Below are 72,089 nucleotides of genomic sequence, written 5' to 3'. Positions count from 1 at the left end.
ACTCTAGGGACACTTAACTCCCATAAAAAAATATTGTCATTCGAGGCTTCTACCTCCTACCTCTCGAGATAGACGATACATCTGAATGGGTTATAGGGTTCTTATTATGGGATCTCATCATTTTATGTGTCTTATATCATTAGGTGATTCATAGTTTAGTAACCCAATACCCCTTCTAGGGTAATCACAATTCATTCACAGTTACCCAACCCATTTAGACATCACTCGAGCATTTTTAGCCAATATGAGTGTTTCGCCTAAGAAGGCAATCATAACATTATATGTGTATGTGTGTATTCATGTATTCCTCATGGTACGGTGCTTGTTTCGCACCTCACGACTTTGTATTAACCCAAGCTTGTATATGAGCCAACATAAGTACATGTATGCATATTACATCACATGTCATACACACCACATGCCCAATGGCACTCTACAGGTTCATTAAACCATGCTCCAATATGAGCCAACATGCATACAAATCATGTATCATTTCATGTGTCAAAAAGAAAGACGACATAGAATCATGTTTTCGGTTCTAACGGGTTTTATGAATCCTAAGTTGTATCTATAGCCATGCATACATCATGTACCACAGCCATTTAAAATTTTAACATGCGAGTATAAAGTTTGCAAAGTCTGTGAAAGCTCGTACACATGCAAAAGCTCAAAATTATATAAGAATTCGTAAATACCTCAAAAGTTCATAAAAGCTCGTGAATATTACAAAAGCTCATAAATATTTCTAAAGCTTGTAAATATTTTTAAAGCTCATAAATATTTTTAAAGCTCGTAAATATTTTGAAAGCTTATAAATATTTTAAAAGCTCATAAATATTTCAAAAAGCTCATAAATATTTTAAAAGCTCATAAATATTTCTAAAGGTTGTAAATATTTCAAAAATCTCATAAATATTCTAAAAGTTTATAAAATACTTCCAAGAGCTCGTAAACATTTCAAAATTTCATAAATGTTTCAAAATTTTATAATTTATTCGAAAAGCTCATAGAAACTTGTAATTGGTACTTCTTGCATTTTTCACATATTATATATATATATATATATATATATATATATATATATATATATATATATATATATATATATATATATATATATATATATATATATATATATATTCTCGTATATAAATATACATATCTATATGCATATGAAGATTAACATATTTATATATTATATAATTATTCGAAAATAATGACGTAAGGATTCTACCTCGGGGTTCATGTAGGACTTCAATGAGTGAAAAAAGGTTGTGACTAAGGTGACGATGGTAGAGACTCAATTCCTGATGACACGACAGATTTGGTGGCGGTGGCAAAGAGAGAGAGAGAGAGAGTTGAGTCTCGAGGGACAACTTCACAATTAATGCCACACAAGAACTGGTTCGATGGTGGTTTGATCCACGCCAGCCACAAGTTGATGCCAAAATGGGAATTCGAGGGTGGTCTGGTTCATGCCAACCACAAAGATTGCAATGTTGGTTCGTGGTTCACACCAGCTTCTTCAAACTCACCACACGAGTGGGCCTTATCACCCAGCTGCTCCAAGACATTGGATGGATGATGTCCAAGACACTGCTCAAGGTTAAATGACTCCCAAGATTGCTCTAAGCCAAGAAAATGATTTTCACAAGTTAACGAATTCACGACTTTCTTCAGTTCAACGCTTTTCTCTTCTTCATGCTTCAATTTTTTTTGTTCAAGAAATTTAAGAGGCGCAAAAGGACTCCTCACAAGCTCATATTTTCAACTCACAAGTTCACACACACTTTTCTCCAAAACTCATTATTTTCTCTCCATGTTTTTCTCTCTATTTTTTTCCTTCCATTCTTTTCTTTCCATAATTTTTTCAAAAGATAGCAAAAGGCCTCTCATGTTTTTGGGGGAAAGCCTTAAATGGAGGAGTTAAGGCCCCTTGATTTTCATTGGTCACGGGGAGGCCACCTCCTTGGTGACCAATGAGAAAACTAAACTTGAAATCTTTGTCCCCCTCTTGGCTGGGTAATGAAGAACCAAGCCAAGAAAGATGATGGGCCAAAGTGGGCGGCACCTCCGCTCAAGCCCAATGTGGTTTGAAGGGAGGTGGCTAGGCATGGTTGGCCACTTAAGTGGCCACCTCCCTCCAAGACTAATCATATTACACCATTGGTCAAGTGGGCTCACATACAAATTTGGATTCGAATTTAGATCCAAAAAAAAATATATCTATGTATCCACTATACACCCTCTAGTACCACAAAATGAATCTTATAAGGTACTAAAATTATCTAGATCCGTAAGATTCAGCCTCTATCAAAAATAAAAAACAATACAATATTGTTTAAGGTTTTGAAATTCATAAAATATGAACAAAAAATAAGAGTGAATTTTCTGAGATGTGGGAATCAAAATTCTCAAAAAATTAAGTGAATTTATCAAAATGCCCTCAAGATCCATTTGGACTCAAATGGGTCAAATTTGGGTTGGATCTTTTTGGATAAGCTTTCCCAGATCGGATAACCATTAGCAGATCCTACTCCTTGTAAAACATAGAATGATCTTGATACTTTGCATTATTTGTTGAGTCAAAGGTTGCCATGTCTTCTTTATTAAAAGAAGTAGGGAATTCACATTATTTGTCCTTGTATATGTTGATGATATCATTTTGACAGAAATTCTAGAACTTGATAAATAAATTTAGGAAAGAGTTTTCTATTAAAGATCTTGGCTATTTGCAGTTCTTCCTAGGAGTTGAAGTAGTTCCCTCGTCAAATGGATTGATTTTTTCTCACAAAAAATATATCTTGGATGTACTCAAACGAAACCATATGCTAGAGGCAAAACCTCTAACTACTCCAACTGCAGAACCATTCCAAGATACCACTCATTATTGAAGCATCGTTGGGGCACTCCAATATATCATGTTTACACTTTTAGATATTGCTTACGGAGTGAATAAAGTCTGTTAGTTTATGCAAGACAACTAGAACCGTGTCAAGAGAATCCTTCATTATCTCAAGGGGATGGTGATGATGAGTCATCGTATTTATAGAAGTAAATCCTTACAGTTATTAGGGTATGCAAATGCTGATTGGGCAGGATGCACAGATAAACTTTCCACCAGTAGTTACCATACCTTCCTTGGCACAAACTTAATTTATTAGAACCCATCCAAGCAACAAACTGTTGGCAAATCAAGCACTGAGGTCAAATATAAAGCTCTCACAGGAGTTGTATTTGAACTCACGTGGCTAGAAAATCTTTTATGTGAATTACTTGTTGAGCAACAAGAAACTCCAATAATATGGTGTGATAACCTCATGGCCACATACTTGGCAGAAAATCCAGTTTTTCATGCCCACATGAAACACATTGAAATATATTTTCACTTTGTCTAGGAAAAAGTTAAAAAGAAGGAACTTGAAGTTAAATTCATTGTGTGAGAGGATCAGTTAGCAGATATGTTAACCAAACCTCTACTCATTAGGCCGTAAACCTCTACTCATTAGGCCGTTTGAAGACATTAAATCCAAGCTCAATCTCACAACCGGTGAGATGAGCTTGTAGGGGGTTGATGATAAAAAAGATGATTCAGATGAATGTAGGGCCCACATGATTTCATTGCAGATCAAAAAATCCCACATGACCCACATTACTCTAAGATAGAATTCAAGAAATCTAAAAACTCTAGTCTTCAAGAACTCAAGAAGAAGGATCCACATATGAAGGATGATCTAACCATCAAGAAGACCTCAGTAAGGACTCATGTATGAACATGAATCCTATGAAAAAGAGAGTCCTAAAGTTATGTAATAATGAGAGTAAATTAAGGGAAGGTTCAAGAGACCTAATCTCAAAATAATATATAATAACCTCTCCTCTCTCAAACAAGAACACGTTGAATAAGAGAGAGAGAGAGAGAGAGAGAGAGATTTTCGTGGACGTAGGCACTCCCTAACCAAACCACATAAAAATCAGTGTACATGTATGTGTTTCATATTATAAAAGATCCGGTCCAATGTCAGATCTATTCACTTTCACTTGCCGGAGGTGAGATGGGTGATGAAAAGTATAAAAAAAAAATTGGTAGAAAATATTTCTCTACCCCTTATGCAGGAATATTTTTTTATCAAAATGTGTATTTTTTAGAAAAACTCTCAGCAAAAAAGTCTTGTTTGGAAGGGTCAATCGGTATGAATTTTCCATTTTGCATCACTTTTTCTACATCTTTCTCCCTTTTAAACGTATCTAAAAAAAACATGAGGGAATGGAGCATGAGAAAAATATTCTTATTTGCAAATGAGAGTTGTTTTCTCATTTACCATCAGAATCAGAATCGCAAGTAGCCTATGAATTTAATTCACGTGATTTGGATTCATATGTAGACCGACAAAGCAAACGTGCCCTAAAACTCCATTTGAATTTTGAATGTCTAACTGCCCTACTGAAATTGCCTTTAATGGCTCATCGGGGCTGTAGATGTTTTATTGTGGTTACCTAAGGCTAGGTCGTCGTGCCCTCAACTAAGTGTACCCAGTTCCATGTGACGGTTTCTTTGTCATTAAAAACATCCTGAGATATTGCTGCTGAAAAATCGTAAATATCATGTTAAAATTATAAAGTTTCCAGAAAATATAAAAAATATCGCCACTGGTTTGAAGTCTTTCGTTTTCTTTTTGAAATTTCATTTTTCCTTTGTTCTATTCTCAAAAGATTTTTTTACTCTTTACCCTTTTTATTGTTTTCTTTTTTCCTTGACTCTTCGCATCCGTTCTTTAGTCTTGGGCTCTTTTCCCTTTTCCTGAGCTTCGCCCTCTTATTCGCTACTTTATCAGCGGCCTCTTTTCTGCTGAAAGCTCTTTTCAACTTTGGCTGCAGAATGGTTTGGTGGGTGTGAGTGAAGATGGGCCTCTAGGCTCTAACCAGGAGGGATCATTGCAATAGCGGCCATGGAGACCAAGAAGCTTCACAACAAAGAGAAGAAGTCCAAGAGAAAAGAGGTCTCTCTCTCTCTCTATAGAAAGATGCCCCATCTTATGCGTTTCACATGGCTGAGTGGCGTGACTGGCTGGGGCTTGAGATGCATCATGCACCACCTTTGACGTTGGCAATACTTATGCCCCACTTGGGTTTTGTATCTTTCCTTCCATTTTGTCTCTTCTCTTCCCTACATCACCCGTTTTAGATGTTTATTATTTGCGGTGTTAGCTGAGAGGTTATTAAATTTGTGCCATATTTAGCTGCAATCTCCGTTTACTAGCTAACTGTTACTTTTTACTGCTTTTTATTTCTTAAATTACATTAAGAAGCAACAGTGATAATGGTCTTTGATAACTCGATAGATTGATGAGTTTTTCTTATAATGAAACTAGAAGTGTGGCTGCCAACTTTATAAATTGATTTTTATTACCAGAAATTAAGAATCATTTCTATGTTTTTCCTCTTTTTCTTGGCTAACCTCTTTTATCGTTGGAGTCTCAACGTTCCTATGCTATAGTGTTTCTTATTCAGTGTATCTATTGTAACAGATGATCACATAATATGCATGTAAATCAGAGGAGTTCATCGATTGCCTAACTTTATAGACTCCGAATTTACAATGTGTTCCAGCAGAACGACAGTACAACACTGTTGTTTTGCAGAAATAAACTAGTTTTATGTTTCGACAAGCTAAACTGAAACAGAAGTGTGAATTGAGTTAAAATGAATCAGGAGACTGAATTATAATTTAATTCGTGCACACCCACCTTCATGTTCATTACAAATGAACTAGATCTAAGTTGGGAAACTATTTCTTTGTTCTGAGTATTGTGCAATTTCAGTCTTACTTGGCTTCTAGTTAAATAGAAAGAGAACAAGTGACTTGGACGAGGTTCTCTTGCCCTAAGCATCCACACTGAGACCGAATACCCTTTTTTACAGAGTATAAATGATCAAGTTGAATTTATGGAGCCACCACCTTCCTAGCAAATAGCCATGTTATAGGATCCTGGAGATATTAGACCATAAATTTCTGGGAAATCCCTCTTTGAAACAGTATCTTGTCTAGCATGCTACAAGGTATGGAACACAGCCATTAGGTCTGTTTCATACTCATTCAGGATCAGTTATTGGCACCTTGAATTCATTTTACAGGGTAAAGTTTGTGTAGGGTTTCAAATTTATAGTTGCTACGGCTTGGTGGTTCCTCTGATTGTAAAGGAACTCTAATATATAAAGGGGACTGGCTTCCAATACTATGGCTGTCGCTTTTGTCAAAAACAAGATATGCTACATTTTGCTATTTCTTTTTTTGCTGTGGTTAGGTATTTGTTCGGTGGTGGCTTATAGTGTTGGTGTAGGACTGAGAGGCCAATTAATGGGCAATTAAAGTTTGTACTTTATATTGGAAGCAACTCACTTTTTTTCCACGATTGATGATTGCACTTTCATGACAAAAAGGTTAGCCTACTTTATGTGTCTGGGATCATCTTGTATATAGATGTGGATGGCGTACTATATAATATGCGTGTGTGCAGGTTTTGGCATGGTGGTATATTTAGCATTTGATTAGATTTTCCTTTATTTATTTCCTTTTTTTCGTTTATAATCTTATTCCCCTATATAAGATTGAAGCTATGTGGGCACTGTTTCTGTGCTTGTTATTTTAGTTGAATTTTATGATTATGGTTACTTTGTTGTTGTCATTTTTTGTTACAGGTGATTGCATGGCAGATTTATCATTCTACTGACAACATTATTGTTAGACATTGTTGTACTAGCTAAATCAGCATTTAGCAGTAGGCATAATCTGATGTAGGGTATGTGTGATTCGAGTAGGTTCTGGAAAAGAGAAAGGCGATTGATGGTATAATAAAAGCTGCATCAGTGGAAGCCGACCATCTTGCTTCTTTTCCACCCTTTCGGAAGTTTGATAGGAATGGTAAGTTTTAATACTCAATGGGAAATCATTATTTTATTGTGGCTTCAATAAACTCCACACTGTACATATTCGGGGGAATAGTTTTATTCTATCATAAAGTTCGGAAAAAGAATCCAAGAATCCTTGGGTAAACTATCTGGTTATCTGACCATCAAATTCAGAACCCCATCATCATATTGTATTGTAACCAACTTTTTTGTTGTTTTGTTTTCATTCTTCTCACATCATGCCCATCCAGCTGCTTTAGTAGTTTGTGTTTGAGATCAAATGGAAAAAGAAGAAAAGAAAATAAAGAACCAAGATATCTTTTTTTTTTCCTCTTTGCAATCTGTCTTATCCCTTCTGTTTGTTGGTTCAAAAATCATGTGAATTTGTTCGTCATTTTAGTCATTTCAGCTTTAGTGTCAAAGTACTAAATCCTAAGTTTACTAGTGTACACGGCATCATAATAATGTTCCAAACTTATCATATATCCAGGACTTTCAGTATATTTGGAGTCAGGATCTGGTGAGCAGCTTTCTTCTCCAATGAAAAAATATATTCAGAGTCTTTTAAAGGTACTAATACTACTATTCTCACTTTAGCTTATCCATAAAACTGGCGATGAAATTCTTAGTCTAACTCATTTAAATAGTAGTCTCAGAACTCATTTAAATAGTAGTCTCAGCCTAAGTTATTGCAGTTTTTTTGATCAGGCTAACATGGAAGGTCCATATGGACCAGAATGGCCAGCTGAGGAGAAGATCAAGCGCAGAGAAATGGTTGCACCTGAAGCACATTACATATTTGTCCGAAGAGGTTGTGGAACAGACTTGAAGGAGATTGTGAGAAATGATTCAGAAGAATGTCAAATCCACTGGATGGGAGACGGAGACCCAGTCGTTGGTTTTGTGCAGTATCGCTTTATTGCGGAGGAGGAAATACCTGTTGTATATGTTTATGAACTTCAGTTGGAGCCTTGCGTGCAAGGGAAGGGGTTAGGCAAGTTCCTAATGCAACTCATTGAGCTTATTGCTCGAAAGGTGAAAATTGCTTCATATGATTTTTCATAAGTTGATTTCCATTGTGTATGTAACTGGGAATAAGTCACCTTCAGCATATTCGCAGACTTACTTGGCATTGCCTTTTTAATGTAATGATTTACATTTGGTGTTTTGCTAGAACTTTGCATGGTCGTTTTGAACATATAAGCAGAATCAGACACTTTCCTTTTCCATCTACAGAATCATATGGGTGCTGTTATGCTCACTGTTCAGAAGGCAAATGTGTCGGCCATGCATTTCTATATAAGCAAGCTCAGGTAACAAATAATGGACTTGATACGTAATCATACTAACCTTTGGCTGTTCGATATTAGTAACAGAATGTGAACGTTTGTTTTGTCTTTAAGGACTAATGACTATGTTTTAACAGATATGCAATTTCGGCTATTTCACCTTCACGAGTTGATCCTTTGGTGTGTAACCCTTCAACCACTTGAGGAACTTGATGCTTAATAATGGCTATTATGTTCTGTTAGCGTGTACATTTTATCTTAGGTTCTGCCTTGTTGCCCCTATCTTCTTTAATGGTTTACATGATTTTGTTTCCAGATAGGAATTGAGAAGAGTTATGAGATATTGTGCAAAACATTCCATCCTGAAGCCAAAGAAAAATTAGAGGTATGCTATTATGCATTATTCCATCAGGGGGCGGGGAAAAGGAAACTGTGAAAGCATGCTGATTTAACAATCTCCTTTCGGATGTTCATGATTTTTTGTCCAGGAAAACAACTGTACAGGCGAAGCACCATGTTGATCCTAATGCTGCAGCATGGGCATCTCAGATGTTATGCTTTACTAGGTGTTAGATACATGTGAAGATTTTGAGTTTTTACTAATGGCATTTATTATTTTCCACTGCTATATGTATATTATTAGTTTCAATCTGGGCTAAATCTTGTTTTACCTGAAGGAATTAGCCCGTTCACATGAAATGAATATTCCATACAATTATGATTAGGAACGTAACCGACTGACATGATATCTGTTCATGTATATGTTTGTGGCAATGTATGTGATTTTGGATGTTTGCCTGATTTAAAAGATTAACCCTCCCACATTGCTGTTATTATTTATTTCAGCTGATGGTTTTCATGCTATGGCTGATAAGATTTATGAATAAATCATGGATGGAGGAGGTATTAGTTTAATATTTGCCATACCAAATACTATGTACTTGAACCCAAAACTATAATTTTGTCATGCCTGAAAAGTGTTTCTATTGCATGGTGGGATCTACTGAGGTCTGCCCACTCCTGCCTCAATTCTCATTCAGTGGCAGTACTCTGTGTCAATGAGATAGAAGAGTTATAGGTGGCGGACTTGTTGCCGCATTGTGGAGAAATCAAAGGAAAGAATTGGTAGAGAATGGAAGTTCAAACCTGGTCTCCATCAGTAAACTAGTTCCTATCAAACCAGATAATGAGTTTTAGCAGTTTTAGCTCATTACGGGGAAAGAAAACGTCTTAACTGCAAAGGATGAATTGAACAAAGCAGTCTGAAGTAGACATTGATTCCTTTGATCCTTTCCTTCCACATCCAGACCAAAGTTTGTATCCGATATTTTTGTAAACGTGTCATTTGGGATGAGTTTCACAAAAACGGGGCAATCGTCCATGCCAAAGCTCACACTTTGTACAAAAATAAACCGATGAGCGTTACATCTATCCACCAAGTTGACGATGACTTGAAGAAACTGCTTTAGATCAAAACTAGTAGTAAATATGATGGCATCACCCGCACGGTGATGGAAGCCGTTCACATTGTCCCTGAGAATAGGGATTCAGACATCGGAAGAGACTCTGAATCCAAACATGTCTAAAAAATCAACGTACAGTTCTGCTTTCTCACAAGCGGTTAGGCATGCACGAGTCGGGTTTGAGCTGATCCTATCTTATCTGAACTCGGCTTGCCCAAAAAAACTCATGCTCAAGCTCAGCTCGAGCTCCACCGGAGCCTGGGCCAACCTTGCTGACTCATGTTGGGTACCAAATACCCTTTATATAACCTTCATTTAAAATGTTGATCGATTTATGATCAATGGTTCAAATTAAAAACTATATATATATATATATATATATATATATATATATATATATATATATATATATATATATATATATTATACGTAATTATAAATTGAGCTTTATTGAGCCTAGTCGAGCTTACTGAGCTCAGTAGGTTGATCGAGCCTGAGCTCATTTACCCTGCCAAGCCTGAACTCGTGTCCAGACTTGGCTGAACTGGATTAGCTTCAGGTCAGGCTTATCCGAGCTGACCCGGTTCGTTGCCTACAAGTGGTTATATGTTTAGCACCATACTCGATTCCAATGATGATGCCGCAAGACATTGTTTTATCGCAGGTGAACATTGGGTTTTCAATGTGGGAAGAAAAAGGTTTTTGATGTACTTATATTTAGTAGTATGGTATTATCGATGGTAGGTTACCATTTAGTAGAAAGTTGTATAAATTAGTTATTTGACAAACCCTATAGATATATGCTTAGCATGGTCTATTTATTAAAACTTGAATCTGATTTATTAGACATAAAATATGATAATATTTTACGGTGCAATTATGTGCAATATGTCATTGATTTTAAAATTATGTTGAAAACCTGTCCAAACATCAGACTTATATAATTTGGTGCATGTGCTTTATTAGATAAACAATAAAGAGAATGGGGATTGTGCTGCCCCCTTTTGGTTCTGTTAAAGGCCATCCAAAAATCATAGTTTTAGGTGTTTTATGCTTTATATCAGATCTCAACTGTTAGATGTGTTTATAATTGTTTATTCAATAGAAAACTTAATGATAAACCGTTCGGTCAGGCAGCACAATAACCATTCTCAACAATAAATATACATTTGTAGTGTCATTCACAAAAGCATTCAATCAAAATTTAGGAAAGCAATGGAAGTATTGGATAGTGTGGTGCCGTGGGTAGTACCAAACATAAACCCATATTAAATCAAAATGAAAAGTCTCAAGCAGGCTGTTTCACATTGTTGAAGGAATCCTTATTTCTGATCATAATTTCAAATCTTATTGGCGAGGTTTTAAAAATATCACAATTTTATTGTGATATTTCAGAAAATGATAAAATCGTGATATTCTCAAAATAACACAAATTTATCATGATATTATTGCAGCATTATCATGGTTTCAATCTTTTGTGTTTCAAAGAAGTTTCTGTTCTACATCTAAAATTTTAAATCTTAGACATGCCATTATTTTTTCCCTAAATATCCCCCCAAGAAAAAAATATATATCACAAGATTTTCCCTCAAGATAATGTTCGGCCAACACATTACCGACTACCGAGGCAGCATCGCAGCAGGCATGCTTCAGAAAAGCTAAAAAGTTAAACAGAACCAAATGTCCTTCGCTAAATCAAAACTTTAGATCAACAGCTGAAGTGAAGCTACAAAAGAAACTAGAAGGCACATTTTAACATTGTTCAGGTGATGTTGAAAAAATGAAACAGACTAGCAGGATATCACATTGAAAATGATCAAAATCCCATTATACATGGAAGATCTATCATAATAGTAACATGTACTACTGCTAAAACAGAGAACACACAACACACATTCTAATCCCAAAGCAGAACTCCCAAAAGGATGCAAAAACAAGTATGGGTGTTCCATTGCCAAGGCAATCAAAGAGTAGGAGAAACCAACTGGACCTCCAGCTTGAATCTCATCTCTTGCCAACATCACTTGGCCAGCATCATCCTCACAAACTCCTCATAGTTGACTTGGCCATCTCCATCAATATCTGCTTCACGAATCATCTCATCAACTTCTTCGTCAGTGAGCTTCTCCCCAAGATTCGTCATCACATGTCTCAGCTGCACATTTTTTAGCATCAAATAAATGTTGATCAGAAGACACACACACACACACAGATGTTCAAGGACTAGGCACAACTTACCTCTGCTGCAGAAATGAAACCATTTTGATCCTTATCAAAGACCTTGAAAGCCTCCTTTAGCTCCTCTTCCGAGTCAGTATCCTTTAAATGTGAAAGGCAAAAGAAAAAAAATAGCCACAAAATATGAAAATATATCAGGATCTACCATGAAAAGTACAACTATAAGAAGGAAACGTGACATGAATAGAAGACAACATGTATAAAAGCCAACCAAATAAAATTTGGGTTATTGAATTTTGCCTTTGATCTTAGCTTTTAAATTTTGGATTTTTTTTGTTCCTGTTCATTGTAATTGTGTTGAGAAAGCTAATACCATGACCTGCTCAGCCCTCGGTCATGAAGAATGTAGACTACCAGAATTTTAAGCACTCTTCAAACAGAGCTTCTTGTCATCTTGAAAGAACAAAGGATCCAACCAACAAGCCAATGTAAATCAGAATCTGTGTAGCATCTAATTAGCAACAATGTGCTAAAGGTCCTTATTTCGACATTTATGTGCTTCTAACGATAATATTAGCTTAATCAGGACATGGATGATTTAGTGGATAGGCTTAGTTATATGTCATTAGTTCTTGATGCTGCTAAGTTGATGAAGCACAAGGTATGCAATTGAGAGTTATCCAAATCATAAATTAAAGTTTAGGCACTACAATATGTGTGCATGTGCATGAGAGAGAGAGAGAGAGAGCTCAAAGTCAAACAAGCAATGCTGAGAATTTCCACATTCAATCAAGGGTAGACTGGTAAAAAAACCCAAGGTACAAAAGCAATCAATCCAAAAAACATTCACCAAGTCCTGCAGAATTCAAGTAAACCAAAATTTTATGTTAGATTTTATTGTGTATGTTCATCAATACCAAGTTGGAAAAAAGAAATAGGCAAACTTTTATGAATTTGGCGTATAGCTTTCCCCTGTAAAAATAGGAAAATGGTCTGTATTACCTTTCTATCAAAAAGTTCAAAAGGATGTGAAACAACAGCTATCAATTCTACAAATTTTGGAAACATCAAATCAAAATAACCAAGGAATCAATTGTGAAAATAGGGCGCTTAAAAAGGGAGATGGTCAAGCATGTAGTGTAACTTAACATGGTCGGATGTTATATTGATTATTTAAATAAAAAAAACATGGGTAGTCCAAATAAGATTGTGATTTTTACAGATCTCTTGGTTATAGATGCACTAAAAAAGAAGAATGATAGAAACCCGACAGCAAGATCAGAACACAATAATACAAGCATCATAAATGTAAGTATGTAACTTCCAAACATCACATTAGGAATATTATAAAATTAAACTCACTTTCATCTTTCGCGCCATTAAATTAAGAAACTCCGGAAAGTCAATGGTGCCATTTTGATCAGCATCAACCTCATTGATCATGTCCACAAGCTCAGCTTCAGTTGGATTTTGCCCCAGAGATCTCATAACAGTTCCTAATTCTTTTGTGGTGATGCACCCTAAATGAGAAGAGAAGAACAAATAAAAATAAGAATGATGTGACATATGATATCCAAGTTTGTGTCTGCATCTTTTTATGTATCACAGGTTATGTATGGTTCCAATGTACTCTTTCATAGACGATATTTTACTTCTGCAAGAATGTTGGGGAAAGACTATGCTTAGTCCAGAACCATCAGATAAATTTGCAAATTATAGAGATAAAAATAAAACACACACACACACAAACATGGGAAGATGAACACAAATCCCGAGGTGGAACCAATTTTTATAAGTTCATATTGGGTAAATAAATTAAAGAATATGAAAAGAACACTGGCAAAAAAATCATAGGTTACCAGCAGAATCTTGAGAGAGAGAGAGAAACATTTCAAAATATATGGTTAAATGTATCTAGATTTTCCAAAGGATTAACATAAGAAACACTCATCGAAAGATTTTGTTTGAACTATATGATATAAAACAACCCTTGAAGTTGAAGAATGCAAAATCCTTGAAGAAAGGAAATTTTGGAGAGTTGCTAATGACTTCCCACAAGCTGATACAACAACAACAACAACAACAACAACTACGCCTTCATCCCAAAACAATTGGGGTCGGCGATATGAACCAAAAAAGAAAATCATTTTGGGTCTTCCACATGAATCCTTCTCCTCCAATCATTTCTATCCAATGCCATGTCCTCGGTGAGGTTCAAAGCAATCATATCCTTTCCTATCACCTCCATCCATGTCTTCCTAGGCCTACCCCGACCTCTTTTAACTAATATATTTTTCCATTTCTCCATCCTTCTAACTGGAGCATCATTAGGCCTTCGCCGAATATGTCCAAACCACTGTAAACGATTCTCTCTCATCTTATTTTCAATGGGTGCAACACCTACCTTCTTACGTATCTCCTCGTTCCGAATCTTATCTTTTATTGTATTTCCCACAAGCTGATAAATAGCTTATTAATATGCATTGAATTTGACTAGATTTCTAGAGGAACATGCTTGCATATTAAAAAATAAAGCTAGAAATACAAAAGAATATACTAGATTACTCCGTTTTCCTTTAAGCTGTATGAATTTGAAAAAAAAAATAGGAATGTGCTATCGCAGAAAAATGCATAGATTTAAGCACTGCCTGCTGTAGAAATTATTGACAAGATATTAGAAAATAAAACCAGAAGTATGAAGAAACTCGGGCCAAAACCAAGATCTAGATGATCAAGAAATGACGGTAATACTTTATCTAAAATCATCTTCATACTTTAGAAAAAGAAAAGCAGCAACTCATGTCTAAACTAAAATGTAACTAGATTTTCTGTATGTTCAAGAAAAGAGAGCACACTTATCCAAAATGAACTTCAAAATACATGAATAAGTGAAAATTCAAGGTCTGAACCCTACACCTCTCCATTTTTGCTCAACGCGTGCAAGATGGAACAATTTCTTGAGCAGGAAGATGGAGGAGCTCAAAGCAAACGCTATCACATATTTCTAGATAATCCTCTTAAGATCAGCAAAGAACTAGCTCACTGTGATGTACTGGAAACAAAGAACTAGCTCACTGTGATGTACTGGAAACAAAGAACTTAAATATCCATATTAAAACAAGCCAAAGCAAACATTTATGTAAGAGCCTAAGTCAGTTCCATAGCATCGCAGACATTTGAAAAAAAAAACTCGCACCTAAAATATAATTTCCCAACATTTTCAAAAGGAAGAAAACCTTAGATCGTTCTATTTCCCGCCTAAACTTACACTCATGCTACATTTTCCAAGAGAAAAAAGATGCGTACAGATTTAAAGTCAAACGCCTTGGAAAAGAGACGAAGACAACCAGAAGGGAAAGGAAAAAAAAACTAAACCCCTCTCGCTCAATCCTTAACTGAAAATACCTTTAGATTTTCCGGGGGATCAATGCAATGAGATCAAGAATCCCGCAGGTTCAGCTTCAAGACGCTCGGAACGAGATAAACACAACGAGAACACGAACAGAAAAACCTAGATGACTCTATTTCCCGCATAAACTAACAATTTGCAAAATTTCCAGAGAGGAGAATATCCGTCCTGGCTTAACTTCGAACTGTTCGGAACAAGACAAACACAACGAGAACGGAAAAAAAAACTACAAACACTCTCTCTTTCGCACCGGAACTCTACATTTTCAGGATAATGGATGCAATGAGGGCCAGATTATCCAGATTTAGCTTCAAATCACTCAGAACAAGATAAACACAACGAGAACGCGTACAGAAAACCCTATATCACTCCATTTCGCAAGATCCCGACGGGAACGATGAGCAGGATGAAGAAAAACGGAGGGGGAAGAGGAAAAAGGAGGCCTTACCATCACCGTCTTTGTCGAAGAGGCTGAAGGCCTCCTTGAACTCGGAGATCTGCTCCCCCGTTAGCTGCTCCGCCATCTTCCCCTTTGACGCAGTCTAGAGCACGCGAGAGTGATCGCAGAGATCCCCCTTTTATACCAATCTCTCTCTGCTCCCTTAGGCGCCAAAAATGAAAAACTGCGACGCCAGGAATTCTGAAGTGTACACGTGTCCAGATATCGGATGTCCATCGTGAGAATCTGACGGTGTGAGGCGATTGGCGAGTTCGTGCTTCTCTCGTCGGCGATCATTGCAGCCAGCTGGCATTACAAGTGTGTTCGTGCACTTACGACTTCACGCCGGTGCCTCGAAGCTCAAGCTGGAAAAACTTTAGTGTGTTTGCCTTGAAAATATCGTGATTTTAATGTTAACGTTTTATAATCAAAATAAATTACATAATTGATAAATTCTAATTGAGATAAGTCTTTATCCTAATTAACTTCTTAATTAGACATGAATCTCATATATATCTAATATCCAAAATACAATCTGTAAAATCCAAAACTGCAAAAGAAGGAATCCAAAATGTTCGAGTTAAAGAATAGTTGCCCTAAAGTCCGGATCTTACATGTGCCTTTTTTAATTATGTTTAACCTTGTAGGTTATTGGCCTGCAATTTTTTTATTGAATGATTCAAGCAAGATCTATCCCACCACGCATATTGAAACCAAAAACATTCTTTCTAAACCAACAAAAGTGACCTAAGATGTCTCAAAAAAAAAATGAGTTAAATAGAGAGGAAGCAAATGGCTAAAATAAAATTTTGATCCACTTTGAAGGGACCTCACATATAGCTATTTGTTGAAACCATACTAATATCATCCGGGAAAGCGGAAAGTTTGGTGTAGGCTTAGGATGGCTATAAAATGATTTTGGATCTAGTTATTACAGTTTGGATCCTGACTAGTTTTTGGCTATAGATGGGTTTTGGAGAGTTTCAATTTGGATGGGGTCAATTGGGTTTGGTGTGAAATCTAAATTAGGTCAATTTTGGTGTGAATCTTTGGGGTCTAAGTTAGGCTCAGGTAGATCTAATAAAATAGGTTTGAGTCCATTAAGAAAGGTTTCAATCCAAATCCTTTTTAATTGGATTTGAGGTGTGAGTAGGTTATGAAAGTGGTTCTAATGTAGGTTTTTGGATATGCGTTGATGGAGGTTCACTTGGGATAAGTTATAATGGGATCTTATTTAACTGGGTTTTGGTGTTTTCTAGGGTCAAAGGCATGAATTGGGTCTTCTACGAAAATAGTAAGCATCATCTTCTTTAATTTAATTCATGTTGGCAATCCTTCTAGTCCTTTGCATTTATGATTGAGTTTCACACCCATTTACTATAGCCTGACTGCATTCTAAAATGTGATAGTTGCTAAGAGAATTTTTGGTGTTCTCACATTAAATGTTTGTTCAAAGCTATACTTTATTACACAAATCCAATCTAATAAAACACCTGTACCATCTTAGCTTGTGAATTTAGGAGTATCCAACTCATCAATAACCCATTGCTCTACAATTCTTGGTGGATGTTTAAATTTAAAGTCTTGTACTTGTTTTGTGTGTTTAGTTAAGATCGGGGTTTGGTTTTGACCCCATGGGTTTGGGGTGATATTAGGTTTCAGTGGAGTCGAGTTTAGGTAGGTTACGCTTGGACCAATGGTTGGGTTTAGGTTTATAGATTTTTGGGTTGGATCCAGGTGTAATGGGAATGGTTTTGGATGGGCCAAGATCAAATTTGGATCAGATCCATGGTTGATGGTGCCATTTGAGGTTGGAAACAGGATATAAGCGCATGAACCGGTTTCTGGAGGCAAATTATAAGGAGTAGAGTGGGTAATGGAATTGAACTAGTTCACTCCAAATACCTCATCCTTAAGATGGTGAATGGGGTAGAGGGGTGGTGTGGCTAGGGTTTTAAAACCCTACCTCTCCCACCGTCCATTAGTCGTCAATGGTCAATGGTCACTGAATCAATGCGCCACTGATCGTGGGTGGCTGACATCCACCAACCGACGAGATCCCCACCGACAACAATCAAATGAGGGGGAAAGTAGGAGAAAGAGGGAAAGAAAAGGGAAAACTGGGTGTCCTCCTAGTCGGCAGCATAGTGACAAACGTTTTAAACGGCAAATTCTCGTTTTTTAAAAACTCATGAGAAATTAAAAAAAATCATTAATCTCGCATTTTTTGGCAAATTCTCGGCAATAAAAAAATAAATTAAAAATATAAGTTAATTTTTTATAAGAAAATATTGATAAAAATTATTTAAAAATAAAAATACATGTTTTTTTGTGATAAATAGCCATTTAAAACGTAAATATCATGTTTAATTCGTGATATTTATGTTTTTTCATAAATCTCGCAAGATTTTGAAAAACTCACGAGAAATTGCCGTTTTAAACTTTCAGGCAATTTCTAGCGATATTATCGCAAGATTTTCATAAATCTCACGATATTTGTCACACTGGTCGGCAGCCAGGAGTGTCACCAATTAGGTGGTGCTAGTGGAGCAAAGACAGACAAGGGTGGTGATGGTGGAGAAAGACATGGGGACAATGGTGGTGGGTGGTTGAAGGGGAACGGGGAAGGTGATGCTGGAAGGTGGGGGTTCCCTGGATCCAGTCCATTTTCATCCCTAGTGAGGACATGGTGCTGTGAGAGTGAAACATGATTACTCTCACAAAATGTGAGAGCTGAGGTCACAAAGTGGAGTTAGTGACTCCAATTCTCATGAGAATTTCTCTCAGACCTATAATTCTTAGTTTTTTTCAAGATCTTGCTACTGTAAATCACAATCACCACACACTCTCGATGTTAGCGAAACATGAGATAAATACAAGTGATTGCGATTTCCAGCTGTTTTTCTAGGCCTTGAATCTTGTAAAAGTTCATTGCAAAATTATCCTTACTCACGGCGGATCCAGGATTTTGCTTAGGGGGGGCAAAAAATTTTATAATAAAATAAAATATAAAACTAAAATGGGGATTTTGCTTAAAGGGGGCAAAATTTTTTATAATAAAATAAATTATAAAACTAAAATATAAAAGGGGCAATATAAATATTTATATTTTGCTTAAATGGAGGCAAAAAAATACAATAAAATAAAATATAAAACTAAAGTCTAAAGGTGGCAATATAAATTTTTATGTTTGCTTAAAGGGGGCAAAAAAAATTTATAATAAAATAAACTCTAAAACTAAAATATAAAGGGGCATAATATAAATTTCTAATAAAAATTTTCAAAACTTGAGGAGGGGCTCAAGCCCCATCCTCGCCCCCTTAGATCCTCCCCTGCTTCTTACCAACAATCACAACTTCTACTTTATCGGTTATGGTTGTCGATCCCTACTGATGACTAAAGCATATGAAAGAATGCATTTTTACCAGAATGAATGGTCAAGTACACGTGCCCTAGATACTTTATACACACATCATGTGTATTTTGTGTTTGGGTTCAACTTTACCTCATGAAATATGATTTAGTTATGAATTTACTACTCAAATTTCAAATTCAAATTCATATACGGGGTTTGGTAAGATGGGGAGTAGTCCATTAGGCAGTCTAGGTTTAAATCCTAGGGCCATCATCCCTTACGCAAAGCCGAAGCATGGCAACTCCCTAGGGGCAAAGGGTAAGCTCATGGAGTTTTACGTTGTCAGGACAATGAGCATAAGTATGGCCGACAAAGCTGGTGCAGCTAGGTCTCTTACCCTAGAGGCAGTTTCTCCATGCAATTATACAAAGGTCATGTTTGACGCCCCTATATTATGGATGTTATATAGAAGTTAGTTATGGGGATGACATAGTTTAAAAGTTCATCTGTAGTATAAAGAAGTTATTTGAAAACTGTAACTTGAAAGGACTTTTAAATATTAATGGTGTGTTTGGCGTATTAGTTAAGAAGGCCTTCTAAGGCATTGTTTTTTGTAATAAAGGATCAAATTACCCTTGGCCTTCTAAAATGGGTCAGGTATAGGTTAAGCCTACCCAACCCAACCTGAACCCAACTCGAGGTGGGTGGGGTCTGGTCATGGGTCGCACTATAAGAAATCTGCGGATTACCGATAGACGTAATCCATCGCAAATCCGTTGCTAAACAGTTTAGCGATGGATTAGCGACAGATAACTTTCATCACAAATTCCTAGTCGCTAATTAGCGACGGAGAATATCTGTCGCTACTTTCATGGATAATTTGCGATGAATTAGCGAATGCCATGATCCTTCTTCGTGAGGCCATCACTAATCCGCAGAGATTTGGTTTTGCGATGAATTATAATTTATCGCTATTATAGCGACAGATTATAATCCGTCGTAAAACATCGGCCGATTTAGTTTTGCAATGGATAAATATTCATCCCTAATCCATCGCTAAATTAGAGGCCGATACTAATTAGCGACGGATATTATATGTCGCTAATTTGTCGCAAAAAAAAAATTGTTTAAAATATAAATAGCGAGAAAAAAAATCTCGCTATACAATTTATATATCCTGTAAAAAAAAACAAAGTACACATAAAAAATACATATACAAAGCCGTTGAAACAATTTAGCGATCCACTATAATCTTCGCCAAGTTTTAATTATTTACAAGTGAACATTTACAAAGAGTTTCTTTTAAAACAACAAGAAGGTACAACAAATTCCAATACATGAATCTAATCATCGCCAAGATTCTAAGCATCATCTTCTTCATTGTCTCGATCTACCCCTTCATCCATGCCTTCATCAGCTCCTCTACGCTGATTATCTCTAGCATCCTAGAAGAAAAAAGAAAGATTAGTATTGATAAAAAAATATAATGAAATAAATTATATGAAATGCACCTAATCTAAGGCAATCAAAGTAATATGAATAAATTACACATAGACTAGCTAGTAATAAAGTGAAGGACATTAACAGAATTCAGATATGTGTTCTATGACTGACAGAAAAAATTCATAGTGATTCAATCATGCAGATATGTGTTCTAAGGTTGTCAAAAAAATATCATAGTGATTCAAGCATGCATATATGTGTTATAAGGTTGTCAAATAAATGTCTTCTGTATCACAATCATACTTATATGTATTCTAATGTTGTCAAAAAACTCTCATAGTGATTCAATTATGCATATATATGTTCTAAGGTTGTCAAAAAACTTTCATAGTGATTCAGGCATGCATATATGTGTTCTAAGGCAGTCAAATAATTTCATAGTAATGAGATCATGCTTATATATGTGCAGTAAAAAAATTTCATAGTGATGGAATCATGCTTATATGTGTTCTAATGTTGTGAAAAAACTTTCATAGTGATTTAATCATGCATATATGTGTTATAAGGCAGTCAAAAACTTTCATAGTGATGAAATCATGCATACATGTGTTCTAATGTTGTCAAAAAACTCTCATAGTGCTTCAAGCATGCATATTTGTGTTCTAAGGTTGTCAAAAACTTTCAGTGATGAAATCATGCTTATATGTTCTAATGTTGTAAAAAAACTCTCATAGTGCTTCAAGCATGCATATATGTGTTCAAAGGTTGTCAAAAACTTTCATAGTGATTCAATCATGCATATATGTGTTATAAGGTAGTAAAAAAACTTTCATAGTGATGGAATCATGCTTATATGTGTTTTAATATTGTGAAAAAAAAAATTATAGTGATTCAATCATGCATATATGTGTTATAAGACACTCAAAAACTTTCATAGTGATGAAATCATGCTTATATGTATTCTAATGTTGTCAAAAAAATCTCATAGTGCTTCAAGCATGCATATTTTTGTTCTAAGGTTGTCAAAAACTTTTATAGTGATGAAATCATGCTTATATGTATTCTAATGTTGTCAAAAAACTCTCATAGTGATCCAATCATGCATATATGTGTTCAAAGGTTATAAAAAAACTTTCATAGTGATTCAATCATACATATATGTATTTTAATATTGTCAAAAAACTTTCATAGTGATTCAATCATGCATATATCTGTTATAAGGCAATCAAAAACTTTCATAGTGATGAAATCATGCTTATATGTGTTCTAATGTTTTCAAAAAACTCTCAATGCTTCAAACATGAATATTTGTGTTCTATGGTTGTCAAAAACTTTCATAGTGATGAAATCATGCTTATATAGGTTCTAATGTTGTCAAAAAAATCTCATAGTAATTCAATAATGCATATATGTATTCTAAAGTAGTCAAATAATTTCATAATGATGAAATCATGCTTATATATGTGTTCTAATGTTGTAAAAAAACTTTCATAGTGATTCAATCATGCATATATTGTTATAAGGCAGTCAAAAACTTTCATAGTGATGAAATCATGCTCATATGTGATACATTCATGTATATACTAGCTTGAAATATAACGACATAAAATAAGTGACATGAAACTTTCATACCTGATAAGCAGCTGTAGACGAAGTTCTCCTGTCCCGAAAAAAGTTGCATAACTCATTACGAACAACATCGAAAATTACTTCATGTAAATAGTCACATATTGTGTCCTTAACAAGCTGGCGGACACCATCCCAAGAATTAGCCGGGTCAATCAAACGCTTGGAGTTAATACTGGCAGGAGAACTCTGAGAGCCCTAGCTGGAGGAGGCAACGATTGGTGTGGTGTTCATATTACTCTCAAACCCGAACACACGACCCTTTTTGGGTTCACTGATTGTAGTCACCTATGCTGCAAGATCAAAAGGTAGATGCTGAGTGGAGTCATCACCATATCGCTCTACTATTTGCTGCTCATATGACTCCTACAAAGTAATGATTACAGTATAGATTAATAATTAAGAATTACAATGTTCATGGTAACTTGTATATTATAATGTTTATTAATGCAATAAATACATATCCTTGGCATTCTCGCCTTTTCTGATACAAACTCTCCCGTGCTCTTACATTTATATGTTTCAATAAACATATCCTTATAAGGCACAATGCCTCCTTTTTCTGCTTCCTGCGAGGTTAAATGATAAAAAATTATTTAAAAAGTATGCAACAATACTTATAAATTTGACAATATATATTAATGAGTTACCATTTTCTTCAAGTGGATCCTAAAAGTCTTAGATCCACCGGTGTGTAGATGAGCATCGGGCATCTTCGCTCGGTTTTGTTCAGCCTTTGCTAAGCGATTTTGAAATTCATGCCCTGCCCACTTGTCACACATTGCATCCCAAAAAAACTGACCTGATAGTAGGAGGGTCATGACCCTTCCACTGCAGTGGATCATCTATCCTACCAGATGCTTTTATTGATGCAGTCTTCATATTGTGCAGCATGTCTGTAAATCGATTGACAACCACCTTCTGTCACACCCACTTCACGTCCTGCTCCATCGTAGTCGCGAAGCGATTCGAAGCCTACAAATAATTTCAGAAAGTTAGTAGGCATGACTATAACAAAAAATTAAATATGAAACACATTAGCTATGATAAATGATTATATACTATGAATGAGGACCATAATCTGTCTAACACCTCCTTCGGGTATTCTTTTCATTGAACGATTGGTCCTGGTAGATATTAAACTAGTGATTGCCTAATCGTCCTTACCAACTCTTTCAATCATGCTACAAACTTATTTTCAAGTTCTTTCTGTACTTCTGAATCAGTGAGATGTGAAAGTTCTTTTTGCAACTACAAATCAAATCATCTGCACTTAACAAATATATATATTACCAAACCATATACGCACGTATAGAACTTAGTGTTACATATTAAGTATACTTACTTGATGTAAGGGTCAATCATTGAGCACTTAAAAAGGATATAGATTTGTGTTGCATCTTACTCTCGATCTTTGAAGAGTCTTGACCGACAACTACCAAAGGCATGCCCAAGTGGTTGAAATATTGATAGTTTGTCAGCTACATTAAATTGTTCTCCATCATCATTACGAGGTGGAAAGTGTAACGTGTTGGAATGTGAGGTTCAAAGTACATAGATGGGAAATTTAAAATCTCTTCTAAAGTGTACGCCTCACAAATAGAACCCTTCATTCTTGCTTTATTTTGAACATTTTTTTTAGGTCAGACATGCATCTGTCAATAATATACATCTCGTAATGCAATAATTTCTCAATAGCATTGAAGAAAAAAATATATAAAAAAATATACCTTTCAAATGGGTACATCCACCGATATTGCACAGGACAACCAACCCTAAGTTCATATGGCAAATGTATGACCACATGTTCCATAACATAAAAAATGCTCGCAAAAATATCTTCTCTAGTTGACAAATAGTAGTGATGATAGAATCCTCGAGATTCTTTATCTTAGTTACTGCAACTTTCGATGCGCACAATATTTTAAAAAACCTACTCAACTCGGATAATACCCCCCATATAGGTTTGTCTAACATATTATGGAATGCTAGGGGAATCAACCGTTGTATAATGACATGACAATCACGGTTCTTCAACCCATATAATTGTCCCTCATCTATCTTTACAGCCTGAGTAATGTTAGAGACGTATCTATTTGGAAATCGCAACTGTCTCAACCATTGACATATCTGCTTTACTTGATTTGGTCCAAGCATGTACCTTGCCTTTGATTTCAGTACTTTGCCATTGTACTCTTTGAGTTCCAATTCTGGTCTTTTACATATTACTTTTAAATTCATACGGGCATTCAGATTATCCTTTATTTTTCCTTTGACATTCATTACCGTATTGAATATGTTATTAAGCACATTTTTCTCCACATGCACCATATCCAAATTATGTCGTATCAATAACGTCGGCCAATATAGTAGTTCCCAAAATATAGATTTCTTTGTCCAATTGTGATCCTTCCCAAATCCAAGGAAGGACGTTAGACTACGGGCATCTCTCAGTCCATATGAAAAGTATCACAATTGGCTTAAAATCTCTATGCCAGACAACCTTATAGGTGGACCTTCCATTTCAGTTGTGCTTGCTCGGAACACATTCTTTTATCGTTAGAATGGATGGTCATTGGGTAGAAATCGATGGTGACAATTAAACCAGCATGGCTTCTTTCCATGCATCAATCTAAAGGATTTTGTATCCTTCATGCAGTACAGACATGCCAACGGATGATCGTTGGGTAGAAATCGATGGTGATAATTAAACCAGCACAACTTTCTTTCATGCGTCAATCTAAAGGATTTTGTATCTTCCATGCAATACGGACATGTCAACCTCTCATGTGTGCTTTAACTAGATAACATACCATATGCGGGGAAGTCACTGATTGTCCATAAAATAACAACCTTCATATTGGAGTTTTATTTATTTTTGGGCATCGTACGTGAGAACACCGTCATCCCACAATATTTTCAGTTCATCAATCAATGACCTTAAATATACATCAAGATTTTGGCCCGGAGAGGTCGAACCAGGGACAATAGAAATAAGAAAAGATTTTGACGCTTTATACATGAGCTTGAAGAAAGGTTGTATAGGGTGACAAATACTGGCCAACACGAGTATAGAGTTGATCTACCCCCAAATGGATTAAATCCATCTGTACATAAACCTAGCCTAACATTTATCACTTCCATTGCGAAGGTCTGATGTGTATGGTCAAAGTGCTTTCAAGCTTCTGCGTCAACAGGATGCGTGCTCTTGTCTTCATCGTGTCAAACTTTATTTGCATGTCATCTCATGTGTTTAGCTGTCCAATAGAACATATACAATCGTTGCAATCTAGATGTGAGAAAAAAGTAACAAAGCGACTTCTATGACACTTCTTTTGACCTCATGCTACCATTGCTTCTTGTCTTTGGCTTTAACCGAGGATGCCTACAAGATAAACACGATGTGCTATTTTCTTGATCTTTGAAATACAACATCAGTGATTTGGACAAGCATCTATCTTTTGATACCCTATAACTAAAGCGTTGACCATAACCTTCGCATGATAAAAATTTTGTGATAATTCCTTATCTTTGGGCAACATACTCTTCACAATAGAGCACAAATGGTCAAAACATGATTAGCTCAATATATACTCGAACTTCAAATTCATTAGTTGAAGAACTGCAGATAAGATAGTGTGACTCTCGCAACCATTCCAAAGCATCTCATCAATATCTCTAAGTAAATTATAAAATCTACTAGCTACATCGTTTGCTGTTTCTTCCTCTACCCCAGTTGGTATATCACTAGAACCCATAGCAGAACCCAGTTTTGGTTCTACGACATCAAATATCAAATCTATATATATATCGTGCACCACATCCACCCGTGCATCAAAATTATTCCAAAATTCTTCACCATGAAGCGTCCAATTATGATAATCACTCATAAAACCCTTCATGTATAGTGATGTCTAATGTCATGAGGTTCTATAAATCGATTGTTCTTACACATCGTGCTGGGGCACCTGATTCGACCTGTGGGATCCACTGTACTGACACTTGCCATTGTAAATTCAATAAAATTGTCAACACCATCCATATATTCATGCAATACCTCATTGTCAATTATCCTACGATACATTCATTCACAGTTTGCAGTCATTTTGGGCGACGGATGTTACATATACTATCATAACTAATTAAAAGAGAATCATAAGAATGCTATGATGAAAAAAATATCTAATTTATCATGCATTCATGGTAGATGTAATGATTTGATATATATCATACACACACACACGCACGCACACACACACACACACACACACATATATATATATATGTGTGTGTGTGTGTGTGTGTGTGTGTGTGCGTGTATGTGTGCGTGTGTGTGATGTCATTCAATCACAAGAAGTGTGATGCATGCATTGATAACTTAATATTTTCATGTGCAAAACCATTTATTTGAAGCATGTTTGAAGCATTGATAACTTATCATTCATTTTTATGTGCAAACTCATTCATAACAAATACATTCATTTAAAACATGTTTTCATAATACAATTTTACATGGAAGGCATAATCAAATTGAAAATAACTTCATGCAAGCATGGTACAGTCACATCAAACATTGCAATACATTCAAATCATTCATATTAAAATAATGTCAAACATGTACATGCAACAAACACACTCCAATATCCTGCTAACTACTACCATGACTAGCATGAAATCCGAGCTCCAAAATAAGAACACTTCTATTTTCATACATTAAAATCATGCTCAGCATGATCTCCGAACTCCATCAAAGCAGTTCTAGATATCTACAACTAAGTTAGTGTGTGAACAAAAAAGTGTTACATCCAAGAAATTAAATAACCTGTGATGCGCTTGCATCACTTACTCACCACGGGTATTTACCCGATTTGCATGCTATTATTTCCTTTGCATTTTTTTCTTATTTCTTTTTGCATTGCATTTTTAGTCCCATGCGATGCTTAGCACTAAGCATCACACAATTAGCTCAACTATACACCTGCAAAGAACATTTATATACGACAGAGGTAACAACTCATCAAGAGGCGACAGGGGCTCTGCCACTGCCTGGCAGAGAGAGAGGCGGTATACATGCAGACTCATCGACGAAGGGGATCCGGTCACGGGTCAGCTGCGGAGCGAGGCAGAGGCTGGGGTTACATCAAGCGAGCAAGTTGAGAAAGGGTGAGAGAAAGGGCGAGGGAGAGAGAGGGGTAGGGGCATCGGCCCCTACCGAAAATAAAAGCGAGGCAAGGGCCGATGGCCCCTGCTCGACCAAAAACAAAAAAGGGGGGGGGGGGGGCACAAAGGCCCCTGCGACTCTTGAGAAGGAGGAGGCATGGGCCAATGCCAAACCAAGAAGAAAAAAAGGGGGGGGGGTCTTGACCCCTTTCGCCGGCCCATTGGGTGACAGAGGGCAAAACGAGAGAGAGAGATGAGGAGAAAGAAGAAGGGAAGAGAGGATACGTACCTGGGGAAAGAGGTCGCTGGTGTCGGCGTCGACAGGCGAGCAAGAGGGAAGGAGAGAGGAGAAAGGTGGTGCTGGCATTGGGTGGCCAGAATACAGCATTGGGTGGCCAGAATATGGCATTGGGTGGCCAAAATACGGTGAGAAAAGGACGATAGAGGGGGAACGACCGAGGGAGGAGAATGGGAGGTGGCCGACGAGGTCTCCGGAGGGAGCTGTCAGTGGGTCGCCGAAGAGCAGAGGCAACGATGATAGACAACCCGATTCGGGGGTGGCCTCCAGTAAGGCAAGGATCAGAGCTCAGGGAAGGGAGCAACGACAAGGTGGCTTCAGTGTGGGCTGTCAGCGGCAGGGAAGGTCGTCGAATATAGGGAGGGTCACCAGAGGCAAAGGGGCGAGCGACAGAGGGTTAGGGTTTGGGGGTAATCAGAGAGAGAGAGAGAGAGGAGAGACAAAGAGAGAGAATGTTGCGCATTAGACGGACTTACATCGAAAATTAGCGACAGAAAAATTTTGTTGTAAACACCATCGCTAATTAGAGACGGAGTAGCGATGGAAAAATTTTGTCGCTCATCCATCACTAAGTTGCGACGCAGTTTGCGACAGAATGTAATCCATCACTAATCCCTCTCTAATTAGCGATGGTGTTTGCGATGAAATTTTTTTGTCACTAATCCCGCATTTAATTCCAATTTTAGCGATGGCTAGTTTTCTCTAGCTAATTCGTCGCTAATTTGTAATAGAAAAAATCCATCATAAATTTCCATCGCTAATTAACATTTTTCTTGTAGTGTCAAGCCAACCTGAACCCAACTCGAGGTAGGTTGGGTCTGGTCATGGGTCAGGCCAATTGAATCCTACCTCAGACTTGATAGTCAGTTCTGATAGTATTGTTGAACCATCAATCATGTTGAAGCCTGAGTTGGCTAGTTCAAAAACCAGTACACCAATATCAAAATTGTAAGAACCCGCAGGTCTCTCTGGCCAATTAATAATTTGATATTGCCCTTCTCCCTCTCAGTTATAGACATGGTCCATGTGTCACAATAAACATATGCATATGGAAGGATCAAGACCGATCTTTCACTGATATACAAGAACCAACAAAAAAAACATTTGAACTCTATTTTGGCCACCCTTGGCAGTACTTTCCAATCACATGTGAATGTTCCTATAAACATTAAGTTTTTGTTACCCTTGGAACATTTCAACTCTAATCTCGGCAGAGACAACAACTTGATACATTTTTACATTGTCATTCTTCTGAACTCTAGTCATCACAAGTAGATTATAACTACACCTAAATTCTGCTATGAAATAGGAAAACCCTGCTACTAATCTTCTAATGCAACTGGTGAGTTGCAACACTCTATCCAAATAGGCCATCATAACCAATATAGTTATATGATGGCATATCCTCAATTCGATATACATCCTCTAACAAAAGCTCCCTCTGCGGCTGAGCGTGTGTCAACTTCAAAACATTTTGTGTGTTCAGAATCATAATCAATTCTCAGCATCAAGCCAACCTCTCTCTCTCTCACACACACATACACACAAACACATATATTACGTTGAAATTCATGTATGATACATTCTTTGCCAGCCATTGTGCATCCATAACCACAAAAGTAATACAGTAAAGTAAGTCGAATGACCATTCATCCTCTAGAAACATACAACATGAATATGTTCAAGTGAGTAGGATATCTACCACCTTTCCAATTTCTGATAGCATGCTATATCAGGCGTATGTAATGGAAAAAGAAATTAATGCTAAAATGAGCTTGACAAGTGACCTGAAAGCATTTGCATGAAGATTGCACCGATCAATGTCCTTGGCATTGACGCAAACACGTGAAAAAATTTAAGACCATATTAAAATTTTGTTATCGGTCAAAATTCTAATTGGCAGTGAAACAAAAGCATATATATATGGAGGTTATCTACGTATAGCTTGCAGTCATACATAGGAATGCAAATCCACTATTATAGTAAAGTTTACAGGAATTTTCCTCTTCTCTGCAAACATGTAAACTTCAACTTGTGATTAGTTTAGTCCAAATACAAAAATAACTATTAAATTGAAATATATGTAAGTAGACGTATCTTCACCAGGATAAAAACCTGCCTATATAGGGAATGGACATGAAAGTAACCTTTAGGAATTCAACAGCAAAATATCTTGTAGACCAGAGATAAGTCGATCATCACTTAGGAATATGTTGGTTTATGAATACATGAATGGGTGACAAATCCAATAAGGAGTAATAAAATTAAAATAACACTTAAAAACCATCAAAGGGAAAAATGATAAGGCACACATAATTATGCAAGATGAAAACTGAAAAAGCAAATGGTTCACTACAAATGCAATCCTACAAATACAAATTCTTCAATACAAATGTAATCCTACAAATAGTTTCTCATCCTCCTTTTTTCATGCTGGGGACTTGCATTGGTTGACATGCCAATGACGGAGTTAAAAACTTTTTTTTTTATTTTATAGCAGTTCATAATAAGATATGCTATGAGAAGTGATCAACTAATACAAATGCAGTCCTACAAATACAAATGCTTCAATGCTGCAAGATGGGTATGGATTAAATTCACTACTGAGAAGCATTGTACAAGCAAGCAAATACAAACTGTCAAATATAAAAAAAACTATTGATCATGACATAGAGAAGGAAGGTTCTGACATTGATCCATACCAAATACAGTTTCTATAAATACATATATCTAATATAATCAGATAAAAAATATGATGAGAAGTGTGACACAAATAGAGATCCTACGACATTTCTTCGACTTTGGTGTTTTTTCACTCGTCATCTCCGCCCTCTCCACATATAGACTGTCTACTTTTCCTTCCAACAACTCTACTCTTGACTTAAAGGATTCTAACATATGCACATGTTGGCTCCTCGTGTTAGAAGTAGTGGATGAAATGTAACTACTACTTTCTCCAATACCATCCACCAGCTCAATAAACTTGCATTTTGGGCAGCACCCATTTTTGCATCGTAGTCCACTCATAAAACTATATACCCTTGTGTGGTCCCTTTTTTGTCGTAGTCAAACATGATCATGTACCACAATAGCAAAAAAATACTCTTTCTTGTTCTATTTTGCTTCAAATACTATATAGTACCTATAATTTTTATAAGAAGTGGTTTAACATGATATGAAAAAATTAATAAGATAGCTCTATAATCAGTTCATCAATAAGCTAAGGAAGATAGCTCCATAAAAGTTATTACGTGTTTATAAAAAAAAAAACCATAAGGCAGACAAATCAAAAAATAGACAAAACAAGAAAGACAAGTCAAGCAATTCTCTTGTCACGAGCAATCTCGACTGTAATTGCTTCTCGAATATTATGCATCTCTAATTCCTCTATTGAGGATACATCCACTTGGACCTCCCCTGTACCCTTGTCTAGATCCTCATTCATGTCGAGTAGGACCTCATCGCTCTCGGACTGGTTGAACCACAAGTTTCCTGTGTCAGTCTTTCTAATAAAATTATGGATTGCCATAGTTGCAATGATAGTTTGCACATGCTTACGATATGTGAAAGAAGCCATTTTCCATATAATTGGAAAGTGATTCTTCCACACCCCAAAAGTGCATTCTATAATATTCTGCAAGAATGAATGAAAGCCATTCTAAACCTTTTTTTCATGCTTGAGGTCCATCTTCGATAGTCTTGAAGATGATATGTAACCTCTTTATATGGTGCTAAAAATTTGGGCATGTTGGCATATCCGGAGTCAACAACATAATATTTTCCTACAAAATATAAGCAGTTATATATTATAATTGCACATGTAATATATGACAAATCAAGTATATTTGTATACTTATAAGACAAAACTTCTTACTAGTAGGGGGCTTAGGAAATCTATATTTTTGAGTATTGACTACATTATTCAAAACTCAAGAATCATTCACCATCCCTTCTCACCTAGCTTGTGCGAATGTAAAGTTCATGTTAAAATCACATGTTGCAAGAATATTTTGGATGCATACTTTTTTTCGTCCTATATATGTAACATGCTTATACACTGGTATAGTGGCATGCATGTGTGTACCATCCAGTGCTCCAACACAATTCTAAAATATTAGAAATATACACAAATAAATGATAAGTGTTAGATCAAATCATGGCGAGACAATCACATATAACTATAAAATAAGAACAAAAAATTACCTAAAAATACAACATATAATTCATTAACCTAGAAATATAACTAGGTGTCTCCCCAAATGTTGGTGAGATGATCATATTCCTAGTCAAAGTTATCATTGCATTCAACACATTAGTAAAGTGCCTACTAATGGATTCCCTTGAATGACTCAACATGTACTGTACCATTTTATTCCTCTCATTGTGAGCTACAGTGATGAAGAATATAAATACTACTTCATCTACCCCGACTTCTTTGCTATCACGCAATAAATCATTGTCTCTAAAATAACTTTACAGTCTCTTAAAGACATGCTTCCTTATGTGAATGATATCATAAGAAAGTCTCCAGTGGCCCCCGAGTATATGATGCATGTGATGGATACCACAAACGAATAAGTTATGCATAAGCTCTTTTATCATATAATTCAAAAAATATGATATGATACAACCCATTGATGAAAGTACTAACAAATCTTCTTCAAACCTCTCATCATCTGATGTTTACTCATATGAATCAATAATTACTAATTACAATTAATACCATAAGTTCATTCACATGAAAGATAAATGCATACTCATATGATATGATTATTAAATATCCACAAAGCATACAGAAGATAAATATCAATGCTCTTGTAACCACAGAGCTAAACATACATAAACCACTCCATAATAAACATACACAAACTATAAGATAATATAATAGAAGAGACTATAAAGGTATCAAAGTGATTACATGTCTATAAATCAACGATCATGAATAGACACAAATCCAAATATCAAAGCATCAAAGTATCAAAGTGTCAAAGTTTTAATAAATACAAACCATAAAAGTATCAAAGTTATGACAACCCCATAAATCAATGTGTCAATGGTTGTCATATTCATCCTTAAACCATATAAGCCTACTTTTGTCACTTTGAAGTGCCAGGAATACTTTGGTCTTCTCCTTGTTATTAAGGAGTCTGTAACTAAATACGTGAAGAGCATTGTGTCTCTCTAAACCCTCTATCCTCTCCAGAAGCTTGATTGCTTGACCTATAAAGCTGAACTTTGTATTACTTCATCTATCATTGAATGCCTCATACATTCTGTCAAACCTCTCAATCAGTTGATTTGCACTAGACTTCCTCCTACAATATGTGTTCTCAATATCATCTAAATTTGATACCTCACATCATGTAGGCAGCACATTATTGGTAGGAGTAACAACATCGACAATGTCCTCCTCCTCCTCAAGCTCATCTAATCTTATGTTTGCATGAGTGTTGCTTTCAGTAGTAGGAACCTCAACTCTTAAAGGAGGAACTTCAGATGAGGTCAAGATATCTTCACCCATAGTAGTGGTCCCCCCAAAGAGAACATCACATTCATTAGGAAACTCAAGACTTCTCAACCTAAATTTATCGCAATTTTTAAACTTCTACAAAACATAAAATGTGTATATACAACAAATCAACCCAAAATTCAAGACTTTTCTATAAAAAAACAATATGTTTCAAGTTTACCTTTGTAAACTCAACCCAAAATTCAGTCGATGTAGTGTATGTATGTCAGATGTGGTCCCAACCCAACTTAGTTTGTTTAGAAATATACATCCACGCTTTCCAATCATTTTTCACATCGTCCTGGTGGTTTTTTTAACTGCTTGGACATGTAAGCAAAGTGAGTTGATTTAGCAAATGTTTTTTTCATGGTCATCCAAGTCACCTTAGTCAAGTGTGTTTTGGGTCTATTGCCTTTATGAACCTCTTCTAGGTAGATTTCAATGAAAGCTCTGTGTGCGGTCATCTCAATATGCTTTTTTCATAGGCACTGGTTCTTGATTATTCTCATTGCTCATGGCCTAATACACAAATTAAATATTGGCAACAAGGTAGAAACAAGTTCGTTCTAGGAATTCGAGTGCCACATAATTAGTATAAAAAGAAAAAACTAAGAATATTAGTATCAAAATGCAACTAATTAACGATAATCCACTTGACATCTCCTATACCAAACAAGGCTATATTTAAATTCTCATTATAGCATGTGAACCTTCTCCTTACCTATAATGCTCCAAAATTTCACCCAAATTTTTTGATTTTTTTTAAATAATAAGCATAAAGAAAATAATTTTAAAAGGAATAGAGAACATCTTGTACGAGTTACAGGTGTTATCATCCAAATAAGACATTGAATAAAATAAATAAAAATCAGAGGTTTATAGCATTCAAATTTAAAGGAGTTATTATAATGGTTGTATTCAAATTAAAAAAAATCTATTAGATAATCATTGGCCAGGATCCCCAGAGATTGTGTGAATCATGACCACATACGCAACATCCCACAACAGCTCATATGTCATTATTCCTGACCTGTAGATTTTTAGCAAACAACAGTTAGACTATATTAGTCTCTATAGAAAAACTTGTCCTAAAGCATGCAAACGATGTATCAAACGTATAAGAGTATGCATTATGATGATCTAAATGTTGAAACATCTTCAAGGCATATCATAGTGCATGCATGTAATTCAAATAACATATATTATAAGAAATTAAATGTTGGAACATATAACAAAACTAACCATAGTGCATTCACGTAACTCAATATATAAGGTCCTTTGCATTTAGAGAAGTAAAGTTGTACAATTATCTTTTATGTTCCATAATTAACCCTTTATGGGTACACACATTTTGATTACGCCGAGACAAGTGAGACCATTTGGGAGTTTATTATGCTTGAGTGTTTTAATACCCCGAATAACTATATGAATTAGATTTTTAAATGGTCGGTATAATGTTTGAGAAAACTCTCATAAAGGCAAAATTCTAGGATGCATCCAACTTCTGCAGAAGTTGTAAGATTTACCCACCTAGGACAGAAGAAGTAAACCAAGTTTCCTAAGTCTTTGGGGTAAGGAACCATTGAGCTGTTGCCGCTCGTAGCAAGCTTGGGCATACACCACCAGCACACTATTGTTTATACCGTCTACCCTCTCTAAGGTAGCACCAGTATCAAATGGGCATCAAACTTATTAATTTAATATTTATGACATTGTTGTACCTGCCTCATTGGGCAACCAAGGTTTCAAGAGTCCATGTACTGCACCAAGGTACAACATGTGTCAGCCTTCATGGCAAGAACACCAACTACACCAGTGTGGTAGTTAATACATTATTTTATGCTACCATATGATCACCCATCCAGTGTACTCGTGGTGTCAGAACATCGACGAGGTCCGAAAACAAACCCCGGTATGAAACCAATCGGGCCTTTATTTATGTTTATGTTTATGTTTATGTTCATGTACTTTATTCAGTAATACTATCTGGGTGTATATGGAGTACCCCGTTGGCCCAATTCGATCACAAACCCAGGTGAACTAAGGATACCATCACAACATAGTATTGCCCTGACATACAAACACATTCCAAGTGCTCGTGTAGCACTATCAAGGTTCAATTGAACCCGTTCTGAGTTTTCGTACATTCATTGACCATGCAAAAGTCCACAATTATATAAATTATCAAACACATGCTTTCACTGCCATACTTTCATGTTCGAGACAATGGTCATGATATTCATATCAAAAACAAAATATATAATTTCATGTGAAACACAATTGCATATAGCATATCATGTGTCTTTGCAAGGTTTGTGTTAGATATATAAATCTTTTCGTGTACAAGTAATCAAAATTGTAACTTGTACAAAGATGTCATTATGTTCACATAAAATGATGGGTAAGACCCTAATGAATCTTACCTTTATCGTAATTTCAATAAGAATCAATCATTCATATAAGTATCCATTTAACAAAAGTAATGATACACTCATGAAATATAAACATTTGATTTAATGTACATATGTATGATTTAATATATATATATATATATATATATATATATGTTTCAAGATCTACAGTAGGCTGCCTCCCATTTTTTTTTATACGCAGGCGCTTTCGATTGAACCCAACCTGGAACAACTACTACCCACCCTGCTGTCAACCACAAAGTAGTAGCTAGCTGAGGTTTGGCAGACCCCAGCCGGTTTGCCATAGTTTTTTTGTTTTTGTTTTTTTTATTCGGCTATGGCAGTCTTGGTAACTATCACAGCTATGCCCGAAACCAGCAGACTGGGGGTCGTGCAGACCCCAACCTGCCAATTTATGGCATGCTGCTGTAAGCAACAATATCATCCAACAGGTGTCGTGCACCTTGCTATCGCGTGCTACGCTCGGGTGCACATGGCACAAACCTAGATCAGGCTAGGTCAGACAATCTTGGTCTGGTCAGGTCTGACCGACATGACCTGGGGTCAGCACGGAGGTAAGGGGCTAGGTCACGCAGGCTCAGTACATCCACTGCTCACACACACACGCATATATATATATATATATATATATATATATATATATATATATATATAGGTTTGCAAAAATATAAATATTATTTTTTTTCCAAACACGCCAGTGCATTCGCATATGTGATCACAAGTTATCACATCATTCATACATGTTTAGATCTAGAACTACATAAATTTCTTGCATTGAAATTCAATAATTGATGGCAGACATGAAATCAACTCATTAGATTCAACACTTACCAATGAAATCAGATTAACCATATGCCTTGACAATATTGTATTTTGTAAAAAAATTTATATCTCGGATTGGGTTAACACTACAAGAAAAATGTTAATTAGCGATGGAAATTTGCGATAGAAATAATCTGTCACAAATTTGTGATGGATTAGCTAGAGAAAACTAGTCATCCTTAAAATTGAAATTAGTTGCAGAATTATTGACAAACAAATTCTGTCTTAAAATTCATCGCTAAGTAACGACGAATTAGCGACAGATAAATTCAGTCTCAAACTCCATCACTAATTAACGATGGATTAGCGACAGAAAAATTCTGTCTCAAACTTTGTCACAACTTAGCGACAAATGAGCAACAAAATTTTTTCATCACTAAGTAGCGACATATTTTGAGACAAAATATGTCTGTTGCTAAGCCGTCGCTACTTCTTGATGTAAAATGACTGATCTAGAGCACGAAATTGTCTCCCTGCTTTCTCTCTCTCTCCCCTCTTATGCCGATCCACAACCCTTTCTCCTCCCTCGCTCGATCCCCCTCTGTCGCCTCCCATCCTTCGAGCTGACACCGATGACCGAAGCCGCCAGCCACCCCTCCGAACACCACCACCGTCTCCTTCTTCTCTGCTGCCACCGACGACCATCGACCGTCGACCACCCTCTCTTCGATCACTACCATCTCCCCTTCTTCCCTCAGCGACCCCGCCGACGACCCACCACCTATTCCTCCAGCTCCGGCAACTCAACCAAAGTCCACAACGACCACGCTGGTGAACTTGTCTCTCGTACCCTCACGCCTCCTTCCCCCCCCCCCCCCCCCTATCCCTCTTTCCAATCCGGCAGGGGCCCCACCCCCCCTGCTGCTGGTACTTTCTGGCAGGGGGCTCTGCCTCCTGTCCTTATTTAAGCAACAATGGCAGGGGGATCTGCCACCCTGCCGTTGTGTTTGCTCTGCCAATAGGGGGCTCCAACCACCTGCTGCTAGTACTTTTCGACAGGGGCTCCACCCCTTGCCCTTATTTAAGCAACAATGGTAGGGGGATTTGCCCCCCTACCTTTGTATTTGCTATGCTGGCAGGGCCCTCTGCCGCTGGTACTTTCCGGCAGGGGGCTCCGCCCCCCTACCCTTGTTTAAGTAATAGCTGCAGGGGATCCATCCCCCTGCCTTTGTGTTTGCTTAGTCGGCAGGAGGCCCTGCCTGTGTCTTTGTCTTTGGCCGACAACTTATTTTTTTCTGCTTCTTCTCGTGTATTTGTCTTTGGCCGGTAGGAGTAATGTGCATTACAGGTGCATAGCAAAGAAAAATGTGCGTTGCTTAATGCTAAGCATCGCACGCGGCTTAAAATGCTATGCAAAAAGAAACAAGAAAAATGCAAATGCAAAAGCATGCAAATCGGGTAAATACCCGTGGTGAATAAGTGATGCAAGAGCATCACATGCTATTTACTTTCTTGGATGCAACACTTTTCTGCTCACACACTCACTTAGTTGTGAATATCTAGGACTGTTTTGTTGGAGTTAGGAGATCATGTTCAACATGATTTGAATGTATGAGAATAGAAGTGCTCTTATTTTTGTAGTTCGGATTCCGTGTTAGTCATGATTGTAGTTAGTGTGATATTGGAGTGTATTTGCTGCAAGTACATATTTGACATTGTTGTGATATAAATGATTAAATATATTGCAATGTTTGACATGAGTATCTATGCTTGCATGAAGTTATTTTCGATTTGATTATGCATTCCATGTAAAATTATATCATGAAAACCTGCTTAAAATGATTGTATCATGTGATATATATATATATATATATATATATATATATATATATATATATATCAAATCATTACATCCACCATCAACGAATGATAAATTAGATATTTTCTTTATCATAGCATTATTATGATACTCTTTTAACTGGTTAAGCTAATATCCGTAACATCATAAGACAAAATGGTTGCAAACCGTGAATGGATGTACCGTAAGATAGTTGATAATGAGGTGTCGCTTGAATATATGGATGGTATCAATAATTTTTTTGAATTTGCAATGGCAAGTGTCAGTATAGTGGATTCCACCGGTTGGATCAGGTGCTCCTGCACAATGTGTAAGAACAATCGATTTGTACAATCTCATGGCGTTAGACATCACCTATACAAGAAGAGTTTTGTTAGTGGTTATCAGAATTGAATGCTTCACGGTGAAGAATTTTGAAACAATTTTAACGCACGGATGGATATAGTGCACAATAATTCATATGTAAATTTGATATTTGATATGGCAGGACCAGAACTGGGTTATGGGTTATGCTATGAGTCCTAGTGATGTACCAACTGGGGTAGAGAAAAAAGCAACAAACAATGCAGCTAGTAGATTTTATGACTTACTTAAAGATGCTGATGAGCCATTGTGGAATAGTTGAGAGAGTCACACTATCTTGTCTACAGTTCTTCAACTACTGAATTTGAAGTCAGAGTATAATTTGAGCCAATCATGTTTTGACCATCTGTGCTCTATTGTGAAGAGTATGTTGCCCAAAGATGAGAAATTGTCATAAAATTTCTACCGTGTAAAAGTTATGGTCAACGCTCTAGGTATGGGGTATCAAAAGATAGATGCTTGTCCAATTCACTGCATGTTGTATTTCAAAGATAAAAAAAAAACAGATCATGTCCGTCATGTGGGCATCCTTGCTTCAAGCCAAAGACAAGGGACAATGCTAGCATGAGGTCAAAAGAAGTGCCATACAAGTCACTCCGCTAAATTGGCGACAAATATTAGAGATGAATACATATTCATCGTTAAATTTTAGCTATGGTTTATCGACGAATATGTATCTGTCGTAAAACCAAATCAGTGCGTATTTAGCGACGGATTAGCAATGGATCATAACATTAATTAATCTGTCATAAATTAGCAACGAAAGTAGCGACAAATCAGTTCTGTCGCTAATTAGCAACAAGGAAATTGCGATGAACGCTATCCATCGCTAAGCCATCACCAATCCATCACTAAACAATTCAAAGACAAATTTACGATGGATTAGCGTTGGATAGCGTTCGTCGCTAATCCGCATTATTCTTGTAGTATAAATCAATAACTATATAAATATATTGGGAGTAAGATTAGATTCTGAGTTGTATTGTTTTAGAAATTGAAAACACGTAATGAAGGTATATATATACATTGTTAAAACATTTTGATTTTTGTATCGCATCTAAATTAAAACTTGATACTCAAAAGATGAATCCATAACTGACATGTAACATACTCCTTATGAAATCATAGACATGAAAACAACACTTAGACATAAATCAGTTTTTTCTGAGTCGCATCTTAGTCAAAATCAATGCACATGAATATCAATATATATGTAGAACCAAAAATCTAAAAGAAACAAAGGAGATAAGTTAATTCAAACGTCAAACCATCAAAATCTGGAATAATCAATCACGATTCACAATACATAATCAGATTTTAGACTATCTTACTAGATGAACAAGTTTGAAATAAAAATATGTTTCTTCGAATCTATACTCATCATAGTACGATTTGATTCACGGCCATTGTGTCATCGATCTCAACAATCACGATGGATTGATGTCTATAGGGATGTAGGTCCTTACACCCAGGTCCATGAACAATGATACAAGAACCCTACCTTGTTGAAGCTTAAGAAAAATTGCAGAAATGGGCAATTGTGTAGCCTACACATGTGCACCCTCTATGAACATTAAACTACACTGTGCAACTCCTCTAATGAAGGCTCTTTGCTCCAACCATGTGAGAGAGATGAGAGGGAAGTGAGAGAAAGTTGAAAGATAGAATCAATAGGGACAAAGAGAGAGATGTTTGAGGGATATAGAAAGGGAGGAGAAGAAAATGGCATGTGATCTCCCTTTCTGATGGATTTTCTCAAAACTAAAGGGAAAGATGAGAGGACACTCCCTCTTTCATCATTGGTGTTCCACCTCCAACAAGGTAAGTTTAAATCTTTCCTCTTTGCCTTTATTTTTATTATTATTATTATTATTATTTCTTTGTTTTATCTGGTATTAAAGAGAATAGAGGGGAGGTCAATCCATCCTTCCCCTTTCTTTCTTGTTTTTTCCAAAAGTTGTGTCTTTTATTTGAGGAGGGGCCCACTATTTCAACCCCTTATCTTTTTCTTCTCTTTATTCTTTCTTTATTGCTTGTTTTATTTTTCTTTCTCATTTTTATTTGAGGAGGTGCGCCATGATGACCCTTTTCCATGTCAAGCCTGACTAACATGTGATTCCCCCATCCCATGTGTTCCCACTAGGGTTACGAGCCCATATTGCTGAGTCTCATGTGGTAGCAGGGTGGGTTGAAAGGCAGTGCTGACTGCGAAATTCCGACTTCAAACTGTAGCATGTGTGTGTGCGCTCACATGCAAGCTTAAACTGTGTGTACCTCATGGGGTTGAAAAAGGACCTTGAGGGGTTTGGCGTAGTTATACATCGCACCCTTGGGTTTTGAACTTGCAACGTCCCAACAGCTCCTGCTAAACAAGCGTATTTAACACGCGTGAAATGGTAAAACCTATCAAATACAGATCACATCATTTTAAATGTTTCACATTAAAAAAAGACAGTTGAAAAAAACGCTGAAAACTGAGTTGCGAGAAAATCTGCTAACAATACATACAAGTTAAATTCATATTTAATTTTGTAAAATAAGATTAAAAAACAGCCATATATATGAGATTTTAACTTGAAAATCAAATTAGCATATAAGAACTATCATATCCAGTTTCATGAATTATTGTGATTTGAATCATGGTCTGATCCAATTAGATTCATAATTGCTTTTTTTAAAGTATTTATTTAAACATATTTTTTTGTGTTCTAAAAGTTACTTTCAAAAGAACACATTTTTTGCAGTTTTTTTTTTGTTTGAAAAATATCTAAGTTTCATGTTTGAAAGGGAGTTTTGCAAACTATGTTTACCAATAAGAAATGTCTAATTAGCTAATCCGAATCGGATTTAGTATTACCATTTTCCCACTCAACTGTGGTTCCAATTTGGCAATTAGGCCAGATCCGATAAGGCCGGATTCAAATAATACTTAGATCGACCCGTACCCATCACCAATTGGTAGGGCTAACTCCTGCGGGTCCGATTGGTCTCCGACCCCGTTGACAGCGGCGGATATGCAGCGCCACTTCACTTGACTTTATCACCATCCATCTCTGAGATGGACGACAAAAAAACACCCTCACAGTTGTCAGAACGAGGGATTCTGAACAACAAGACAGCCCCCCGAATATTTAGCTCCAAAATCCCCGGTCTTCTTCTTCTTCCAGTAGCGATTAGCGAAAGAAGTCAAAGAACCACAAAAGAAGGATTAGGGCTGCTACGGTGGGTGCGTCTCCACGTTTCTGACCGTAAGGTGGACCAAGTGAGCAGGCGAAGGCGGAAGAAGACGACGACCTAGGGTTAGGATTTTCCACAAGAGCTCCATTCCGGCGCAGAAATGGCTTCAATGGCGGCTCGAGCTCTCCTGATCCTGCACCTTGTCGCGATATCGTCCTTGGGGGCAACCATGGCGCATGAGCCGCAGGGCTCTTGCGGCTCCACTAGACATGAGAGCTCCGATCTCCATGTCCATCATGACCACATGCATCATCATCATGACCATCATGATCATCTCTGCAACGACCATCATCATCATCATGAGGAGGAGGAGGGAGTTTCCAGAATTAAGCTCCCGGAGGAACTCGCGGAAGAAGAGGATCTGAAATCGTTCGGTTTCGGTTCGCGCAACGACGACGACGGCCGTGGCGATCATCTCGCGTTCGGCAATGGCGACCTTTCGAAATTGGGTATGACATCCCCTTGTTGGATTCGGGCAATTGGGGTCGGTTGGGGATTAAGGTTTAGCTTATTGGATGTTTGATGGTTTTCTGTGAATTGGGTTCTTTTGGAAGGTCTTTGGATCCACGCGATGGGTTGCTCGATGTTGGTGAGCATGGCGTCTTTAGTTTGCCTCATTCTTTTGCCGGTGTTCTTCTGTGAGTGTCTATCTTTTTCCAGCGTTTTCTTCGGTGAATTGGGAGTTTTGGTTTCTGATTTCTTGTTCTTTGCGTTTCTTGATCGATATTTATACGGTTATTGATTGTAATTCGGTTTGCTCTGTGGGTTTTTGCAGTGAAAGGAAAGCCATCCAAGATGGTGGTCGATTCGTTGGCTGCATTTGGAGTTAGGTTTTTTCAATCCCTACCTGTTTGTCTCATTGTATCAAGTTTGTTGTTCCTATTGTTTGAACCGTTCTGATTGTCGCTATTTAAGTATCCATGTGCAATTCTTCCATAACTAGATGTGCAATATTTTAGTATGCCTTGAATGTTAATTGTTGTAGTGTAGATTGGCTGTAATAAGCTCGCTGGATAGTAAAAATTGCAGAATCTTCATCCTGATAAGAGAAACAAAGAACTGTGATAGTGTAGATCAGAGGTGGTTTTGGTTGATGGTGGAGTTATGACATCTTACCCCGTGTTACTTGTGTTCAAATCCCAGTAGTGATTATCTGCAACCTGACTAATAACACTGGAAAAAGAGAGTCACAATGTTGATCTAGACCGGGGATAGCAGGTTAGGTAGTATCGTATGTAACCAATTCCGTTTTTGTATTCAATCCCCACCCCAGATCTCAATTGCGTGGCCCCCACCTCATGCTTCCTAAGTGAGATGCATGGATCCCAAGTGAGATGTGGGTTGGATATTGAATATAACGCATGATCGGCTATGGGCAATATGACTTGATATGCTCTCAGACGGACTGAATACAATACTTGGATGCTAAATATCTCGCAGCATGATTATAACTGCTGTGTCTCTCTCTCTCTCTCTCACACAGCTTTGAGAGAGTCATATTGTTCAATTTTAGGCTTCTGGAATGATGATCTGTCATCATGTAGACATTTCCATTTCGAGCTGTTGAATTATACAAATTATGTTTGGATTAGTATATGGAAACTAAATGAATCTTATATTGACAGGCCGGAGCAATGCTAGGAGATGCTTTTCTTCACCAGCTACCACACGCTTTTGGTATGATAAAATCTTCTATGTTTTTCGATGTGTATTGTCCCCTTCATTGTTGTAATTAATATTTCAGCACAAGTTCAGCTGGTTTTTACCAATTTTTTGTATTTTGTATTGTCTATTTTGTTTTAGGAGATTTCAGAATTATAAAGTCCTTTTTTTGAAGGTTTACTATGGAAATTTGTTGAACAGCTAGCTATAGTTTCTGTCTGTCACTAAAAAATTTTTTTTACAACTCTATGCTACACCTCTAGCAATTCAGATAATTTTGTTGGACTAAAAGGCTCCTATTGAGTAACTTTCTAGTTTTTTGTTTTTATTTTGAAAACATGTCATATATGTCATCCATATCATGTGCAACACTTTCCAAAATGAAGATACTGAAGTTAAAAGTCTATCTCTCTTGTAGCTAAGTACATATAAACCTCATTAATCAATAATAAGATATCTTTTATCCATTTTGATTATTTGAATGAGTAGCCTCCAAATGTCTTCAAACATCCACCAATCTTTTAATATTATTAATATAAACATCAAAGTTTCACAACTAAAATGACATTTAGCTTGGGTTTAAAAGATATCCAGCAAGCTATCTAATACTAAACATACTGTTAGCTGTCTATCAAGAAAACTAATTTGCGCACTTAAGAACAACTAATGCCCATTGTGTCATGTTTGCTTAAGTACATAATAATGGTCTTTCTTTTCTGATAAGAAGTTTAAATGGGAACACTGACCTCTTGCAAATGGATGCAAGAGGTTGTTCTAAGATGACATTAGTCATTAGGAGTAGAAGAAGATATAAATGGTGGTTGAAGAAGATATGAGGGAGAAAAGGAAGGGAATTTGCATTTTAAGCATAAAATAGGTAAAGGAGCACAAGGGAAAAGGAGTTTATACATTTCTACAAGGATGGAAGTAATTTTAAACTGCTACTTAACACGTGATTAAGGTAGTGGTGGTCTAGAGTACGGGTTATTTTCTTAACTTTGAAAAATCTGTAGGATTATTTGAAAAGCATCGACGCGTTGGTTTATAGATTAATTCAGAGAATAAATTTGGCGAGTATTTGAAAGTCACCCTTCAACAAGATATAAATCTTGCCACTTTTATCACTCTCTTTTGTACTCATTGGCAAGAATATCTCACTCTTGTATCCAGCAAAAAAATGCCTCGTTTAGCAATTTTTTTGGCTGTATTAGTGGCATCCTTTTAATAAGATCATCTCTTTTTTTTGGTTTCTACAGAAAAATTTTGTTGTTAAAAGTTATTTGGAGCAATGGTCCCTTGATGGAAAATCTTTTTTTCCTTTTCACTTTAAGTATTTTGATGTACTTGTTTGAATCTCTACCTCTGAAGATTGTCCACTTGATTAAAAAAAAATGTTTTTCCTGTGTGTATGTGGGACATTTCATTTTATTATATTAAGAAGTTGGTGCTGAAGTGTGACAGTTTCCAGGTGGTGGTCATAATTCTCACTCACATGATCAAAATTTGGACCATGGACGTAATCATCATCACAACCATGGACATCCTGAATCACATTCTCATTCTCTGAATGATCTTTCGGTTGGACTGTCAGTTCTGTGTGAGTACAGACAACACTCTAAACATATTGGACTGGAACTTCTGCCGTTTATTTTCAATGTGGGCTCTTTAATCTTTGCACAAGACAAGTTATGCTTCCTTTTTAAATGTTAAATCCATTGTGATGGACCTGATGTCCTCACATGTAGGACTGAACAATTGTGTTACATAAAAGAAGATAACTACTTTTATGCTTTTTCATGGTGCACAGTTATTATAATTTACTTCTAGACTTATTAATATGTGTACATGCAGATGCATGTTTGGTGTAAAGGTTTGCATAGATATGAAATCGTGTTCATGATGAGTCAATCTTGTCTGATCCTCTGAAGTCATGTTTAGAATTCTTGCAATATATTTCCTCTTTTACTCTCTTTTCATGTGGAACTAGGTCTGTTTTAGCTGTGCAGAAACTTAATATGGTTGCATGTGATTTACTTATGCAGATACAGGCAAACTTTAGTATTATAATACTGAGCAATATTACAACAAAAAGCTATTTGGTTAACTTGATAACTTCCAATTCAACAATTGCCTGCATAGCCATAAATAACAAACCACGCCATCCACACACATGCATGCACAAGAGCAAATTATACACACCAGTGTTGTGAAAAGCGTTGAGGCGCTCCACCAAAAACTGAGGCGAGGCGTAAGCCTCAATTTTTTTTTAACTTTAAAAAAATTATAAAAAAATCTAAAAATACAAACAAATAAAGAAATGCTTTATTGATGAAGTAACAACCAATAAGAAATAGAAAATCTCAAATAAGTACTAAAGAATATGAGATTAACATATAAACATAATTAAGAAACTGATTACATAACTGAAAAATTAATTATATAATTGAAAAATATAATGTCCTATAAAACAACAACCAATAAGCAATAGAAAATCTCAAATAAGTACTAAAAAATATGAGATTAACTGGAATCTGTAACTGATTACATAATATGATATGTTCTTCTTCTTCTTCTTCTGTTTTTTTTTTGTGCCTCACGCCTCAGGCTTGCGCCTTGAGGTGCAGAGGACCTCGCCTCAAGGCGAGGCACGCCTTTTGCGCCTCAAGGTGCGTTTTTTATAACACTGATACACACAGATGCACACACAAAACTTTGAGTATCCAGACCAGAAAGATTGGAGCTTAAGCAGCCTGTGCCCTATTTTCTCTAGAGTCCCAGGCAATTATTGTTAAATTCTAGATCCAACATTGCTTTTCTGCATTTTGTAAATAGATTTAAATTGCATTGTGCCAAATATGAAAAAGAGCAAATAGTAGAAAACTTGGTCCTAACACACACCTACTTCCTACAGCCAAACATCTACAATTGTAAAAGGGAGCCCAACTTAAATCACACATAGAACAAGATTATATCAAGAACAAAAATTGCTCTCTAATATTATTTTGGGGAAAATTGCATTTAGGGGCCAACCTTTTGCCCTAATTCCAAAATGGGCCTCACTTTTCTGAAATTCCAAATATGGGCCATACTTTTCCTGAAAACAGTCATATAGGGACCTCAGGTCAACATCTATCATCTTGAAAAATGTGTTTCCTTTTTGGTTTCCTGTATTGTCATTTGATGATTAAGAAATACTCAATTCATCATCATAAAAAGCAAAAGGTGAACAGTTTGAAATTTGAATTGAACTCTTAATGATGAAGGCTATTATTGTAATTTGACTTATGATTTAACCTGAGTTAAAGGACAATAATAAATGCAGGCTCTTGTTTGGCAGTTTCCAGGATAACAGTGGCCTGCTTCTGGAATTTCAGAAATGTGAGGGCCATTTTTGGAATTAGGGCCAAAAGGTTGGCCCTATTTGGAATTTCTCTATTTTTTCAATTAAAAAAAAGCTGGAGGATAACCCCTGCTTTACATCAACCGGAAAATTAACACCCAACAATATTTGAAGGCTTAGGTTTTCCTTATTACTTTGTTTTCTAGGATTTTGTAGTCTTAGTTGCATTTTATATGCTATTAATATGTTTTTCTTTTTCTTTTGAACTTAGTAGGCATGTCCTCATTGCTCTTTTGTCATGGATGCAGCAGGAATAGTGATTTTCTTACTTGTTGAAAAGATTGTAAGGTATGTTGAAGATAGTGCAGGAAAAGAACCACATGCTTTTGGTCACATTCATCACCATGGACCGAAAGGCAAAAATTTGAAGGACCATGAGAAGTCGAGTGATCACCTGAATCCAGTGGTTGATAAGAGGAAACACAAATCAGAGATGGCATCCAATACAGAAGTATTGGGTGGAGAAGCCAATGGGGGTACAAAAGATTGTCAACATGACTCTCTTCATAAGGTTGGTCATTTTCTCGTGTCTGTAATCCACTCATCCTGTCTATTCTCATTGCACGTGATGTTTATGTGGTAGGATTGTGTTAGTTTAATTCTGGATGAGACAGATTTTCTGACACTCTATTCTTGATGATTTGCATGTCAACTTTTTCTGTTATTACTTTATGTTCCTTTATGAGGTGGTATTGTGACTTTTGTAATGCACAAAAGAATTTCAGATACATTTCTCATTTTTTGTTTCTTTCATGAGAACTGAGCTTCATATTTTTCTAAATAATGCTTAGGCCATTTGCCTGCATGCATTATGATTATGGAAAATGATATATTGTTTTGTTTCTAGTGGGGAAATATTTTTCTGAATGACGTCATTACTGCAACCAAAATTGGTGGATTACCGGAGACCCATGATTTCTAGTTCAAAATCCACTCTCCTTTGTATCAGGTCTTTGGGCACTGAGCAACCTGTAACCTCCAACTAGCTCCTGTGACTTTGATTTTAACCTTTGCCAGTATTTTGTTATTCTTCTTCGCGTTGTCTCTTGCTTACTTCCTGTCCTCCTTGTACCTGTATTTTTCTCTTTCTAATAAATTTTCCTTTTGTTTGTATTCAAAGAACATTTGCACATTTACCATGTGCTGCATACTTGTGCATCCTATCTCTCGGCCTTATGATGTGTATGTGGCCGAGATTAGTAATACTAAGGCTATAAAAATATTACCAGAGAATACTCTTGTCGAACATCAAAGATCCTCATTTAGTGGATTCTGCTGCACTTTTGGGCTCGTCCATGTGAGAATGTGTGTTTCAAGTTGTTGTCAACAAAGAAGGAGAAGATGCGTTGAGCAAGGGGCGGCAGCTGCTGAAAATAATCCTCCACACACCGTCGTGCCCTATATTTCATATTATATATGTTACAATTTGGATCTGGTCTGTGGGACCCGGATCGGGTCTGACAGACCCAATAATAACAGTAATACAAAAGACGTTACATAAATGTTACATAAGGTCATCGGGTCCAGGGGTCCAGATCCAGACCCGTGAACAAACAACGTACATTCTCAATATCCTCTCTCAAGTTGTGCATGGTCTTGCACCATGGACAACTTGTTCTTCAAGAACCAAAATCGTATGCTCGTAAGCCCCTTAGTGAACAAATCAGCCACCTGATCAGTCGTCGAAATGTAAGCTGGTTTCACTTCTCTATCTTCTACCTTTTGCCGGATGAAGTGCTGATCAATTTCTATATGCTTTGTGCGACTATGGTGAACAAGATTGAAGGCAATCTATATGACACTCTGATTATCGAATAAAAGGGTAGTGGGCAAAATATTTTTTCCTATTTCAGTCAGGAGATGCCTCAATCATGTAACCTCTGCTGTAGCTGCTGCCATGGATCGATACTCAGCCTCAGTGCTGGATCGTGCAACTGCACGTTGCTTCTTGCTACTCCATGCTATTAAGTTTTCATTAATGAAAACACAGTACCCAGAAATCGACCGTCTATCATTTGGATCTCCAGCCCAATCGACGTCGGTATATACAACAAGTCGATGTCTCTCACCCTTAGATTTAGACTAATGATAGACTAGGCCATCTCCGAGAGTTCTTTTTAAATATCGAAGAATTCTCTTAATTGCATTCATATGTCTTGTGTGTAGGTCATGCATGAATTATGAGACTTGATTCACTGCATACACAATGTCTGGTCTAGTGAAGGTGAGATATTGAAGCATACCCACAAGACTTCGATATTGCCTAGGATCTCCATATGCCTCTCCCCATACTGTGAGCTAAGCTTGTGATTAAGTATGCTAGAAGTAGACAACGGTTTGCAGTCTTTCATACCTGCCTTATCCAATATGTCTAATGTATATTTGTGCTGAGTTAACAAAAGATATCCGTCATGCCGATCGACCTCAACCCCCAAGAAATAACGCAAAACACCCAAATCTTTCATCTTAAACTGCCGACTCAACAAGTCTTTTGTAGCTTCTATATGTTCAGTAGAGTTCCCAGTAATAATAATATCATCCACATATATGAGAAGTAAAGTGTTCACCTGATGATTTTGGAAAATGAACAGTGAATGATCGAGATGAGACCTAAGGAACCCGTGCCGTTGAATTTCAAGTGAAGCTATCAAACCACGAACGAGAAGCCTGCTTTAACCCATAGATGACTCTTCGGAGTTTACAAACATGTCTACTGGGACTGTGTTTTGCATAACCAGGAGGCTGCTCCATATACACTTCTTCTTTCAGGGTGCCATGCAAAAAGGCATTTTTAACATCAAGTTGACTGAGAGCTATGTCACACGGACTCGGCTAGGGAGGCGGCGCACCCGAGTCGACACGCCCCGACACGGGTGCAGACACGAGTGCGGCTTAGGACACGGCCTAGATTCAGTCAACGAATCGAGGCAGAGTCCGTCCTCGTTTTGGACTCAGTCAATGTTGACCGAGTCTATATTCATCTATTTTAGGGTGAAAAAACTAAAAGAAATGATTTTATATATATATATTTTTAATATATATATATATATATATATATATATATATATATATATATATATATATATATATATATATATATATATATATATATATATATATATATATATATATATATATATATATATATATATAGACTGTTGTGCACAGTCACAGTGACGGTGCACAGTCATGATTTTTTTTTAAATAAATAAATATCTATATATATCTATATATATAACCGAGTCCCCGTGTCCAAAATTTTTAAAATTGCGCCGCACCCATGTCGCACCCGCACCCGCACCCGCACTCATGTGACATAGACTGAGAGTCCATCCATATTGAACCGATAAAGACAAGATTAATCGAATGGTTCCCATCTTGACCACAGGGCTAAAAGTCTCCTCATAGTCTTGCCCATATTCTTGAGTAAACCCCTTTGCTACTAGTCTCGCCTTGTAGCGCTCAATGAATCCATCATGTTTGTATTTTATCTTATAAACCCATTTAGACCGTACAACATTTTTTTCTGAGGGTTTAGGGGCAATCTCCCAAGTCCCTCACTCATGTAAAGCCTCCATCTCCTCATTCATAGCCTCAACCCACTTGATTGACATAGAAGCTTGTACAAAACTAATGGGTTCATCTTGTTTTTCAATCTGAGAAATGAATAATTGTAATTTTGTGAAAAAGTTGTCATAACTTACCCATCTCTCAATGGGATGACAAATCCTATCAGACTTTCTGAGTTGCACATCAAGACACTGAGCATTATTCTTATTCCATCGCACGTAGACAACTCCTTGATACTTTGTGATATCTGGGACAGGTATTGCAATGTTATGTGCATCTGATGACTCTTCCCTTTGCATCTGTGCATTTGACCCATTGGGTTCAACAGGTAATGAATGATGTGGTGAAGAGCCATGTCTCTCTATCTGATCAAATAGCTCAGTCGCAAGCCATGGTTGATAGCTCTCAACATCTTTGTTGTGCCCATTTACCTTCACTAAATCCTCGATATTGGTCTCATCAAATACAACGTTCCGTGATATTCTGATTCGATTAGTGGTAGGATTATAGCAACGATACCTTCTGTACTGATCAGCATAACCAACGAACTTGCACATGTACGCTTTGTCCTGAAACTTGTTACGTTGAGAACTATCAATATGAACATAACATACACAGTAAAACACTCACAATTCATTATAGTTAGGGTGAACACCAAAGAGTGTAAAAATAAGGAGATTGATTATCTAGCAACTTCATTGGCAGACGATTTATAATGTGCATAGCGGAATGAAAGGCTTCAGTCTACAAACTTAAGAAGATGTGAGTATCATGTAACATGCTCAATGCACTTTCCATAATGTATCGGTGTTTTCTTTCCGCCACACCATTTTGTTGTGGTGTATAAGGACAGGAAATTCGACGGCTTATTCCGTTGTCTTGGAGAAATTCAGTAAATTTCTTTGATAAATACTCCCCCCCACCATCATATTGGAAACATTGAATTTTAGACGAGAACTGATTACATACTAGAGCATGAAATGAACAAAAAAGCTTAAATACCTCGGATTTATGCTTCATAAAGTAAATCCAAGTGTATCTGGAATAACTATCGATAAACGTAACATAATAGCGATTACTTGATAATGAGGGTTGTGGGGCAGGTCCCCAGACATCAGAATAAACAATCTCAAAAGGCACAAAAGCTCATTGATTTATTGAATTGAAAGGAAGAACATGGCTCTTACATAATTGACAACTGAAACAAAGTGAAAAATTAGAGTCAACACTCAAACTATATCGTGGAACAAGTCCACCAGACGCAAGTCTCTCAACGGATGAGCGATTACAATGACCCAAACGACGATACCAGATTCTTGGCTTATTACACTAAGATAAACAAAAACAATTTTCGGATGACAATGCTTGGACAACCTGTGATTTTGGCGAAACATCACGAACAGATGAAGACTCCTTGATGACATACATATTCCCCTGCCGTTCTCCTTCAACGAGCGTTTTCTTCGTGAGAAGATCCTTGATACATAAAGGAGTAAATTCGACAGAAGAATTAGTATCATCAACAATTTTAGAAACAGAAACAATATTTTTGACGATGTTGGGAGAATAATAAACACCAGACAATTGTAAAGAAGAAGTAAGAAGTTAAAGAGTGACATTTCCAGTATGAGAGATGGGATGAAGAGCACCATCTTCAGTTTTAATACTAAATTTTCTACGATAAGAAACGGGCCTTGAAATCTTACCGATATCACCTGTCACATGTGCAGCAGCCCCGAAGTCAATGTACCAAGTCCCTTGTTCACTTTGTTTGAAGTTCAACCCTAAAAGAGCAAAAATCAAAAGGTTCTTCACATTATCCCTTTGATCATCCTTAGATTCTTCTCTTGCCTTTCCTCTGGTGAAAGCTCCAGCGCCATTATTCTTGCCTTTGTTTTGTGGATTATACCAACAATTCGCTTTAATGTACTCCTTTTTGTTGCATTGATAACATGTTGGTACATTTCAGAAGTTTTGGTTCCCTGAGAAGGTGTTAGTCGGCATGTTGGGTGTGGGCAGTAATCCACGACCTCCTTGACCATTTCTTACCTGTCCTCGTCCTCCTTTAAAACCACCACGTCCCCTTCCTAGCACCATTCCTATGACTAACACATCCTGATTGCTGGAATTCATAGTCATCCCCTCACCTCTAATGGTAACTTTATATTATAGTAGCTTTGCACGAAGATCTTCAAAATTGGGCAATGAAGGGAGACATAGGAGGGAGGTGACCAACATGTGATAGTCCGGCCCAAGACCATTCAGTACTTGTTGAACTTTATCTTTATCAGGGATCTCACAACCTACCATTGCCAGTTGATCTGTGATAGTCTTGGTTTTGTTCATGTACTCCGTGACTGATAAATTTTCTTTCTTCAAAAGTTGAAACTCTCTCTTTAAATGCAGAATCCTGGCCTCTGAGATCTGTGAATAAGTCTGCACCAATATCTGCCACAACTCCATAGTTGAACATTCATCTTGAATGGCCACTAATACCTCTTGGGAAAGGGTAGAGGTAATGTATGCCACAATCGCCAGATTTTTTTTCCTCCATGCCGCGAATTCTGGATTACGAACCAATGTGTTGAAAACCTCTTCTTTATCACCTCTCCTCTTGCAAGACAAACTCTGGTGGTGCATGGACAGATCCATCAAGATATCTAGAGAGATCCAAACTCCTAATAAAAGGCAATATTTGCCTCTTCCAAATTAAGTAATTCGAGTTGGTGAGTTTCTCGGAAATAAGTTGGCCAAGGAAGCTCGATGGGAGAGAAGGAGAATCCATGAAGAGAATAAGAATAAATAGTGTTGAAGAGAAGAACGAGAAATAGATCAACAAGACAGTCCAACAAGTCAGAGAAACAATCGGCCCAACAATCTGAGTTCACCACCTTTTTTTTTAGGTCTGACTCACTTGCACGATCTGTAAGAGTCTGATCAGACTTTCGCAGATTCCAAAGATATAAAGTCAAGTCTGACGAAAATTGGGTATGCTGATTTGAAACCCAATAAAATTTGTAAGATGAGTATTCTAACGTGAATAGTCAGAGCTGATGCTAATGCAAGACAGGAACAAGTCCAAGGCAGGAACAGATCTGATGCACTAATCAGATCTGGAATCAACGAGAAAGATGGGTAAAAAATAAATTTGACGTCGGCAATAAGAAGAGAAACATATCTGGAGGAACAGATCTGATGCACTAATCAGATCTGGAATCAACGAGAAAGATGGGTAAAAAATGAATTTTGACGTTGAGAATAAGAAGAGGAACAGATCTGGAATGAAAACCAGATCTGAAATCCAAAGATTAAATCAAAATAAAACTAGAAGTTTGATTTTGAAAACCAAAGATTGAATGGTTTTGGAAGAAAAATATGGAGCAGATGGAGGAAACAGAGAGAAAAGATAAGACAGAAAGATAAAGAAAATAGAAGACAGAATTTTTTTTTTTGCTAACCTGGAACAGAAGATGAATCTCTCGAGACACTTTCTGGAATCTGTTTCACGCCCTTGAACTGAAGTCAGATGTGATCCTGCTCTGATACCATGTGAGAATGTGTGTTTCAAGCTATTGTCAACAAAGAAGGAGAAGATGCATTGAGCAAGGGGCGGCAGCTGCTGAAAATAATCCTCCACACACCGTCGTGCCCTATATTTCATATTATATATGTTACAATTTGGATCGGGTCTGACAGACCCAATAATAACAGTAATACAAAAGATGTTACATAAGGTCATTGGGTCCAGATCCAGACCAGTGAACAAACAACGTACAGTCTCAATAGTCCATATGTGATAGAACCTTTTATATACCTGGATTTGAGAAAGGGGATGGTCCAACTCCTTTTTTCGTTAGGTCCTGTTAGGACCCTCCAAAATCGTACTTTCAAGTATTTTTTGTTTTATCTGAACTGTAAGATGTGTTTGCCATTGTCTACTCAATAGAGAACATGTATTTGATTGAGATTTTTTATGCTCAGATGTATTTTAAAGAGGTAAAAAAATCAAGGGTTGATATTATACTAAAATTTGATGATAAAATATTATGTTTACATCAAATCAATTTGAAAGAAAGCTTGTTCCTTAGTAAATAAAGAATGATAAACACGTCTAACGGTTCAGATCAAGCAAAAAATACGTAAAAGTATGATTTTTAGAGGGTCCTAACGGGACCCAACGGAAAAAGGGTAGGACCATCCCCCTTCAATTTGGATTTATGTTGCAGGAACTATTTTGAATTTTAGTTACCTATGGACCATTTACTTGTACTCACAATAAAGAGTAGGAGGCTAACTTGGGCTGCTAGTTGTTTGTTCTGAAAGATTCTTGAAATTCACACTTTATGTATAAAACTTCATTTGCTTAGTGTTCATTAAACCACAATAATGTTGCAGATTCTTCTGTGCAGAGGAAAGCCTCTATTGAACGTGATGAAGATAAGAAAGAAACATCAGATTCTGCCAAAAACAATATCACTGCAGTGGCTGCTGTGACTGATAAAGACCCATCAAAACAGCCTTCAAACTTAGTATTTGGTTATCTTAATCTTTTTTCTGATGGTGTAGTAAGTTTCTGTTCATCAACGCACATCTTATCTCTGATTTCCTTTTGCAAATATGTCATTGACTTCATACTCATGTAATCAGATACAATATTTGTGAATGTTGCAGCACAATTTTACGGATGGGATGGCTTTAGGAAGTGCTTTCTTACTTTATGGTTCAATTGGTGGCTGGTCCAGAACATTGTTTCTGCTAGCACATGAGCTACCTCAAGAGGTTCTTTTCTTTTCTTGTCAGGAGCTAGCTGAAAAGTTCTATTCATCTAGTTGTATCAAGATTCAAGACAGGTGTACTTGAATATTGCATGTGACCTTGTGTGTGTGGGTGTGTGCACACGTGTGTCCAATCTTCGTATATCCTGTGCAGGACCCTCCTATCTTTATACATCCTGTAGGACTCGTCCATCTTCATACCTCTTACTCTGTAGACAGTTGAACTGTAGTACAATCCTGATATAGATCATGTAGCGAAAAATTAATACTTTCAAGACAATGATTAAATTCGAATGTGTGGTTGGGTGTAATTCTCATTAAGTATTGGGGAACTCATTGTCTTTTCCGCCCTATGCAGGTAGGCGATTTTGGAATCTTGGTTAGATCAGGCTTTAGCGCCTTTGAAGCTCTTTTTTTCAATTTTCTATCAGCACTGGTGGCACTAGCAGGAACTGCACTGGTGAGCATATGGAACAATGTCTATTGTGTTAAAACTTCCCTGAGAAGGAAAGATTTTCTCATGTAGCAATGCTTCCTGCAGGCTCTGATATTAGGACAAGACCCCGGCCACTCTTCTCTGATAGAGGTAAGGTTGATCGCATAACATGGGCGTTGCATAACCATGATATCAGCTAACCAAGCACGTCATTTCCTGCCCATCTCAGATGGACGGTGGTTACTATGTTTTCGGATTTTGGTTCTTGCAAAAAAACTTGGGGAGGGAAAATCTCAAGATATTTTGAAAATTCTGGTTTTCCTCAAGAAATTTCTGAAAAATATTGGCATATAGAATACACACTCACACGTTGCAAAATTGTTTTACACATTATAATAAAAATGCAATATTTTCAAAATGGTTGAAAATATCAACAAATTTAAATTAAGCCTTTTGGCAATATTTTCAAAAGGGCACCGCTGATAGCCACCCATCATGGCATTTCTCAAGATGGGTATGGTCTCCATCTCGAGACTGCATAAAAAATGACATTTTTTTTTCAAAATATCAGCCATATTTGTGACATTTACCTAACTGATAGGTTCATCCATAAGTGCTCTTTATTCAGTTGGATCGATTGGGATGATTACTTGACTCTGCACATTCTGTGTTTTAGAAAAAAAAAACGCTTAATAGGCATATTTTGACACTCAAAAGTTTGTGCAGGGATTTACAGCAGGAGGGTTCATCTATATTGCAGTTGCTGGAGTGCTCCCAGAAATGAACATAGGAAATTCGAGTTTTAGAAGCACCGCAGTCCAATTGATTTCCCTGATCTTGGGCATGTCGGTTGCTCTCTGTATATCTCTGTTTGAGTAAAATACATTCATGTTGTATTCATTTTGATCATGTTGCTACTCAACATTTCTATGTATTTTCTCTCTTAGAAAACTACGAGTTATATATGTGGGATTTACATTTTCTTAGAACAAAAATGTAGAGAACACCTTCCATACTCGTATTTCTTTCACACCAAAGAAAAGCAAAAAAGTAGAAAAGGACGGTGCTGCTGGGTACATGAAGTCATGACTCATGATCTGTGAACAGGAAAAGGAACTAATAAAAGAAAAGTTGGTAGAGAGTATCCTTTTTGGGATGATAAGGCTGGTGGAGATATATTCTTACGAAGTTATGATTTACATTGGTGATGACTGATGACATCATGACTCTAACTCGTTGCATTGATGGAGCATTTTGATGATGTGCTCTGAGGCGCTGAAAGATGGGGGGATGACATGATGATCACGGGGGATGGTCTGATGCCTCTTCCGTACTGGCTGCTGCTGCACAGGAGGTGGTGCGGTTGTCACGGCTTCCTTCATCACCACTGCTATGTCTGCCTTCCTGCGCATGCCTTCTGCAAAGTGCTCTTTCCATATTCTTGCATCCTGTAAAGCCAGACAGATAAGTATCTAAAAATAAGCCACCTCTCTCTCTTGCGCGCAGGCACACACACATTTCATGTCCAGGAATGCAACATGTTGTATTTTGGTTATCATATTTAAACTCTGGGGAACAGCGGGGACAATTAGGCTCTGTTTGAGAGCGGTGTTGTGAGTGAAAATGAGGATTTCCCAGAATCGCCGCCAGTCTCCACTGTTTGGTGTTTTGGATTTGGAATGGGAGAGGAGATTGGAGGGAATTTGGCTCGGCTGTGGTTTTCAACTGCATCCTTGTGAGGATGATGTGAAACCCATTCCCATTGTGCCCTACCCATTACCCTCCCAACACTCTCCCAAATAGAGCCTTAGACTTTGTCATTCATTCGTGCATATTATTTCATGCAGGAGCGAAGGAAAATACCGTTGTCCCAGATGCAAGTTCTTAAGTTAAACCTCAAATTTTGCGCATGCAAGAGAGAGAGAGAGAGAGAGAGAGAGAGAGAGAGAGAGAGAGAGAGAGAGAGAGAGAGAGAGAGCTTAAACCCACAAGCCTTGGCAGGCATGCAAAGCCATCTGCTAAGCAGTGTCAAAAAGCAAAAGAAAGAGTAAAAGAGAAAATTAAACCATCAATGCATGACTGAAGTCACCATGAGATTACGCAGTAAGAAACTATCATCCCTGGGGGGCAGAAGAGCAAAGGTGAGAGAGAAGTAACAAAGGAAACAAGCTGAATGATGAGCTTGATGCCAGTATCATTTAGCCTAACAAGCACAACGAGGTACAACAGCAGATTCAACACTACTGGTCAGAGAGGGTGCTATAAGGGTATGGAGCATTTTTACCAAACATCTGGAGTGACGAATGGCATCCCCAAAGAAAGAAATGAATGAAGACAGGCAGTGCAGAGACATCCTTCTCAAGAAAGAGTTGCCTATCAGCTCATTGTGCTACTCTTTAACCGTGTGAAACAGTAGTCACAATGATTCCCTTCGAAGACAAGCTAGGGAAGCAGAATGGCCAACTGGAAGTCGAAAAAATTGCTGAAAATGGTGATATTGCATTTTTGAGGACCTCCTTTTAAGTAACCAGAACGAGCTGTCCAAACTAATATGATAGCATTTGAGTACGGAGCCTGAACTGCACATCATAGATATAAGTGCAAGCTTGTGATAACGGTGCTTGTTTGCTTGCATAAAAAAAAACAGATCTTTATCTGCTAAGTGTTTCTATCTTGGATCTAGCAAAATCTTAGGGCATGTTCGGCAGCTCCTTTTCAGAAAGGATTTGAAATCAGAACCTATGATCTCAAATCACATGGGGTGTCCAGTGATTTGAGATCTCATGCTTTTTAGAAAGTGATTCTAAAAAGCAAGTACAAATCACAGGTGGGCCCCTGTGATTTGAGATCTCATGTTCGGTTGCTCCTTAGAAATTAGAATCACTCTCTCATGCCCGTGAGAAAGTGAACATGCCCCTAGTGTTGTTCTTGTTCATTCTGCATACCTTGAATCTATGGTGGAGGTGGAGCCATCATGACAAACTTATTTGTATTTTCTAATTTGGCTAAATGTTTTTTCTCAATGAAATTATTAAAAGCAGGCAATGCCACAGGATCGCTGAGCCAGATATTTTTGGTTGTGCAGCTCCCATCTGTTTTGATGTGTTTCTTTTCTTCTCTAATGATGGACTTGGCATGAAGCATGCCAGACTGCAATAATCTAGGTGCGGATCTCATCAAGTTCATCAAACCTGATCTTGAATGGTCATTTGGAATGTCTACTGTGCTAAGCACATCCCCAATTCATACACAAGATAGGTTCATTGATTCAACAAAAACTTGACGACTAATGGCTGCATCTAGTGAAGCAGCCTAAACCAGCTTGAATTAGCATTGCACTAAACACAATCGGATATCATATGAAGACTAGCACCAAACTACTAGCTGCCGCTTAGATTTGACAAAGTTCAGAGGGTAATTGACTAGGTGTATATATGCATGATCTTGACTAGTTCTGATCATTTGTTTGATTGTCACTCAATTTCATATGACTCAGCTGAACCTATGGGAAATGGAATAAAGTCACTTGAGTCCTAAGTAAACGCTCTTCATGAATCATGATGCCTTTCAACATATTTAAGGCACCAACAGAATTTAGTGCTCGTACCATGTTAAGAGCTTAACACAAACAATTACTATCATTGCTAACTGTGCAATGATGAAGCTACATCTGAAAAGGGAATTATTTCTCTGGCAGGGCACCACAATATACGTGTAGGAGAATATGTCTCACTGGGTGTTCATATGTGTGCTCCTTGTTCAGTTGAAGTTAGCACTATAACAGTGAAATCATATCCTTTGTATGGTCAAGGACATAATATTATACTTATGACAATCCAGACACCAGAACTTAGCCATGACATGTGAGCTTTGCAGGAAGGTCCTTGAACTATGACTGATAATGTATATATTGCCAATATAACAATTTTACTTGGAACAATATAAAATCCTTCACAAGGCCAAGGCTTCAAGACTAAAGAGAACCCCAATAATGGAATAAACTGCAATCTAACCTATATGAGAGCCCCAATAATGGAATAAACTGCAATCCAACCTATATTAATTTAGATTCTTTTATTTACTTTTTCGTATAGGGAGTTGAACCCAAAACCCTTGGTTGGAATCCAGCTATGGTAACAATATTAGCCGTATAGAGGAGAATGTGAAGATATGCATTCTTCAATGCCCAGCTTATGTCAAGTGTAAAAGCATCAATCACTCCTCTCAAGAGCAAAGGAAACAAGGTCAAGCTTTCAAAGCCTCAGTTCAGTTAATCTAAACTGTGTCTGCATAGGTCACATCCACATGGATTTGCAGATGAAACGAGTTCCATCTAAAACAAACAGTTATGGAACACCTAAAATACGCAGTTATGAAACACCATTAATGATATTATACACGCTCTCATCACTTCTATCTAGAAATTAAGTAAAAAAAGAACAAGCTTTCTAAAGTCACAAGACCCAACCCAGTCGGTTCATTTTTTTTCTCCACCAACAGCTAAATCAAAATATAAATTTCAAACTATAAGAGCTAAAGAGAAGGGCACCCCACAACACACTCATAAGCACATAACACTAAGACAAAGAAGGAATGCATTCACAGAGGACCAAGAAGGAACAGAAAGTAGCATTGAAAAGATCAGAAATTCAGATCAATATAAAGAAAATTTTTGCTCACATCTAATATAGAATGCTCTGGCATGGGACATTTTACAGGTTGGTCGTTGTCATGGGGCTCGATTGGGTGCTCTATCGGCTTGAACTCAACTCCCAATTGCATTCCATGGGCACCACTAAGAGAAGGTACCAAAATCACCATCTCCCCATCAGGAGCTGCAGCCTCCTTTTCATCCTACACAGCTCCACACACACACACACACCACCACCACCAATAAAAAACCATATTTTCCAAACCCAAACAGACAGGAGAAAACATAATTCCCCACATATGCATCATAAATACGAAGGAAGGAAAAACAAAAGGAAAAGGAAAACCTTACTAATCCATCCCCAAGTTGAAAGCCCATCACAGAAATCGTCATACCAAGCAAGAGCTCGGACCAAGTTTGAAGAAAGTAAAAAACAGATGATGGGTTGTGCCCTCTAAGTAGAAACACAGAAAAGGAGAAAGCAAGTACTACGGAATAAAGGAGGGAGGGGGGGGGGGTGAACTGGGCATATAAAAATGTACCAGAGGTGAGTGAGCTCGCTGTTGCGCACTAATCCTGTGTCCTGAAACCCTTGAGAAAATGCCCATCATTACTCTCTCTCTCTTACGACACACCAACGGAAACCCAAAACCAGTTTTCTTATTGCAATTCCTTCTTTTCTTCATTCTTATAAACAGTAGAAAGCACAAGATTGCTGGTGGTCCTTCCCCACGTATAATTTTTTTCCCATCGTGGTGGAGGACGTTTTGTCTGTATTTTGAAAAGTCTTTAATTGGAGAAGTTCCTCCTGCAATTTGAATTGAAGGCCCATAACGTATTCCTAACTACAAAGTACAAACCAAGTTTTTTGTTTTTATCAATGTTGTCAGTGTATCAGTATCGGCCCTGAATGGTTTGGCCACCGATTCAGCTGTATCGGACAATACGGATACTCAAGTGAATCATTCTGTATCGGTAAGAAAATAATAAAAAACATTACGTGTTAATCAACACATGTTAAAACTATTAAAATAATATTAAAAATATTTTTTGTATTTTTTATATTTATTAAAAAATAGCCGATTCAGGGGTGAAGGATTTGATTTTCTGCCAATACACACCGATACTGATACCATTGGTTTTTTTTTTTTAATTTTTAGTAAAATGGTATCACGAAAAAGGGTTGAGGCTGTAAAGTAAGTTCTCTATTTCCATTTGTTCTCTCTGAAGAAGAACCAGGCTCATATGGTTTCATTTGGATCCAATTTAGTTTAGGTTTTTTTATTTGGGTTTTTATTTAAGTTTGGATATTTTTGTTATGTAATGGATCCATCTCAGATCCAATTTAGAATATCTACATGTAGAAATTACTACACTTGGGTAGCATTGTTTTGAACAGTTGGAGTGATTTCTTTTAATTAGGGATCTCCCAAAATAGTCAATTCATCATCACAGAGCATAAAAAGCAAGCCTGCATTATCCTGCCATTTTTTTTATACTTACACGAAAGAACCAGCCTCAAGATCAGAGACCTAGCTGCTCTGGCTCTGACTGCAGTATTTACTGTCACTGTCCTTTGCACAGGGTCATTGTTACAGGAGCTGGTAGGAGCATTAAAGAGACTTTGGAACAAATTGTCATAGGGTGGAAGAAATTAAGAAAAAAGAAAGATCATTGGAAACTTAAAAAGGAAGCAATGAGAGGTAATATGAAAAATTATAGGGTAATTAAAGTCATATCTGTAGACCGAAAGGAATGGAGAAACATGACTCATCAAACCAACCTCGTATAGTTGGAATAAGGTTTGATTATGAAACCTTTTTATTGAGATATTAATGTGATAAAATTATCTTTTGTCGTGCAGACATACATGCATATATATTTATTTATTATATGCTTGCATATTTTTACATATGATGATACTCTCCCCCATAAAATAGATTTTTCAAAGCATAGTCACAAATATCGACCATTTTTAAAAAAATGCCCCATTTTATTACAAGATTCTCAAAAACTGATGCAATTATGGGATTTCCAAAATATCACCTATTTTGAAAATATCACATTTTTTATCATGTTATTGTATATTTTTTTATATTTTCAATGTTTTCTTATATTTTTCTATATTTTCTTATTCATTTTTATAATTGTACATATACCTATATTTTCTCAAGATTTTCTTGAGAAAAACAAATTTTTTCAATTTAACTCGAATTTTTCTTTTGCCCAAACCCCCAAGAACGAGATTTGTAACTATGTTTCGAAGCATATGAAATATTTTTTCACAAAGATTTTGCCTAGACTGAGACTTGCATCTGACGGCAGTAAACAACTATCAAGGCTTACTTTTCAATCTCAACAGCTGGTCAGGAACTCTTTTTCCAATTTGGACTCGGTAGCTGTATCTTGTCATGGTCCCATGTATCTTTTTTGAGGGACAGAGAAATGATTCTTGGGAATTATCATGAAAGGCTTCCAATTATTAAACTGTGGTCAAGAGTAGGGGTGTCAATGAGTCGAGTTTGGTTCAGACCGAGGTGGAATCAGGCTTGGACCTAGTTTTTAGGCATGGTATCAGGTCCGGAGTTGGGTCTAATCGGGTTCACTATAAGAAAAACCATACCCAAACTCGATAAGAACTACATGAACCAGATCCGGACCGTACTCATTAAAACCATACTTTTTTATAATTTTTACATTAAAAAAATGCAGGTCTTAATCAGAACTTGGGTGGGTCGGTTTGGTATAAAATTTCACAAACTATACCCGGGTCCATGTATTAATCGGACCTTCAAGTCCGAACCTGGATCTTAATCGGGTCTTATTATTTATCACCATACCCGGACCCTATAGGGTTTGGCTTGGTTTGGGTCCGGGTAAACCTGACCCATTGACACCCCTAGTCAAGAGTAGAGCCAGATTGGGCTATTGAGATATACTAGGAAGGCCCATCAAATCCACAGGGTTTAGTCACAGCCTCACTATTCTTAATCTAGTGGAGGGGTATATGGATCAACACTGTGGGGGAGGGGGGGGTATACCCCAGCTTGGCTACAAGGGAAAAGTGTCAATTTCTTGTGAGGGACAAAAGCAATAGCCTAAAAGTTGATAGTCATTGTGCTAATGTATGTGCATCACACTATGACACCATTGGACTCTTTTTATCCCTTTCTTTGGCAGCCTTAAGGGGCCACTTTTTCTTTCACAAAAATTGGGCAAGCCATGAATGGCATTGGGCCCGCCCCGGCCTATTATATGTAAAATATAACGTGTAATATTTATATAATGTATTAATTTATATATTATGTTATATATAATGTATAATATATATATATACAGAGAGAGAAAAAGTAATGTGATTCTTACGCTCCCTTGTTTGGATATGTATAATTATATATACAGAGAGAGAGAGAGAAAGAGAGAGAGAGAGAGAGAGAGTAGTGTGCTTCTTACGCTCTCTTATTTGGTTAGGTCTTGTTAGCCCCCATTAAAAAATTGTAGCTTTAAATATTTTTTTCTCATAGCTAACACCATAGATGTGATATATAGGTTTTGTTTAGTGGGAACCCGCTTTTGGATCACCGGAATCTAACATGTATGCAGGTTTTTCTGGTGATCTAAAAAATCAAGGACTGTCAAGCCATCAATTTTTTCTGCTCATAAAAATATATTTTTTTTCATAAAAAAAAAATAATCCAAGAGTAGATTCCTACTAAATCAAGCATGCTAAACACATCTAATGGTTCAGATCTAACTAGACCTAACGAAAAAAGGAGGCCTTTTATATATATATATATATATATATATATATATATATATATATATATATATATATAGAGAGAGAGAGAGAGAGAGAGAGAGAGAGAGATGCACTCATGGCCGTTAGGCCCCTTCAAAAATAGTAGTTTTTGGTATTTTCTCACATCTAATACCATAAATGTGATCTACCAGTTTTGCTTATTGGAAACTGGCTTTTTGATCACCGGAATCTGACCTGTATACAGGTTTTTTTGGTGATCCAAAATCAATGGCTATGAAGGCATTAATTTTTTCAACACATAAAAATATATTTTTTTGTCAAAAAAAACATGATCCAAGAGTCGATTCCCACTAAATTGAGCATGCTAAACACATCTAACAGTTCAGATCTATCATAAAACACTTCAAATTATAGTGCCTAATGGGCCTAAAGAGATCTTTTCTTGTTCTGTCCTGTTAGGTCGTATAGTTTGAAGTGTTTTATGATAGATCAGAACCTTTAGATATATCTAGCATGCTCGATTTAGTGAGAATCAACTCTTGGATCATGTTTTTTCAATGGAAAAAATGTATTTTTATATGCTGGGAAAATGTGACCTTCCTCCATGTGAACATTCCCCTCTTCCTCTAGAGAACATCACTCTCTTATAGTTCCTACCCGATTTTCTCAAGTCAAACAAACAAGAATTTTTATTCAGAGTTTTAGTATGAAAACTTTTCATATGCAAAATTTTCTTTTTCTATGAGATTTTTTCTCACTTCCAAACCTGCCCATAGCCTTTTGTTGCAGTGTGTAAAGTCATGAAAATTCTCTTCAATATCTCCAGGAGTTTTTTTCATTCAAATTCAAGCATACCCTGATTTTCTTCAAGTTCAAGCATACATGATGGAACTTAAACTTTGGATTCCTCTTGTCGGTCATGGTATCACTAAATGAATTTGAGATTCAAGTACCCTTTGGTTCTGTTCTACAGGACCAGACTCAGGTCCATCATGAGTGTTCAGTATGCTTCGTCTGACTCAAGACATGCTTGGAAAATCATCTCATATGGCATATATCCTATAAGAATGAACCCCTGGGCTGATGATGGGCTGGAGATAAGAATGGCTGCTGGGTTATACTGTGACTAATCCTGTAGCCTGCCTGTATGTGGATCGACATCTCCAGATCCAATTAGTAAACAGGACAGAAGTGGTCGCATTTTTGTTTTTTTTGAAAGACTAGCTGCGGTTAGGCAGACCCCTACCAGTTATACAAAGATACCATTACGATTTGAACTTGCAATGTCCCAACACAAGGTGATGTGCACAAGCTGCTCCTACCAGACGACCGGAGCCCCAATTGGTTGACGTCGTCACATATGATTATACAAACCTGTCTCTACGATATTCTCGTGCTCTCGGTTAACCCATAAAAAAGATAAAATAAAAAGAAGAAAAAAAATTTGGACCTCATCCTATCCTAATCCTAAAATATTTTAGTAACGTACAATGAATATATATATATATATATATATATATATATATATATATATATATATATATATATATATATATATATATATATATATAGTGAGCGGTAGGTGCCTGACCGAATGGATGCTCAGCGCGCTGCAACATCAAAAATGACCTTTAGCGACACTAAAGACCCTTTACACGTGTTTTTGGCTGTGTAAAGGTTTTTTTAGACGCTAAAGGTTTGTGCAGAAATTAAACCTTTAGCGGCGCTTCAAACGCTAAGTCATTTTTGACGCTGCAGTGCACTGAGCATCTATCACGCGTGCGTCCATTCGATCAGGCACCTACCACTTTTCCTATATATATATATATATATATATATCCACCTCCTTTGAGAGTTAGGTATGAGAGTTTTAAATGTATTTGAGATTAAGGTTTTGAGAGCTTTGTGTCTCGTAGTTGTAGCATCTTGCTAGTAGATTTTTTGTTCTTCCATCCATGGACGTAGGCCTGAGTGTCAAACCATGTAAGTAAATCTCCTGTCTTCTCTTTATCTGGTGGTTTGCTTCTTTCAGGTTGTGATTTACACAACAAAAAAGTACAGGCATTTTCATTGGATTTGGATCGGGAACCATACCTGATTTATTTGGTTCCAGTTTATGGAACGGATACCTTCCGTAGACCATACCTGGATGCAGATACGACCAACTAGGCAGCTACAGCTAGCTTTTGAGAGAGAGAGAGAGTTGCTTTGACAAGAAAAAGTGAAAAACAATTACATTTCTTTACAGAACAATGACCAACAAAATTGTTGTTTTTGGTTTTCAATTTCCAGAAGAGGCTCTTTGTATAAGAAGCATAGTGACAAAAGTTTAAAACGGCAAATTTTCTGTTGTGAATTTCTCGGGAGATTTTCAACTTCCTAAATATTTTTTGAGTTTTTTTCGGCAAATTCTCGAGAAAATATTAAAAAATCAATTAATTTCTCAAAAAATCTAAAAAATTTAAAAATTCAAATAAAAACTAACTAATTGCACAATTAATTTTACATGCAATATATATATATATATATATATATATATATATATATATATATATAAAATTTATTTTCAATCCCACTAACTATATATCTATTGTATGTCTTGCACGGATTGCTATCACAGGTTTAACTATTCTATTATATACCAACAATCCTTAAGAGAAACTATTTCTATTTTTAGCATTATTCATATAAAAACTTCTCCTTGTTGGTCTTGCAGAAGCAATAAAATTATGTTCTCATATTCCTAATATTTCTTGATGACTGACGACGAGATATATTGAGGTTAATCTGATGCGAGCATTTTTACAAAATCAAGCAAACCAGTTTGTTTAAGTAAAAAACGTCCTGATCCCCCAAAACCAAAAACACCACCCATTTTCATTACTACTGAACTGTCTTTGAATAGGAACAAACAGAAGCAAAAAAGTGAATTTTGAAAAAAATAATTTATTGCGTAGTCGAAATTTTAGCATAACAAGATATCCTGATGCCCTGCAGGAAGAAGAAGAAGAAAACAAAGAAGAGGAGGAGGAAGAAGACAATGAAGAAGAAGAAAACGTGCAAATGAAAAAGGAGGGATGTGCATATGGAGAAACCCTGCTTCTTTCGTCGTCTTCTTTTGCAGCCTGCAATTCGACAAGAGAAAAGGAAAAAAGGGGCAAACAAAAAACAGAAACCGAGGCAAACAAAAAACAGAAAAAAACCGAGGCAAAATGTGCGGCGATATATCGCGATATTTTCACCAGATTTAGTCACAAACGTTATTCTCGCGAGATTTGTCACTATGATAAGAAGTCACTTTTGTAGCTACAAAAGGGCAAATAAATAACCCCAGAAGGTCAAAGTGACAGACAGACATTTCTGAAAAAGAGAAGCATTTTCTTTAAAATTTGAGACCTAAGGCGGGTAAACATAAATTGGCTTACCCTAAAATTTTTCTTTTTCAAATACAAGAATTGATCTCTCAACATCATGTATATAGGATTTTTGCTTGTTCATCCAATTTCTTTAAGCATGGTTATATGATAAGTATCTTACTAAAAACGTTACAAGCCAAGCTAGGCAGCCCTTAACCAAGCTCAGCTTATTGCATATGAGAAATCTTTAGCCTGTTTTTAGGTGTAACAAGTTCACGAAGATAAATAGCATATTTTAACCTACCACCTCCAGTGCTAACCCACTTACACCATATAATGTTAGAATTGACATCATTTGAAAATGGACAGGAACGTTGAGAACTTTTAACAAAATACATTATGAGGTACTGGAGCCAATACAACATGAGGCATTTGGATAGCACTTGCTTGTTCCAAGTGGAGACAATCCAATAAAAGGCAAAATCAAACCAAATCATTGCACCTGTAGCAAAAATCAGAACAGTCTCATGCATATCCACTAGCATGTGACATGCACTTTAAGTGGACAAAGATGGTGATACCAAATCAATTCCAATACCACAACCATTTTTTCTGAAGCACCAGATGATAAGCTTTTCCATAAAAACAGAAAAAATCAAATCCAGAGGGAAAGATTACCAGTCCCAATACTAAATGTCATGGCTTGCTGAGTACCAAAACTATATCACTACTATTCACCACAGCCCAGACTGAGCTGGCACACCAACCAACTTGGTTTCTTGATGCCTGACCTACAGAATTTGGAGCTGGAATGTTTAAACGATTGGATAGCACATTACAGTCTAAGCAAACCTATGTGTATAACCTGTTGTAGATGCTTACTTGAGTTTTCATGTTGCGCGGCAGGGTAAAAAACTGATTCACACTCGCTAGCAAATCAAGCAGTTCTACGAAGGAACAATGCCAGCAAATACCACAGAGCAGCATCAATTGAAGACAGTGCTACAAGGAGCAATGCCACAAGCACAAGAGTCAGGGTTGCAGTCTTCAGCTGCAATCACAGAGGCACAGCAATTAGCATGGCAGTACACGGCAGCACATCAGAAGATTTTAAGACAAATTCAGCTTGGTCAGCTAGCTGATAAGAGAAAAGATGGTACAATATCCAGTACATATTTCTAACTGAAAGGAATTTCAGGAAGAAAAAAAGAAACTCCACGCAACAACAACAATATCACAGAATCTGATTAAGCAGAGGTTCCCACAGATTTCACATTTTCATTGATGAAGAATCAAGTATAGATTTCCATTTTATGATTTTTTTTACTTAAACCAAGGAGCATTTGTTTCGCCAGTGATTTCTCCTAATTTCACTTCTATCCCTTCTATGAAACAAATAAGCGTGACGATGTATCATTCTTCCTTCACATGGAATGGTTTAATAATTTACAAACTAGATAAGAAGACACTGTGTATAATCACATATCATAAATGTCAATGATGTTCAAATAACTCTCTAGGAGAACTTTCAATGCAGGATTAAAAATGAAGTGAAGACCATAGAATTGTAATATAAAGGGCAGATTGATATCAATAGAATAATCCTACACTCAGGAACCAACCCGTCATCTTTCGCTACCCCACTCACACATGGTAGCAGTTGGCTTTAAATGTAACAGGTGAAAAGTGCAACATCTCATGCTGACATAACAAAACTAGTGCATGCACTTATAGACCACTTTCCCATAAGTCTCACCATATACATTGCTAAAGCCTTACTATGTTGCCTCCCTCACCCCACCCTCTCCTTTCTATATGATTGAATAAGAAATTTGTAAACTCAGACTTTTTTAAAAGAAAATAGGATTGTGACACACGAATACTATAAAACATAGCTGATATAAGTAGATTATGCATACATGAGTTAAAATAAGCCAAACTGAGGAAACACCTTTCTTCATTGAAGCAGGCAGAGTTTTAAACATAAAGACTGGTCATGCTTCTTTGGTTCATAATGTTAAGATGGATGTATTCTTATATATATATATATATATATATATATATATATATATATATATATATATATATATATATATATATATATATATATATATATATTAAAGGGTTATACTAAAACTAAATGTTTTTCTTTTGAAATTAGAATATGTGGAGATTGTTGTCTTTTGATATATAAAATATATGTTTTAGATCATAAAAAAAATGACCCATAACTAATTGAATTTCTAATATATTTGATATTTCTCATTATAGCAGTCATATGTATTGTAGTGGGAGCACGTTGAAATTGACTAACAAAATGAATATCATAAGAAATATCATGACGAGTAATAGAGATAAGATAAAACTCCAATAATTGATCGATATGGAGTTGGATCATTCAAAGGTTCTCAATTATCTTTTTTCAACTTTGCATTGATGACCAGTGAAGTATCAACTTGTTTTCCATCTGAGAGTCTTGGCCATTCAATGATCTCTACTGCATAGTTAATCTACGATAACAAGTAACCACGAGGTGAGTGAGCCACTTTTATTCCAAAAAAGTATCACAAAAACCCAAAGTCTGTCATATCAAAGTTGACTTTGAGCATATCTTTGATATGACTAACTCCTTGCTTATCACCTCCTGTGATAATCATATCATCAACGTAGAGAAGTAATATCACCATTCCAACATTATAAGACTTAACAAACAATACAGTGTCAGTATAATAAGATTTAAAACCAAGTTATATCATCATACTACTGAATCGTTCATACCAAGCCTTGAGGGCTTGTTTTAGACCATACAATGCTTTTCATAATAATTTTTTTTTTATGTGCTAAACTTAATCCTGGTGGAGGATCCATGTAAACTTTCTTATTAAGATTACCATTCAAAACGATATTTTTCACATCCATTTAAAAAATTAGTCAATTTTTAGTTGATGCTATAGAAATAAGAGTTCTAACAATAGTCATTCGAGCAACTGGAACAAATGTCTTATCATAATCTATTTTTATATTCTTGGCCATATCCTTTGGCTACTAGTCTGACTTTATATATTTTTAATGTCCTATTACTTTTAGTTTTAATCTTATAGACCCATCTATATCTTAGTTGTCAAAGGCGACGCCTAGGTGACCTAGGTGCAACACCACCGCCTGGGCGACCAGGTTTGGGCGGTAGGGCCCTATATTGCCGCCTAGGCTTTTTTTTTAAAGATTATTATTTTTTAAGATATCATTTGTTTTCTTCTTCTTCGAGGAGAAAAAAAAGAAAGAAAAGACATGTTATTTGTCTATTGCTTGTATTATGTCTATTGTTGATAATAATAATAATAATAAGACATTATTTGTCTATTGCTTGTATTATTCTATTATTGGGAAGAAAAAAACATTATTTGTCTATTGTTTATATTATGTTTATTGAGCAGGTTAAGGTTATGTAATGTAATTATTTTACAATATTATTTGTCTATTGCTTATTATTGATTGATTTTATATTGTATACATGTTTTTTATTATGTTTTTATTTTATTTTAGGTATTGCCTAGGCCTTTTTAGGGGCTCACTGCCTAGGCTCCGCATAGCGCCTATAACAACTAAGATCTACATCCTATAGTTTTGTTTCCCTTAGGTAATGTTTAAATTTCTTAAGTTTTTGCCTTTTCTAAAGCTTATAATTCATCATTCATTGCTATTTATTCTTGATACTTTTTAGCATTATGGTAAGACGATGGTTCTATATATGAGTGTAAAGTCATTAGACATGTTCTATATTTTGGTTCAAAGGAATCATATGATACAAATATACTAGAAACCTTTGAAATTCTCATGAATATTCTAACACTATAAGAATCTATATCTTAATTTTGAGAATATCTTTCTAAAGCATATGGAGGATGGTATTTGGTATATCGAGTATAGATTTGAATTTCACTATGAGGTTGATCTATATTATCAAGATCCTGATTCACATTCCCATGTGATACCTATGAGGTTGATCTTCTATCACTAGAGAAATCATTAGATAAAAATAAGATTTTACATCCATAATTTGCAATTTGGAAAATGAATAAGAGGTTTAAATTTAATTTTGGTACTACTCTAATATTTGATACAAAAAATATTTGATGTTTTTGTAAAGATCCAAAACCTTTTATTTTTAAAGAAGTTTTATCGACGATTAAAACATAATAATTATTTGAGTTAGTACGACATTTAGATAATGTGGACTCATTTGGGGTCATATGAAAAGAAGTACCAGAATAAAAAAATCCAAGAAGTCTTACAGGAGTCAATGCATGTGGATACGGTTGCGCCCGAGAAAGAAGAAGCTTGATTCTTGAACATTGGTTGTAGTGTCTCCATGAGTTGTGCCAAGGATAATGAGGTGATGCATTTAGGGTCATCTACATCATTTCTTTCAAGAGATGGTCCCACCAAAGCCACCTTCTTATCATCTTTTTGATCTTCTTTCTTTCTTTCTTTTAGAGCAAAAATGCTTGATATGTCCAGACTCATAACAATAATAGCATATTAGTTTGACACTTTTCTTGTATTCATGATTGCCTCTTTTACCGTTTTGGCTCCTTCTATAATCATTGGAATTTCTTTTATTCTCATTACTTCATTCAAAGTGAAAGAGCTTATAAGTCCTTGTGTGATTTTCGGGCCTTGACATACCAAACACATATTCTTTATCTTTTGAAGATGATGATTTTAACCTATTTTCCACCATAGTTAATC

At 36.6% G+C, this 72,089-nt stretch overlaps 3 protein-coding genes across 4 annotated transcripts; 2 read left to right on the top strand and 1 right to left on the bottom strand.

The window, feature by feature from the left end:
* Positions 1-4,949: 4,949 nt before the first annotated feature.
* Positions 4,950-8,982, top strand: LOC149846609 (Acyl-CoA N-acyltransferases (NAT) superfamily protein). The gene is made up of 8 exons (XM_089991823.1): positions 4,950-5,000; positions 6,820-6,922; positions 7,400-7,479; positions 7,618-7,944; positions 8,146-8,222; positions 8,336-8,378; positions 8,515-8,583; positions 8,687-8,982. The coding sequence occupies exons 1-8, from the start codon at positions 4,950-4,952 to the stop codon at positions 8,717-8,719; spliced, it is 783 nt and encodes a 260-aa protein (XP_089847949.1). The 3' UTR covers positions 8,720-8,982.
* A 2,451-nt stretch (positions 8,983-11,433) lies between these two features.
* On the bottom strand, positions 11,434-15,831 carry LOC149846608 (calmodulin-like). The gene is made up of 4 exons (XM_089996447.1): positions 15,697-15,831; positions 13,202-13,359; positions 11,900-11,980; positions 11,434-11,816 (listed from the first exon to the last, which is right to left on the bottom strand). Exons 1-4 carry the CDS (start codon positions 15,770-15,772, stop codon positions 11,682-11,684), a joined length of 450 nt encoding a protein of 149 aa, XP_089852573.1. The 5' UTR covers positions 15,773-15,831; the 3' UTR covers positions 11,434-11,681.
* Positions 15,832-41,658: 25,827 nt separating this feature from the next.
* LOC149846607 (IAA-alanine resistance protein 1-like) lies at positions 41,659-56,562 on the top strand. Of its 2 annotated transcripts, XM_089998093.1 has the most exons (11): positions 41,659-42,179; positions 42,285-42,368; positions 42,506-42,555; positions 43,356-43,407; positions 44,861-44,989; positions 47,041-47,303; positions 54,772-54,927; positions 55,034-55,141; positions 55,496-55,597; positions 55,679-55,723; positions 56,300-56,562. In XM_089998093.1, exons 1-11 carry the CDS (start codon positions 41,831-41,833, stop codon positions 56,450-56,452), a joined length of 1,491 nt encoding a protein of 496 aa, XP_089854219.1. In that variant the 5' UTR covers positions 41,659-41,830; the 3' UTR covers positions 56,453-56,562. The 2 variants fall into 2 exon arrangements, with proteins under 2 accessions (XP_089854219.1, XP_089854221.1); XM_089998095.1 differs by lacking the exon at positions 44,861-44,989 and having other exon boundaries at positions 41,663-42,179; positions 47,044-47,303.
* Positions 56,563-72,089: the final 15,527 nt, after the last annotated feature.

This window comes from Nuphar pumila, chromosome 2, assembly GCF_984573655.1.
Source record: "Nuphar pumila chromosome 2, dmNupPumi1.hap1.1, whole genome shotgun sequence".
NCBI lineage: Eukaryota > Viridiplantae > Streptophyta > Magnoliopsida > Nymphaeales > Nymphaeaceae > Nuphar > Nuphar pumila.
The sequence above is the reverse complement of the archived record's forward strand: the minus strand, read 5'-3'. Positions and strand labels throughout refer to the sequence as shown.

Excerpts from the sequence above, each read along its gene's own strand:
- LOC149846608 (XM_089996447.1), bottom strand. The coding sequence starts at position 15,772 with ATGGCGGAGCAGCTAACGGGGGAGCAGATCTCCGAGTTCAAGGAGGCC. Across the intron at positions 13,360-15,696 it reads CTTCGACAAAGACGGTGATG|GGTGCATCACCACAAAAGAA; the intron begins GTAAGGCCTCCT and ends CTTCTCATTTAG. Across the intron at positions 11,817-11,899 it reads GTTTCATTTCTGCAGCAGAG|CTGAGACATGTGATGACGAA; the intron begins GTAAGTTGTGCC and ends AAAAATGTGCAG.
- LOC149846609 (XM_089991823.1), top strand. The coding sequence starts at position 4,950 with ATGGAGACCAAGAAGCTTCACAACAAAGAGAAGAAGTCCAAGAGAAAA. Across the intron at positions 7,945-8,145 it reads TTGAGCTTATTGCTCGAAAG|AATCATATGGGTGCTGTTAT; the intron begins GTGAAAATTGCT and ends TTCCATCTACAG. Across the intron at positions 8,223-8,335 it reads TTCTATATAAGCAAGCTCAG|ATATGCAATTTCGGCTATTT; the intron begins GTAACAAATAAT and ends ATGTTTTAACAG.
- LOC149846607 (XM_089998093.1), top strand. The coding sequence starts at position 41,831 with ATGGCTTCAATGGCGGCTCGAGCTCTCCTGATCCTGCACCTTGTCGCG. Across the intron at positions 44,990-47,040 it reads GGTTGGACTGTCAGTTCTGT|CAGGAATAGTGATTTTCTTA; the intron begins GTGAGTACAGAC and ends TCATGGATGCAG. Across the intron at positions 55,142-55,495 it reads CACATGAGCTACCTCAAGAG|GTAGGCGATTTTGGAATCTT; the intron begins GTTCTTTTCTTT and ends CGCCCTATGCAG.